This window comes from Cygnus atratus, chromosome 13, assembly GCF_013377495.2.
Source record: "Cygnus atratus isolate AKBS03 ecotype Queensland, Australia chromosome 13, CAtr_DNAZoo_HiC_assembly, whole genome shotgun sequence".
Classification (NCBI taxonomy): domain Eukaryota; kingdom Metazoa; phylum Chordata; class Aves; order Anseriformes; family Anatidae; genus Cygnus; species Cygnus atratus.
In genome coordinates, this window is record NC_066374.1 from 8,157,996 (window position 1) to 8,223,604 (window position 65,609).

The window sequence follows — 65,609 nt, forward strand, 5'->3', positions numbered from 1 at the left end:
AAAGAGCAGCTGGTATTTCACATCTGTGTCATTAAGCCAAATTCTGTTACAAAACTCCAACTAGTAAGTTCTGGCCCAGCATACAGCCAGGCTTCAGCCTCTCCAGCTGAAAGATGCCCTGTATTCAGCGTACGGCCAGTCTGACACCATAGGTGCCAAAAAATACACAAAGTATGTGTTCTAAGCATGGGCAGGAAGTCAAGCATTTAAATAACTTTGCTATCAGTTTGAGGATAACATTTTTAACAGATGCAGCTGGATAGAAAATATACAGCATCTCTCACTCCTCTCTAGCCTTTTCTTCCTTGCAGTGGTTGAAATTTTACCACTTTGTCGCTAACATCATTTGCATAGCCACTGTTGACATAAGGTCTAAGGAAAAAAAAACACACCATAACTCTTGGGTTTTTGGTGCCTGTTGTTGATGGGTTTAACTTTCTGCTGATTAGCAAACCTCAAGTCTTCTTTTTATTAACAACATAATTGCAGAATTATTTCTGGTTACTACTGATCGCTCTTGCTAAATGCATTGCTTTATGCATCTTCTCCTTTCTTAGTGCTGTAATAACCATGCTTTGGGTTGGAAAGAGCCATTGAAAACCATTTAGTCCAAACACCCCGCTCCAAAGAGGGCGAAGCGTTAAGCTAGTTTGCTCAACTTGCCTGTCCAGGCAAGTTTTGAGATACTCCAACAGCAGAGAACCCTCAGCCTCTCTGGACTACCTCTTCTAGTGCTGAGTACCCTGTTGTGAAGGTGTGTTTTGTTTTTTTTTCTTTTTTCCCCACCAAGTCTAATCAAAACCTTCTTTGTTGCAACTTGTGACCCTTGATTCTTGTTTGTTCTCATCTTAACAATCAGAACCATTTTCCACCTTATTTGATTCCTCCATGTGTTAGAGGTCGATGAAGAGTTCATGACTTATGGACTGTTCTGCTTTCAGCTGAGACAGAGCCTCTAATGGATAAACTCCATCCACCCTCCTGAAAATATACTTGAGTTGTGTCCAGTGCAAAAATACTTTTATAAAACACAGATGAAAAGTCCATATACTTACATTTTTATAAGATAAAAAAGTTCTGATCAACTGTTGAAATGCAACGCACGTTAAAACTGCAGCATGTTTCCATCACACAGTTGCAGGAAGTTTTGCTGCAGCCTGGCAAAGTATTAGAACGTGCACAGTCTTAAGCACTTGAGTAGTCCCACTGATCTTCAAAGGGATTATTCACATACTTAAGTTAAGCACGTTATTAAATATTTTGATGGATCACAGTCTAGGTCACTGTTTCAGTATAAACTTGGGCCAGGTCTATATACCAACATCAGAAGATATTTTTTTTGAAGACTGTATAACACCTAGAGTTGAAAGTTAGTGACTACACATACAACTACAAGGCACATTCTTCATAAAAGGGATTTGTTCTAGTACTAGTTCTTTTGCATTATGGATATGTAACAGGTATATGTAGTTTTATCACACAGTAATTGTAGTAATTTGATTACAATATGTACGTAGACAGATATACAAAGTAACATAGAGCTTGCTCATTGAAACTATTTGCAAGTATAACTCAGGGAAGACTTAGCTTATTATCTGTGCATATTCAGTAGCTACTGTAGAGAGACCAAAAGTACTGAAAGCAAATCTATCCTAGGTTTGTAATGAAATTTTAAACTTATAAGCAGCTAAGCACTGTCAAATAGAAAGACCATAATAAAATTATTATTAGTGTACTGCAAGGTGATTAAATTTACATAATGATATTAATGACTATGGCTTTGATTAAATGCTTGGGGGGGGGGAAGAATCCAATAAAATACAAAATCCCTAACTCTCATTTCTAACTTCATCTTACTTCATGCTTAGATTCAGTTGCAGTAGTAATAACAGCTGCTTTTTCATCACTTAAAATATGGGATAGCTGTAAATCAAAGATCTTTGAATTCTCACCATGTACCCTCATAGTAATTCTGGAAACAAAATTTAAGAAAAAAATGTCTGGAAACAAAATTTAAGAAAAAAAAACGTACATAGAAACATTAGCCTTATAAGTGTGTTTTTGTCTATTATTTTCTATGTGGTTCACTCAAATAACATCATCTACAACAACACTATCAATGGACAAAAGTCACGGAACTGGAAGATTTCTTCTATGGTCCAGACAGTCCTCATTGAAAGGTTTAGGCTTTCTTATAATGTATATTTCACAAAGAATTTCAGATTACAAACTAAAGTAGGATTCTAAAGTCTTCAATTTACTTGAGCAAAAAGAAGGGAGTGGAACACAATATAAGAAAAATACACCAATAATACGTGGAATGCATAATTCAAGACAACAACAGGCTCATACTTTTAGTACTAAACATTTTTTTGTTCAAGCAAGGACGCAGTTTACTTGCAATAAGGTTGTCCTATTTCATGAAACAGTTTGCATGCAAGTACTCACCTTGGAAATAAAAGGCAATGCTTTTTGAGTTAAAAAGTATGCACAGCTATTTAAAATATTGCAACCAAAACCATTATAATTACAATAACAAATCCGATTATCTTGTTTTGACTAAACATAGCAAAAACTTCTTAATTACATCACTCAAGTAGGAGAAAAATGCTTGAAAGAATTTAAGTGCTTTTAAAAAGAACTAATAAAACCATTCTTACCACTTTGAAGTGAAACTGGAAGAGAAGGGAGTGCAGCATAAGCATATTATCCACTAAGTCTAGGTTGCTTTACTCACTGGGAGAGTACTAGTTTCCCTGACATAATTGAAGAAGAGTGCTTTATTATATGCATTTTTATGAATACGTAGTGCAAGCACCATCAAGTGCCTTGCACAGATCCCCACCAAAATATGAGCTGTTAATGCTCTGCAGGTTTTTCAAGGTAACATCACATCCATTCATCGTCCCTAAGACATCCTACTGGTCAGTTTCCGACATTCATAATTTACTGCCAGTCATTTACAGAGATCAAAGGTAGCTGCATTGTGCCAAAAGCACTGTATATGCACACTAACTAAAGTCTCTTACCAGAAATTGTACCTGGTATATAAATGATCTAGTAATAGTGCCTTATTAGTCACTTATAAGCAGTTCTCTACTTGTAATTCAGTAATTACTTTGGCTTATTAAGACAATACAAAATAGATTCTGTTTCTCTTTCAATTGAAAGATCTAAAATTCCTTCTAATTTTCATTTTAAAAATTTACCAAGTCATAATTTGAAAATTGCAGTGAAAGAGATGCCTTGAAATAATTTTATTAGAGTAAATTTTACAAGATAACCTGTCTTTATGTGGGAAATAGCTAACCTAAAGAGGGTGTGTGTGGGGGGTTGCTCGTTCCCAAAGGATGTAAAACAATATGTTCTTCATTCTTTGATGCTGTCACACGCACACACAAAAAAAAAAAAAAAAAAAGTGAAGAAAATGCCAGCAAGATCCTGCAATTAAACAAATACGAGCAGGTAAATCTCAGCAGTGACTTGCAGAAAACCACTGGTATTGCCTTGTTGCTGTAGTTACAGCTTCTAGCAAGGCCACAATTCATCAGCTGTAGGTCTTTCCAACAGAAATCTCAGCCGAGTCTAAAAAAATACTGTACCTTATTTTTATACAGTGCAATGAGAGCAATACCAGTCACATTTTCCTCTTTTCCTTAGAGATGCAGACAATGCTGAAAACATTGTTAGACCAGTCAGACCACACGTAGGTTCCCCAGCTGCCACCAATAAAAGCTGTGGCTAAATCCACTGATAGCAACTTGCTGATATGAGCAGCTCCAGATCTTCCACTGGGGGCCATATGTGCAGGATGCGTTAATACTCCAAAAACCCGTAGTCTGTTGAAGCAGCAAGTTTTGATTACTATTACAGCTGGATTTTTATGTGCTAATTAGTTTCACAAATTCAACGTTTGCACATTTCAACAGATTCCTACATAGGGCAAACAACCAAAATCACACTGACAGAGCAAGCACTTTTGGTTTTCTTGGCTTTCTACTGCTGGACTACTCACAGTGACTTTTATTAGTTTCAGAGCAACCTGTCGTCTTGGGACAGGCCATTTTTAAAATAATCTGACTAATAATTTTTAAAAACGTGCTATATTTTAATAACTTGATAAAGGATATCATGTTACAAGTGCTACACATAACTACAGTAGGCCGAATGGCCTCTGGCACCTCAGGGCTGCGGGCTGAGGTGGGCAGGGCAGGCCTGCCATGCCTAAGCAGGCCGCCCGCACTGAGGTACGTTGCGCTCGCCCTCCAGGTCCTGTGATGGGGCTTTCAGCTGGCACCCAGCCGTCTTCATTGCTCAGAACACAAGGGCATGTCTCACACAGGCCGGCATAGACAGGCTTTAGCTCCTCTGGACCACTTTGTCAGGTGGCTAGACATGAGGCAGAAGCACTATAGTTCCTATGGGAAGCCCTATAGCTTTGCTTGCTTGGAAACACCTTTCAGTAGCAACCTGCACTAAAAATGTTATATGACTAAGGCACTGGATTAGGAATAAGTAATACATGACCTTATTTTCCAAAGCCCTGTGCATTCATACTCATTTTGGGATAAAAGGCGGGTACAGATTATCAACATTTCTGATTAGAAGACATTTCTTGTCTTCCGATGCCTCTGCTTTCTGTCTGTACTTTAGGATAAGCCATCTCAGACAAATAGGAGTGTTGAAAATGCGTTCATTAATGCTTATGAGACAGTTTCATAATTAGGTGTTGGAAGATATCTAAGGACTGTGAAAGATATTGTTATCATTTTTTGGTTAGATCTAATTTCTATTATCTTCTCTCTGGTGGTTAGACACCAGGTTCCACCCCCAGAACAGTTCTGCTGAGCACTGCTATCTACTATTTCTGCTCAGTGTTTTAAATTAATCCACTTCAGTTCTGGTCTAGACTGCCACCATCAGCATTGCTACATATCCCATTAGGCAGCTACAGCAATGATTTATTATTTAATGACAGCAATGTGGCAGAAGTGCTTGCGTTATGTTTCTTAATATCTATTAAGAGTTCAATAAAACAATCTGCTGAAGGTCTTCTTGTTTCTCTGATGTACAAAGATATTTTCTACAGATAATACAGCAGATCGCACAGTAGTAAGTATGAATCTCAGTTGGAAACTTCTATGCTTTGTTTCAAATCTGTCAACATTTCTCATGTGTCTCCTAAGAAACTATTTACTGTTCTTTCCTGCACACAGACTAAATAGTTAGTACATTTTAAAAGACATAGAATGGAAAATAAAATGCAGATATTAGTAAAGTCAGATAAACATGTTAAGTTTTAATGCACCTCACTACATCTCCTTTCACTTTGCATAAAGAAGCATGCTAAGCTTAAGGACATAACTCCAGCGCAGATGCACAAACATTTGCCTATCAGTTTGCATTCTGTACACAGCTCAGATACCTGTAAATGGGCCTGGAAGGCCTCTACCCTCAGTACATAGGTTCATAGTTTGCAGGAGCATAGAACAGACAAATCAGGTACCAAAGCCATCTTACTGTAACCAGAAGCCACAGAACTAGCCACAAGGTAACACACATTTCTGTCATCTAGGCAGTAACTATAAGGAATTAAATTATCATCCAGCAGTAGGGAAACTCAGGATCACAAAAATTAGGACTTCACAGTAGTAAAACCTACACTACTGAATTCCTTGCCAGGATTAAAGCTGACTGTCAGCTTTGCTACATTCAAAACAAAATGCAAAACCTGCTTCTCCAGCATAACTTCTTCACAATAAATTATTCTTATAGAAAATCTTTATTCTGTTCCAAGTATTGTCCTGCCTTCTTAAAAGCCAGGGAAAAAAAAATGTAGAGATGCACATATAAATTTAAACTTGCATGCGTATATACACCTTCAAAACAGTCAGATCCTATCATAAAGAGTACAAGAAAGACAGTAGGAAAAAAAAGAAAAAAAAGCTTCAAATTCTACCTTTTCTGGGCCCAGCTATAATTTCCTTGCATCCCAGTCAGCCATATGAAAAGAACCCAGAAAAATCCACGGAATTTGAATTTTGCTTTGAATATTCATCAGATGCTTGTCACCATAGCAAGTCTGTGTTCTCACTTTAAAGGAATAATACCTTGAAAAGTACACCTTCAGAAGAAGGGAAGTTTCCAGATACAAGTGACTTTCAATATGGTGTTGCTACTTGCAGAGTCACTAGCTTTCTGTGCTTCAATTTCCCCATCTGCAAAATGAAACTGGTAAAAGATATTCTGCTCAGATAGCATTAGTGTTTGTGAATAATACTTAATTTAGAACTCAAAAATTAAGAATTCTAAACACAGCTTGACCTCTTTGACAAGGACTGCAATCATAAATAAGACAGAATTACTACATTTTACTTTTTAGCAATGAACAGTCAACTCAAACATATAATAGTTACCATTCAAGCTTTGTTTAGAAAATAAGGGTAACAATGCCTCTTCAGGTAGGGCAGCATCATTAAAGAATACCAGCAGCTTACTGGGGACACACCCAGTACACACAATACAAATGCAATTACATCAATTTAATTCACTACAGAAATCCTCAAGATTTGTGGTGAACTAACCATAATAATACTCTCCAGCTATTTTAACATAATTCTTAAAGCACTTCAGTAACGTGTTCCTCTTTGATGATCTACTCTGACTGCCCTACCCATTAGCACATACTTCTTCCAAGATGGGTACGCACTGGTCTGTATTTATATTTTATAAATTGAAGTGCACTGTGACAGCTGAAACTTGGTGGGAAATGAGAGTTTCTCCCTCTCACAGGCCAGATGCTGTTGATCCCCAGAATCTTGCTTGTGTTCCAGCTGTAAGCGAGATCAGACCCCAGTGGGAGCTGGCAGCAACTGCTTCCCACAGATGCCTCTTCTCAAGACGCTGCAGCCTCCAGCTATCAGATCTTGGCCCTTTGCCGGCCCTGCTCTGTGCCACTCACAAGGCGCCTGCTTACACATCATCGTTCGAACCTGTGTGGTGGGTTGTTAATCCCTGCTTTAGTGCTTCTCAGTGTCAATCGTATTTTAAACTTCATTTCCTCGTGACAAAGCAAATATGATTAAGAGTCTAAAGATAAGCACAAATCTCTGGTGCTCTCTTTTACTCTAGGATTTAGCGACCCAGATTGATCAAGCCATCACAGCTCTCACCCCCCGCCCCCCTTTTTCAATATAATACCTTTAAATTTGGTGAAGAACCATCCAGAATAAAACACTTCATTGTCTTCCTATTCCTCACCTGTCCCAGTATACACAATGTGTGTTTTCTTGAGGTACCTGTAGCTCTACCGGCAGCACACGACTGATTTCTGGGACATTCTGACAAATGGGAATTTTCACTTAAGAGACCATTGATAAAATACAAGCTCCCAACAGCTAAGCCACCTCTCGTTATTTGATTCCCACTTCTGGCAGTAACAGCCAGTTTGTCACGGAACAAACTATCGATGCCTTGACTTCTGCAACACCTGAAGTTCTGCCTAATCCAGAAATAGGCAGTACCTCGAACTGCAATATTCTTACCAACTGAAATCCTCATTTACAGCTTTAGTATTATTATTTTGCACTTCAACTTTGATTACATAAGGAGTAGCTCGGTGTACTACCCAGTCCATGAATTGATTAGCTTAATTAATACATTGATTCGGAGTATTCCTATCTATTTCACATGCACACACATAGCACTGCATGCAGAACACTTGCACATTTTATCTTCAACCTTGATGCTGACTATTTCAAAATTGCCTTAAGGGTGTAGATGTTACATTTCATTTTAAATAATAACTGAGTGTCCAAAGCTGGCAGCCAAATTCACAAATTCCAGCTTTAAGACCCGATTTGCTATAAGTAGAAAGTAAAAGGGTCTGCACAAAGTCTTTCTTTAACCATTTTATAGTCTGATTGTCTCCACTGACTTAAAAAGAAAAAGAAGTGGGGTGGGAGAGGCTGTATCATGTACAGCTGACAGAAGTACTAAAATCTACTTTCAGCAACGTGAAAGGGTGCCAGAGCATTGAAAGCATCTATCCTCACGGTATGATTACAAGGCATTCAGATAGTTCAGCAGCCACTGACACCAACTTGGAATACCTGAAGGTATTCTGAACCTGCAGAAAGCGATCTGTGACTCCACGAACGGAGGCCTAAATAATTTGGGTAATAAGAATTGCAAATATCTCTGGATTCAGTTTTAAAAACTATATTTTTAGAAGTTAGGTACTCAGCTCTAGCTTAATGACAGTATTCGTGAAGGAAATCCCTAGTGGGGCAGATACCAGAGAAAGTTTGGAAAAAGCTCTCAAGTACTTAAAATCTACCGCACTGTCTCTAAGAAATCTACTTAAAGAATCAGACATATCTAAAGAAATGGACCCAATTTTGTAGCCACAAAACCTGGTTGTCTATTGGCAATTCTAAGATATATCTCATTCATCATCCTAATTTTCCTAGTACATACAAGTAGAAGTCATCCAGACAAAACTAGAATGAATCCAGCAATTTATGTTTGTTTATTTATTTATTTATTTTATTTTTAAATTGTTTTTATTTATTTCCTAGACCTTCAGGAATGTGGTTAGTCCACAAACTGATGTGCAGAAGTGGTGAAAATGAGAATTATTACTGATCCAAAAGGACAGTATAACTTTGGTCCAGAATAAGACTTATCTCACACCAAGTATAAAAATCAGTCTTTTTTCCTAACTAGGAAAGATGGAAATTATTACAAAATGGAAATGAAATTTAATGTACTTCTTCCTTACACTTTGGAGTATTCACAGTGTCAAGCCAAGGGCTGTTATCATACTGCTTCTTATGTAGAGTATAATAAATGAGAAAGCTTGAGAATGATGACTTGGTAGGGCGAAAATATTTGAAAAGGGCTTAATCTTTTTTTATTTTACTTTTATTCTCCCCCTCCCCCCTCCCGTTTTTTGCCTTAATTTGCACTTACTTTCAGAGAGCATAGTATATCACAATCTTTAAAAAAAGCATTTACTATATTGTTGCACTGTATAGTGGATTCATGATGTGAAATACAAGTAAACACTTCACACTAAAGCTGACTCCAATGGCTTAGACGTACTGAGCACAGCATTTTAGTTTTACAGACTGATACAAATATAGATATACACTAGATGTGTTTTTAAAAGGTTCTGTTTGCAGCTTTCTTTTAATGGCTATCGGGTTTCTCATCCTTTACAATTTTCATTACCAACACTTCAGCTAACCAAGGCCTGTTATGTTGTGCCAAGTAGAGTTATCCAGATGAGTATGGAAGCAAAACAGCAGCCTTACAATGAGACTATAACAGAAGTTGCAATCATAAGGAATTAATAACTCTTTAAATTGCTGAGAATTATGGCTTCTAACTTAGCCTTGTTAAGACAGATATTTACAAAATACATAGGCAATTGTTACAATTTCCTAAGATACCTTTTTGAAAATATCAGGACTTATTCTTTATAAGTTGATGAAAATATTTCAAGATTCCTTCAAAACTGTCATAGCCATAAAGCAAAGTGGCACACAGACCGATCGCTGGACAGAATCTTCCATCTTCGGGTTACAGAACAAGTTTTGTTCAGGTTGCTAGCACCAAGTTTGACTCCATTAAAATTTGCAAAATGCACTTTACATACACATAACTCTTCTCGCTTGCTCTATTTCCTGTTGATGAATAATACATAGCAAAGGTAAGGTAAAGGCCTGCACTAGGAATGAAATAGCCGGGATTTCCTAGAACTGTATAAACAATTATCAAGATGGACGTCTCTATGACAATATTTTAAAAAGGTCACTTCAGCAAGGTTTCAATGGAAACAAACTGAAGAACAAATACTATTCTGAAGTCATGTTGACAACTTTGACGAATAGTGTTGTGCAGAACAGGTACAATCTAAAGCCAAATACGTCAATGGCATTAAAGAGGTGAAGAAATAGTGCATTTCAAGAGGCAAAGAGCAAAATAAATTTAGAAAGAATTTGTATTTAGAAATGTCACGTTGAGAGCTTGAAACAAATAAATGATAACTTAAAGCTGATAGTGTCCTTTTAAGAAGTACCATATCTTGTGGTAAGGTTAGATGATTCTTAGAATGCAATCCATAATTTTCAGTAAGAGCCTTATGCAAAAAAAGGCAATAAACCCTTGTTGAAGTCTCCTAAGATATATCCTTAAGATATATAGCAACTCTGACTTTGTCTAGATGATAACTCATCATATTGACTCTATTTCTAAATGTATTATCAAAAAAAAATTGTCTAAAAGGGTACAGAATTTTTATCATTACACTAAGTCTTGATTGTGGCAGTCTAGTCTCTTAGCAGAGTATCTTTGGGAAAAAAAGTCAAAAGACATCATTCTCACATTATAACAACAGAAACATCAACATTTTCAGAGAAGAACACAGTAGGCAATTAGATGTAGTGCAATGCTGTTTGAACAGGAACGTTGACGGACTCACTTTGCTCACTAACCAGGTCATATAAGGTATTATCAACCCCTTGAAAGCAAATTAGCTATATAAATGAAACAGAATCAAGCTCTGTAACCCTATTAATGTTTTTCTGAATTTATAACCGCACAAAGAAATCTACACAATTCTTGGCTCTTATTTTGAATGTTCTGAAAAAATGATGATGATTTCTGGCTAGTATTACTGGATAGCAGAAACTCTTAAAAACAAGTTGTGACATTGTGGTATCGAGTCAAGGGTCCAGACAATGCTTTATAATGAATCAATAGCAATCACAATAGAAAGCAGAAATTAAATAATTGTAATATTTGCCTCTTGACAATGTCAAAAAGATAGCTATGGAAAATGAAAATTTTGCATCCAAAAAGAATCAATATAAGGTTAAAAAAACTGAAGCATAACTCAGCATCTCTACTTAGTTAATACTTTTGAAGAGACTTCCTGTGTAACCTTGGTTAGATGATTTTATCTTTTGCCATTTCTTTTCTCTATGTCAGTTTTGCACAGAAACTGCCTTCTTGGAATGTGTCAGAAGTTTTCTTAAACTGGTTAGGAACATTAAGCCACATCTCCAACTGAAATTAATAGGAGTTTTCTTAGAATATGTTTACAAAAACAAGAGTACATAAGCCCAAATTTTTCTGTGTTTCAGACAAATGGACAGCCAAACTGGTGTGACTACCTGGCTCGCATCCAACCAGTTCAGAGATCAGACCAAAGCGATGCATTTCTAGCCACTCACATAGTTCTGAAAATCTCTGTATGCACTGCTGTTACAGAGGGCTCTGCTATTAGTTCTGATTTCCAGGTACCTCTGTAAGAAAAAATACTCACATGTATAAATATAAATAAATATCCTTTGTTCTATCTCACTTATGTCACAGTTTTATAAGTATTTTCCAAAATGATAGGTTTTATAATTAAATTTTATTCTCACTGAAACTAGGGTCTGTATACTATGATGAAAACATATGATAAAGTCATCTTGATGGATCACATGACAGTAATCTGAATCTCAAGTGTATGAACAGAAGCAACACAGGAAGTCTAGGATGAGGATAATGGAGTTGAACAGGTACAAAAAAAGTGTTTTACTGAAGTTAAAAATAAGGAAAAAATAAGCAAACCTAATATTTCTAAAACCTAAGCAAACTAAACTAAGAAAACAAATATTTCTAAAGTAAGCAAACCTAATAAATCTAATATTTTTTTCTTGAAGCTTATTCGTCAAATGTTGGCCTTTCAAACACTACACAGGAATGACGGAATGACTAGGATTTTTTTATTATTTTTTTTTTAAGGTTGGGAAAGGACCTTCCACAAGCTACCACCACTGACACTTGGAAGTTTCTAAAACCTGCAAGGAATTTATGACCTTGTCCCATGACCTAAGACTTCTGCAATTACTTGATCTTGTAGTCATTGCATCCGTAGTAGTTATCACTAGCTTCCTTGGTCACTTGGCAATTCAGCATGCGTGTGTCCATCCCTGTGGGCATGAGGGGTGCTTTTGTCAAAGGAGAATTAGCACACCGGTGTTACTTTCAAATAGGCTTTCAGGCAAATGACTACCAAGTTCCCAGTAGGTTATCACAACTGAAATGGCTACTTGCTATCCCTGTACTTAAACACACTCAAAATCCAAATATTTGTGACTTGGCGCTCAGGAGGAACACCTTCTACAGAATCACTGAGAAGTGAGACGCACTGGAAGTATCAGGTTCTTCCCAAGCCTTTGGGCAGATGGGATCTGAAAGTAAGCAAACAACTGATTCTCAAAGCTCTTGTGATTAGGAGAGGTTCTGGGCAAAGCTTAAAACGTGAAAGTAAAGGCAAAATATAAAAAAATACAATAAAATGGAAATGACGAAACAAGATAAATATATATAAAGTAGCTGCTACCATTTAAAATGGGAGAGACTCTCCAATAAACCAAAACACAACAGTGGAAAAAGGAAAAAGAAGTGACAGAAAAAAAGCACTTATGGGTGCTTAAATATATCATTACCTCTCTCCTACACAAACAACCATTTCACTTGAGCCTGCCCTGCAAGTCTTGGTAATACTTACTCCCAAAATATGGATAAGTAGAGCAGCAAAGCCAGTGAGAAGCAGAATAGGTCACATGCTATAAGGGGACTGTAACAATGCTTCAATTATCAATAATTTATGTGAGCATTCAGTTTTTAACATTTCATGAGGATTCATTGTCATATCATCCAACATGGATGGGAGATGCAAGGCAGGAAGATAAAAGCAAAAAGAAGTCGTGGGGGGGGGGGAAAGAGACAGAAAACAACAATCCTTTTTATGGCCCCATGCTTATTTAGATGCTGAAGAGTAAAACTGAAATTGGTTGGCTTTGTTGATCACTTAGCTGAACTTGTAACTAAGAGAGAGACCACTTTAGGAAGACAGTCCTGTGAAATTTCTGGAAACTACTGCTTGAGTTATACACATTCCAGATTATACAAACCACTATTTTCATATATCACATAGCCACTTTAAAATGATACCATTCCAGCTTACATTTTTTTTTAAATGTGTGTACATTTTTATTTTATCTTTTTTTTATATATATATACACATAAATAAGCAGATACACTGACATGTACATCCTTGTTAAAAAGGACAGCACAAGCACGTATACATACTGTGCCTAAGTACAAGCCTGGCTGTTTTGTTCTGAATGAAATTGGACTCTGCATGTAACTGTGCACACTGCCAAGTACAGCAGGGTATCACAGGCAGCTCTGTGTTCCCTTGCCTCAGGAGGATCGATTCTTTCTTATGTTTCTCCAGGCAATTTCCTTGCACACAGCCTGTTCTTTCAAGAGTGTTTGAGAACTTGAGCAGGGGCACTTCTGATACTGCAGAAGAGAGTGGTACCTAAGATTCATTAAGGATGGCTGCACAGCTTGTGAAGGCCACAAACACGTTATCTCATTTTTATCTCATTTATTGTGAGGTAGAAGAACCAAGCAGTATCTACTAGTTCAGAATTCATACAAACTAGCATGCCAAATAAATATGCCATCATGGATTAATCATTTTTTCCCCTTACAATAATCACTCTCTCACAGATACTGTACCCTGTGCCTACCACAGAATGGCAGGCTACTGAATGCTGGTGGGCTGCTACAACATAAACTTTGAAATTCTACGTTGGCATTTTAAAATCATTGTTTATTCAATGATCTGAAAGCTCTTTACCAAGTACGACTACTTTAATGACCTCTTCTTACCTCCACAGTACAGAAAGGTAAATGTTATGTTCGGTGTCAATTTCCTTCATTGAATTCTTTAGTAACACCATACACAGATCAGTACTCACAGAACAGTAAAAAAGCTACTGCTGTTGATATTCCAGGATGATACCTGGAAATTCATTTTTTTCATTTTGTTCATTTCATTTTTTTCTTTTTGTTCATTTCTATCTGCATACTTCTATAATGTATCTATTTTGGACATCCTGTTTGAGAAACCTGAGATAACTATGTTCATTAAGAAAATGAAAACTTTCAACTTTTTACAGAATAATAATAAAGCTTAAATTATATGGATTAATGTTTCTGGTTTCTTCCCAGTGTACTCTATTAATAGGTCATTTGTATTGTGTCATACGATATATTTATTTCTACTAATTTTTTCCTTTCTGGCATTAAACAGCGTTAAATAAAAAAAAAATAATTGAAAGAAAAGGATCAGGACATAGAAGATCATGTTCATGATGTATATTCTTGTCACTGACATGAATTAGTGCTGCTGCTCATAAGCTGATTTAAGAAATTTTGATTTTCAGAAAAAAAAAAAAAGCACAGAAAGGACTCACTTTAATAACAAGCTGGAGAGTACTTAGTAACTTTCCTTGCAAGTAAGTTTGTTAAAACATACAGCTACACTAATATGTCGTACAACTAAAAAAGAATAGCAATGAATCAATAATTTCTTGTTCTTATAACTTGGATAAAAATTGTGTGTTGCAGAATTACAGTTTGGAGTGGGTAGGTATGCACATTAAACACACCAATACTTAGCAGCTATTTGTTTATTCTTTTGTTCCTGAAACTTCATAGGAAATTACTACCTGTCTTCGGTAACTGGTAATTACAAGAAAAAAAAAAACTGAAGAAAAAAAAGTAAATTTTACATTACTGAAATGGAAGTAGGCATTTAACAAAACAAATAGAACAGATACAGCTTACAAGTTACTAAGGAAGTTCGGTTTATTTAAGCAGAAAAATATCGTGTCATAGAGATGACGATGAATGTTTCAGACAGCTTGTAATTTATGTTACAACCATTTTAAACAGCAAGAGTATGTAATAGGTGATGGTCAGGTAAATACTGGGACTGTGAAGCCACTACAAAGTCTTTCACAGCAACACGAAGCCATAGCTCCTGAGGTTAAAAACCATTGCAGCTTTAGATTTTAAGTACTGGGTGAAGAAACACTTTACTTGTGGAAATCTAAAGCCGCAAAACCTTGGTACGCTGCATTTGCCCCGTGCCATTTTCACAGGCACTAACAGCATGTTAGGCTCTACTGTCTTCAACTCTGCCAAAATCGATATATCAGACTTCAAGTAGGTTTAAATATTTATATCTAGATCTGCTATTTTCAGCCTCTGTACAGATTTAACTACATTTAGTTTTTACTCTGGTAGTTTCTGTGCATACTCGAAACTCAAGTATGCCAGCTGTTTAGATGCTGCAGCGGATTATTATTATTTATTTAGTTCTATAGATCCGTTCCTCATGCATGCAAATGCCTAACAAGAAAGTAGAGCAAAGCCACCTTCCAGAGGGGGTAACACCTCCTTTTGATGAGGCTCGTAGTGAGAGACTTGCCAGCTCCACGTTCCAGATAGCGCTCTGTGACTGACTCATTCCACAAACTTCTGTTGGCGTTCTCAGCAGCGAGCTCATACATTAAAAATGTTCAGATTTTCACAGGCAAAACTTACGTAGCCACATTTTTAAATTTTGGCCTTCCTTCTATCTGATGTTCGCAAAAGGAATCAAAATATTTAAGGGAACTACACTGTAAAGTGTCAGTTGTTATATAAATATAAAAATACAGAATTTAGGAAAAAAACAAGCCAGCAAGACTGAAATTTTGATTTTACACACTAATTTCCTACTAGAAAGATCTCCTTCCAATGTGATTTGACCACATAAATGCCACCTTTCATATTAAACCCCTATTTACTGACATATAGAGGTTATTGATACAACACTGATAAGGGAAATGCACAGTTTAATCAAAGTTTAAATTTAAGTATAGACACGAACTTCTTCCTACAAAATATCAAACTTTTGATAAATGCTTAAGCTGAAAAAAATGAACTCAAAAGAAACAGAATTTTAAGAAATAACAGGATAATATAACAAAATGGAAAAAAAAAGGAATAAAAGAAAGCAAGCAGAGATACTGAACTTACAATTGCTGTGGCACTTGAGTTGACTTTTTACAGAACCCCTGTGAACCCATGCCCTATCACGGGCACTACAGGCACCAGGAACCTGGGCACCCTCAAGTTAGGATCAAAGCTTGAATTCTCTATCCGAAAAGGACACCTTGACCAGCCTGGTCCAGAGTCTTATTTTTTGTCACACAGCCCTAACTTCCTCCTTCTTTACAAGTGAGTGTATTCCTTGCATCCTGTTACTTCTGTCATTAATATCCAACCATCACCTAGGCAAAAACATTGGCAGCACATTGGGAATGACATTATACAATCATATATTAAATACAGAATATTTGTACCAGACCAGTCAATCTAAAAGACTATCCCCTGCTTTTAGGGCTTTCTCCAAATCTGTGAACTGGAACCGCAACAAGAATTCAGAAAGAAATGTTGGCCCCTAGCAATGCATTTCTGATCAACACAGCGCTGATCGTAGCATGACACAATTTAGCTGCAGAAGGATATTGTCTTTCCAGATATGAATTTCAACTCACAAGATCAACGGTTTATTAAAAGCGAAGGAAGTAGCTTGGCAAGATTTTGCTTTACTAAGCAATCATACAAATCAGATCTGTTTGAGAAAACAGATTAGATGAGCAGTAAAGTAATGTATTGATAGAAAAGGAATGAGAATTTGCTGTTAAACAAGAATTCTCTCTCTGACAAAAACAGCCTAGGCACAACAGACATCCAACATGCCATCACTGTCGTGCGGTTGGACTGTCACTTTTTCTGAAGTGTAACAAGGCAATGAGGGCCTGTTAAAAATGCCAAAAGCATCTGTGTGTGAATAGACTTTAAGCTACATTTTGCTTATTGGACATAGTCAGTTTGGTGCTGTCAGATACAGTGGATACAGGTTGCATCTATATCGGTGTTTTAGTTCAGGTTAGGATCTTTTGAAGCAAATAATTGTAGGATGTGGAACAGCCCCCATGGGATCAGATCAGAGGCAGTGTGACCCCCTGAAATACTTACCCTGTGCACACCAGCGTCACAGCGCCAGCTCTACACCTTGGTAGTTTGTGATGTAGGCAGGCACGACAAATCAGTCTAACAGATGAAGATAAACAGGAAGAAGATATATGGAAAAAGAGCATTTTAGAGTTTTGCTAACATCGATTCTGCAACTGGTAGCAAATAGAGGACAGCTGCAACCGTGTAGATATTAAAATCAAGAACAATTCTTTCGTGAAGAATTACAGACTTAGAACCATTCCTATTCATAATCATTTCTTTCTTTGCCACTTACTGTCAATTCTAAGTCATATTTTAACATGGCAGAAATAAACTGCCTGCATGATGATTGTTCTTTTATGTCCAGTTAGACTGTGGAAGTCTGCAAGACAAGCATTCTAGGACACAGATCTGATCTCTGTTAACCACATTAACTCCAAAAATATGGGTTCTGTTTATTTTAAAATCATTAAAAAACCAACAACAACAAAAAAAAGAGAATCATGCTCCAAACAGAAGACCACAAAAGTCTTCATAATATCAACTTTTGAGACACTATTACATCCAGAGACAATAATAATTCCATCACCCTTTGCATTATGCAAAAATTCTCAAACAACCTGGACAGCAGGTAGATATCACATTGCCTTTCAATTTCAGCTCTATCATCAACATATCACTAGCTGCAAAACCACAAATATCTTTTATCCCAAATATCTGCTGTTATTTTAGTGTCATATCTCAGAAGACAGAATGCTTCTTCCACCAGAGGTAAACCCTCACATGTGCTGTTTGGGAACCATGAAAGCAGAGCAGCTGCTGCAGACAAACACCATCTCCAGTGCCAGCACATCAGAAATATCATGCCAATTTTTGGTCCAGTAGTGGCTGAAACACTGGCTCCAGAACAGCTCACTGCAACATACACGTTCCTGCCTTATGAAGTCTAAACATGGACATCAGTTACTTACTAAAGTATCTCATACTCATATCCAGTTATGAATGTCTGTAACAAAGCTGTGGGCTAGGATTAGCCTTTTTTTTTCCCCCTCTCATCATTAAATTTCTATTGCCATCTAATCCAAAGAAGAACGGGTATGCTTTCTTCAGATTGAGTATGAACACAAGCCATGTAGCTAATGACACAGCGCATTCCTCCTAGAAAAGTTGGTTGTGCGCCTTTTCAGAGCATCAGATTAAATTCTTTATGCTTAATCTCAGTGCATTTGAGAAGCAGACCTTTCACATACCCCACAGGTATTTATACTTAACAGCTAGAGAAACAATGTGAGAGATGCAAACTTGCAACACTGGCAGCATAGCAGGACCAGGACTGGAGCCCTGGTAGGATCTCAATGAAGCATGTAGTAACATGAAGATCTTACACAGACAACAGTAGTTCTTTGTTACCCAAGCGAGCACAAGAATGCCACAGTCTATGGACACAAAGTGTCAGTGTCCTCCCTCCCTTTAATGCAAAGGAATAAAATTATCTAAACAAGATACTTCCAAGTTAATTTTGCAAGTAATGAGTAGTTCATACTACTAAAATCATTTGTTGACCATGTTCTAATCACTAGCATTTGTGATCTAGCAGGACAAGAATGCTGTCTGTGGAGAAATGCTACAAGCGTTTAAAGGAAGGGCAACCAAGTAGTGTTTGAAAATGTGTTTGCATCACTCAGCAGACACATCTTCAGTCACAAGTGGCTTGTTCTGAAGTCTACGTGAGCTGTTCTGTGGGTCGTGGTGCCACCTAGGGGAAAGCTGGAGAAGACCAAGAAGCATGGGCAGAGTAGACAGCAGCATTAAGTTAACAAAGCTCTTAAAATTTGGTCCTGCTCAACTAACTATATGAAGTATGCATGTTAAACAAAACCTATACGTCACCAAGAAAAAAGAAAGTACTCCTGCATTTCTATTACCAGATCAAAAATTCTTCAATCACATAAAACAAAGTGCTTGTGGGGAAAAATATTTTGACCAATTAACTCTGAGCCAAAAGGCTTTATGCAGACAAAACACTTGACACCCAGCAGCCTACATTAATAGCGCATCATCAGCATATGCTGCACATTACGTGCTAATGCTAATTTGTGAAAATTGTCACCCCATGCCATATGTGATCAGGATCAAACATGTTCTGCTAGAAGATCCTGTGATGTATATCTCCAGTATTAATACTAGAACCAGTGCCCAAAAGACCTTTATGTCACTATAGCTCTGAACACCACACAATCTTGATATAACAGACCTTAAGCAGATTCTTAATTCTGCAGTTGAAAGAGCAAAATGGTAGGTGGAGCGTGCAGAATGTTGGAAATGAATCTAAAACTACTGCTCCAAGTACTGTGGCTTTGCTGTCAGGAAGAAGGTAAGAGATTCATGCCCCAGTCTCCCCTCCATGCACGTTTTTTCACCCAACTTTTAGGGACATTTGTAAGCAGGATCAGTGAAACAAACGATCAATGTTAAAAATATCCTTTGTGGGTAAAAAAAAACCAACATATATATATATATATATATTTAAAACATGTGGAATCAAGTCCTTTTGCCATAGTTTCATATATACTTTGAGCTAGCAGGAAATGACAGTGAGAATGAAAGCCAGAGTAAAATTAAGGGAAGAGGGGTAAATGTAGAAGGCTGGTAGAACTCCTTCAGATGGAATTGCTACCAAAAGAATACCAAATCACACTTCGCATTGATGTCCTAAAAGGCAGAAAATAGTAATAGATGTTCATATGTCAGCGTGTCCTACCTTCTTGTGAATGACTATTATTAAATAGTGACCACGCAGTACAAATAATTGTACTGCACTGTATTGTATTTCATGGTTTATCAACACCTGAAATTTCAGTTCTGTACTCCAATAGCCTGGAACACACTGCACTGCATCTTTACAGTTCATTTCAGAAGTGGGTAACTGATCGCCAAGTATCTTGACCTGATTTTGACCTAAGATATCCCAGCACATATTGCTGTGTACTGAATCATGTAAAATCAGCTACTAAGCAAATTTGACAGGAAGCGCAGCAATGCTTGCCTATCTAGATGAGATCAGACCTGAGTCCTTATAAATGATGTACTAGACATTGTTTTAGCTCCACAGAAAGCAGTAACACTCTGCAAAGAGAATTTTGCAGTTTTTATTCTACCATAAAATTAAAATAAGGGATACCCTAAGGAAAGCAAATTTAGAGACACATGAATGAAGTATACTTTACAGAAATGTAGAACCAAACTCGTAGAATTTCCTGTTGTTGAGTTTATCATATCAAATACTATGCCAAAATTAGATAATTCAGGATTGGTGTTAGCACATGAAAAAGCCACATTAGACAAAATTATGTGAATAAACTAGATAAACTCAGAAACCAAGTATGTCATGGAAAAATACCAAAATTAAATACAAGAAAAAGCACGAAAGCTCATTACATACTTGCAACTCTAAACAGATTCAACAAGTTCCTCAACTAACCATGCACATCTAGTGAGATGGAAATAGCTCAAAGCTAAAAGACATTTAAAATAATAACCCTGTAAAAACTACAATGACCTTAAATTCATGTCATCTATTACTTTCTTTTGTCATTATAGCATTAGATAAAAGACGAGAATGACTCCATCTGGAGCATTTTGAACATGGTGTTAGAAATATCCAGAAAAAAAAAAAAAAGGATTACAAGAACAGTAGAAACTTCATAAAATGGTAATAAGAAAAATGAGGTCTCAACAGTTAAACTCTATCAGCCATAAAACAGTTCAGAATACAAAGCAATCACCGAAGGTCTATTTGAACTGTTCACCAAAACCAGCCATCATAAAAACTACCTGATGGGCTTATAATCAGAAGAGAACCATCTAACCATGCTTTCCAGTGCACTTAAAGAATAATACAGCAACAGGAAAAACTTTACTGGAAATGTCTGTTATTCATATAGTGACAGACATGGACAAAAACATCCTTTTAATCTTACTTTTTGCTGTATGAAGTTCCTCTGCCTTTCTTAAGTAAAGGAACAGCCCATCTTGCTTTCAGTGGAATTCTAGCAGATTTCTCTTCTCTTCCTTTGAGGTCCTGCAATTCATAAAATTATTTTGAGATTTCTCACTGTTTAAGATATACTTTAATAAAGCTCTGAAAGTCACTGAAATAAGAATTCAACATCAGGATGTGAGCTTGGTGATAATTCTCTTTCCCCTTTGTAAATCTTACCAATTTTCCCCCTTCCATCTCTCCCAGATTTCCTGCTTTGTTCTCCTGCTTTTTACTTCTACTCCAAATTCACTCCCTTTTGCGAATATTCTCTCCTCTCTTCTTTCTTTTTCAAAGATGCTACGTGCATGGAAGAACTCCCCAAATACTTCTCATATTTATAACCCTGAAATGCTGGATACAGCTCCAGCTACATACAGATACAAGTTCATTTTGTATATTCTGTATGTGCAGAAATTCAGACTGGCTCTCAACTGATTAATTTGCTGCACTTTTCACAGCCCGTCTGCATTCAGCATTAGCAGGTGTCTTATGAAGGTCACTTTATTTGTCTCTGACAGAAATTAACTGTTAAAACAGATGCGTATGCAGGTGTAAAATATAGGTTCATTAACTCAGTCAAACTGAACACTTATGGTGGGGGCATACACCTGTTTCAAGCCCCTTCTCTTCCACGTTAAGCCTTTCCTGTACAATCACCGATTTTTCTTGCGTTCACCAGGCCTTCACGTATTACAGCTCCCTAGTCCAAGGGATGGCCTACCTGGGATCCCAGAGAAACTAGCAAAGATAAAACTTTTATTATTAAACAATAACTGCAGTTCAAACTGGAAACACTAAAACACTGATGCAAAACATCCATTTTTAACCGGCAACAGCGTGCAAAAAAGATTGGGCAGAACAAGCGGGGCTGAATGAAAACATTCGGGGGAAATTTGTCAAAATCGAGCTAAGGTAAGCAGGGAGGAGAGAGACCAACAAGTTTTGTTAATTCCTGAGGTGCCGGGGTCGCCAGCTCCCTTCTCCCCTGAGCAGCCACCTCAACAGGGAGCCAGGCTCCTCGGACTCCTTCTCCCCTCAGCGGGCTCGAACCGTTACCCCCACTTCCCCGAGGGGAGCCGGCTGGGAGAAAGCCGCTCTTTGTGTGGAATTCAGGAAAATAATTTGAAAAAAAGAAAGGAACGCACGCTTAAGCATGTGGCGGCCAGGTCAACCCCAGCCAGCCGCCGGGCGGGGCTCAGCGCAGATCCCCCCGCAGCACCGCCCACAGGCGGCAGGGCCGAGCCGAGCCGAGCCGAGCCGCCCGCCTCCTGCCGCGGCCCCGCCAGGCAGCTTCCCGCCGGCCCCGGGGACAGGTAGGAGGAGGAGGGCGAGGAGGCCTCGGCGCCTCCATGGCCGTGAGGCGGCAGCGCGGAGGGCCGCGGCCCTGCGGGAGGCCCCCGGCCGAGCCCGGCTCCGCCGCGGCGGGTGGAAGCCGCCAGGCCCCGGCAGCGGGGCGGGCAGGGCCGCGGCTCCGCTCCCCGCCGGCCGCCGCCGCCTCCCCTCGTTGCCCCGGGCAGGGCTCCCGGCGCCGCGGGTCCCCCCTGGCGGCTGGCCCTGGAGCTCGGTTGGGGGCGGCCGTGGGTTTCCGAAGGCTGACAGCGGGGCGCTTGTGTTTGCTCGGAACCAACAGGTGCTGATGTCCGGGGAAGGATGAAGCTCGGTTGCCTTTCGTTCCGGCAGCCCTACGCAGGGTTGGTTTTAAACCAAGTCAAAACGATCGAGACTCGCTGGCGGCCCGTGCTCGCCCGCTACCAGAACCGCACCATCGCCGTCCACATAGCCCTCAAGGACTGGGAGGATGAAACGTGGCGAGCTATTCTTCTGAGTAGGCTTGGTATGACGGCAGGGCAAGTGCAAGACTTGTTGGATGAAGGGGAGAAGTTTGGCAGGGGAGTTATTGCAGGTAAGCAACCCTGGATTATATTTTCCAAGCAAACATTTCATCTGTTAGCGTATTTGCTTCAGTCACACGCCTGCTGTTCATGGCTATGCTCATTATAACATTGCTTTAACACTTGCTTTGAGGTAGCGCTGACTGAGTTGTGGCCAGGGTCTACCTCAAGTGCCCATTGCTGTAAGCTCAGCTCCTTGAGGGACATTGCAAATTAAATGTGTCCTTTTCCAGTGTGCTGGAAACGGGTGTCCTGAAGTATCTCTGACCTTTGGGATAAGGAGTTTCAGTCAGGCCTCTTTTAGGGCCTTGAGTTCTTAAAATTATCTTTGACCTCTAGAACCTCCTCCTTGGAGTCTGCTACAAAATAGGAAAACTGAAAGAGAAAAAAATATCTGCCTGCTTAATTGCTTGCTGTTACCTCAGGCTGTGGAAATTGCATCAAGAGAAAAACAGGAATATGTTTCACACAGCCCAGAATACTGTAGGAGAAGACCCTTATTCTTTCTAGAATAGATTCAGACCTCTACAAAAAACTAGGAAATAAAATAAATTTGTGCCAATTCATACAGTAAGATAGTATGAAAAAGGTTGGATAGTATCTTGTTTAATGATAATAAATGTCAGTTCCACATTTTTTTCATTTTTGAGCTTATGAACTCTTACTGAAACAACTTTACTGTACTCATAGTCAAATGGAGTTATGACATTGTACTGCCTTGCATGTCAGATTATTACATAAATTCTATTTCAGTTCTACAAATGCTCCAACAGTCTTGTTATTTGGGCAGTAAAGAATTTTATTTCTGTAACAAAGTTAGGATAGAGTGATGCTTTTTGTATTTCAGCACAATATAATAATGTTGTTGCACTGAATACTTGCGAAGTTTGTATCAGGTGCTCATTTTGCACTTTTCTTTGTAGGTGTCAATTCTTTTCTCATGCCATCTATCTTGCATTCTTATTTGAATATTTTTAGCTATTCCTGCAAAGTAAATTATGGCTATTACATGTTCCGGAAAATTGTTCCAGTTCTACAGTTCTGAAAATCGTTAGGTATTAAGTAACATGTGGATTTGTAGCCTTCATATAAATTGCATACTAAACCGTGGAGTGGGTATAAGAGCTTCTTTGATCTTTATTTTAAAATTTTTAATCATTAAACAGCACAGAAATTCCCTTTTGTGACTTTCATTGAGGTAAGTAAATTTTATGAGAGTAAAACAGGTTCCAGAGAGTGAGAATTTCCACATGGTTTAATGATTTTAAGATGTTGATAGAGTCCTGATATGAGCAGACAATTTTACTTTAATGAAGCTACTTCAAGCCAAATGTAGCTCAGGAGTTTTTGGTAGCATCTCTGTCTCATTAGATGCAGGCTTCTTTTAACAGAATCATCTATTGCTGTGTTATTACCGCATGCTTCAACTGTTCTTGAAGCAGCCTATCTTCAGTCATACAGGCTGTCTTCTGCAGTGATCAACACTTGCTTAAAGTGTGCATGCTTCGTACTATGTCCTTCTGGTAATGTACACTAGCTGCTTTGTATGTCCTCTGGGAGGTTTACTCGTGGAAAACTTTTTTCTAGGAATTCAATCACCAACTAATTGTTCTCCTTTTATAATACAGGATTAGTTGACATTGGAGAGACATCACTATATCCAGAAAATTTACCTCCTGAAAAGGTGTTGGAGCTGGAAAACAAAGCTGTCCTTAGTAATCTAGAGCAGAAGTATTTGACTGTTGTTTCAAATCCAAGATGGCTCCTGGAACCAATTCCTGCCAGAGGGTTTAGAGGTGTGTGGCAGGTGAACATCCCTGATGAACTGATCCCCTCAGAATGATAGGAGTTGCCCCACACTGTATTTTTTTCCTGCCTAAATGCAAACTGGTTATTCACAAGTCACCATCCTGAATACCAGTGAACTACTTAGTATTCCTTCCAGTATGAATTGTTTGAAGTAGCAAGAATTGCTATTTTGAAGCAAGATAATCAAGATCTCATTTTTATGATCATTATTGGAAATTACTGATGTTTTAGTAGATTAAATATACATACAACTGTAAATAAATGAGAATTTTCTAACATTGGTTGAGGTATTGTGTGTCGATTTAAATTGTGATCAAATACAAGCATAATGTTATATGAGGCATTATGAAGAAATACTTGAAAGACTCTTCAGAAAAATGGTGCTTGAGAGCAGACTTCTATCATTGTTACTGGACAGGATGTGTGTATATGATATACACCATCTGCTGTAAATTTTAAACTTAAAAAAGACTAGATTTTCTCATTCATGGGTTAAGTACATGTACATATGATGGAGGGAGCAGACTGCAGTATAGGGCCCCGTGACCTGACAGCCTTTGTAGAAAAAATCAGATCTCTCAAATAAGAAAATGCTTTATCAACATGGACCAGTTCATTTTCATTTGTCATTTGGTTCATTAGTCATTTTCTAAAGTTATCATACAAAAAAAGTGGTAATGAAGACCAAGTTACTATGTTTATACCAGCTATAAAACCTGCAACTAATGCTTCAGGTGTAAATTACACACACAACACAAGAAGAAAGAGTTTATTAAACTGCCAAACTAATGGGAGAACGGTGTACATGTTGCTCAAAAGGAGCTAGAAAAATGAACCTGGAAAAGCAACAAAAGCAACACTTGACTCCCAAGCCAGTGCAAAAGTTGAAATACTTACATAACAATTCGCATAGCTAACTCAAAAGCATCATTTAAAAGCTGCGATACATTCCATTCCACCCCCCCAAAAGCTTTCCAGTCTTGCCTTAGAAGCGCAAAACTCCTGTGCTTTTGCAGTTAAGGTAATGATTGTGGCTGAAAAAGAAAAGAAGGAAAGAGGTACTATACCAAGACATCTCCAAAGTACTTAGCACAGACATGAAAATCAAGTGTATATTTAGGAGACCTGAAAGACACTTAGAATAGCATAGGCAATTCATACAGGCTTTTTAAAAAAATACTTTTAGATAATACTTATACTGTACAGGACGAGACTTTTAAACAATATATTACACTGCTAAAATGTTCATATAAATACTATACAGGCAAGTGTGCAACCAAGCCATTAGGAAGGTTCACAAAATCTCTGTGGAAAAACCTCAATTTATCTTCTAGATCTGATTTCTGTGATCCAAGCCACTGATCAAGCAATAGCTATTTTTAAGTAATTGGGACAAGGCATGAGATGAGCTGCATTTGTCTTTTGATTCCCAGTTCCAGTTTAACAGGCTGTTGCCATCTTAATCTGGCATATCGATATTTAATTTAGGAGGTGGAATCACGTATTTCCCCGGACTCTGTGTTATAACCACTCCAGTCTTTTTTCGAAACATTGGTGCAATTTTTGGTGGCTCAGGAACTGGGGTTTCTTCTGCTTCTTCATTATCTTCATGATGAAGATCATAGGAAATATTTCCATATTCTCGCAAGAACGGGAAAATTTCAAGCAGGAACTGGCAGAAGTCCTTGCGAATTCCAAACCACCCTAAAAAAAAATCATTTCACATGATTACAAAAAGAATGGTTTCACATGATTACAAAATAGGTAAGAATTTAATTAAAGAAACCAAGAACTGCTTTATCTGCCTACTTCAGTTCTCTTGATTGTTTCCATATGAACAACTTAAAATTTACATTAGTGCTGCTTCTCAGTGTCACTTATACCTATCATAATAGCATTAAAGGTCAGATACCTACACACGTGTGTCTGCATGTGCATATGTATGTATTAGAGCTAAGCTACCAGAACAAGAATCCACAGCATCTCATGTGTTAAGCAGTGACAGATCAAATCGGTATGTAGGCAGAAAGAACACAAAAGGCCTTGCATCTCTCCAGCGATCAATGTCACACGGGAAGGCTTTCACGCCAATTTTTATTTGATACACATAGGTTACAGTACCAGAGAGGCTGTGATGGCATAGGCTGACAGTGATTAGTAAGTGTATGTGTTCAGTATTCCCCAAATATTTTTGTTGTTAGCTAAATATGATGTAATGACATGAGCATCTCATCTTTGGTATTATCTACGCTAGATTAAAAACAACAGTACCTCTTCTGTTCGTCATCTATTCTTTCTGCAGATTTTGAAAGAGAGCATTTAACTAAGCGGCACTTGTAACTCAGCAGATGGCACTCTTCTGTTAACCAACACCAAAAGGTCAGCATTGAAAGGAACAGCCTGCCCACCAAGGCAAATCTTTCAGTGAAAGAAGTAAAGGTACTGAGTATTTGCCAGGGAAGATCCTATACAACCCATCTTTTTGCAGAGATCATACTTGATGGCCCATTGATGAATTTCACTTAGCACTCTTTAATGGTGGATCTTCATGCAAGTCTTCTGAGGATCACTTCAGATTTTTATTTATTTATTTATTTTCACATTTACAATGCTTACTAACCCTACAGAATACAAAATGGATGTCTGGCTTTCCAAATGACTAATTTGGCTACAAATCATCAACAGCATACTTAAAAAAAAAAATCACCCAGAACAGTTTTCCATACAAAAAAAAAAGTAAGCTAAGTGTGAAGATACACACTCATGACTGAAGAGAGAAATTCAACATATTTCACAACTGGACCAAAATGAACTTCATGAAATAAGTATCACAGCTGGTTTCTTTCAACTCTGACAAATCCTAGTAAGTTTTATTGTCTTGTCATGAAAGAACACTAACTGCAATTTGGGTAGCAAGAGCTACTCACCTGCACTGAGTCAGTACTGTTATATGGCTGAAAGGGTAAATGCTCTTTTCAGCAATGGTAATTATTGAGGAAATAAAAAAGTGGTAAATTTACACTTGGCCACCCATGCAACTGAAGTCATATCTAAGCAGCACAGAGAACTATTTAGCCAGAGAGGACAGAGAAAGCTACTTCAGGCTACTAGTGCCAATTACAATGATAGGCGGTACACTATTTTCAGAACCCAGAATAGAAGGATCTAGTCATATCCCATGAGAGTGAAACCCCCAGGAACAAGGACAAAAAGCTAACTTACAATTAAAACCCCACTGGGATCTCAACTTGCATCCAAACAGAAACATCCATGCTGTTATATTAATAGCAAAAAGACCAAGATACACTATAAACACTGCAAACTTCGGAGAACCATCTCAAGGGAGCAGTAACAGATGCATCTAAACTATTTTATGAGACAATACACACAGAACAACGCTTCTTAAAAATAGAAGTCTTAGTAAAATGCATTTAAATCTTGAGTTTCACTCTTAGTTTCCATCAATGATAATTAAGTACTTACAGTGATTTCCTCCTTTTTGCCCAAATGTTGTTGCCATTAAAGTTATCAGTGAAAGCCAAAGAGGAACAAATATGGGTATAAAAGAGAAAGAATTGTGCCCGTCTAGTCTGTGTACTAGTAAAATCTAAAGGAGAAAAAAAAATATACAACATCAATTTCTAATATCCATTGTAATACACATTTCCAAGCTTCTTTTAAACACACTGATCTTTAACTTCACAAATTTGTTAGGAAAAACAGCTCCATGGAAATGGGTTTTTATGGTTCCAATGTGGGGCATTTTACACACAAAAATTCAAAAGCACACAATTCTTGGTTTTCCCTTCATATTTGCATTTAATATTTTATTCCGAACAAAATGCGGTATCTTCATTTTAACGAGTTCAAAGAGAGCAACATTCACCCCTCTCTGAACAAAGAACAAGATATATAAAACTTTAGGCTTTATCCTACCTCAAACGTGAGCAGGGGGACTACAATTGTCATCCAGCTGACAGCCATTGTTATGTGCGTCCTCCGTTGTTCAGCAATCACATCCATGGAGCGCAAGAACAGAACAGACCACACAATGTAATAGAGCACCACGAGACACAGAAAGGACATCAAGATCCACAGTGGAACGCAAACAACCTGAAAGAAAAATTAAAGAAGTTAGCTGCTTTTGCACCCCACCCAGTGATGCATTTTTCATTGTCTTTTTTTTTTTTTTTAAATAAAGCAAGTCCACATATTAAGCATAAAAATGAATCAAGTGTAATGGTCTAACTAATTTAATCTCTAGCAGAAAAGCTTTGCAAATCACATGCATTGTTATAAGCCATATCAGCTCTTTGGGGTTCCTCAGTAAGCTCTGTAAACCCCATCAAGCTGAAAATTTAAAATTAAGTCAATATAGTTAAACTTAAAAAGTAAGTTCAAACAGTACTTGAAATTGACTTTAGCAAGCATTTTCTACATTGGACACCTTACTCCAAGTGTTTCTGAATGAGATCGTTTTCCACATTTTTTTGAAAAATAGTAAGGGCAGTCATAATCTTGACAGATTATCAGATTTATGGCAGTTTACACAAAGCCAGACACAGGAACAGAGCTTTTGTATTCTAAAGCTACTCGGAACAGTAGATCTCAGCATATTTTGACAGTGACCACAGGAGGTCGATTTCGATGCATGGTAGTAACAAAACAAGTTATTTACCACACAATATTTACCAACAGTTTCCCTAACTCACCAATCATTTTTCTGGCTGGTTTAGTATTGCAACTGGAAACTTTTCTTTAGGATTCTGCCCTCCCCCTGCCAACAACTGACCAGAAATTAATTAATTACAGTTGATAGCATGTCTCTCTTCCCCTGAAGGAAGGAATGCTGTGCTCTTACTCAGGGAACAGCCTTTCCCACGACTACTGAATGAAGCATCAGACCATCAGTGAAGGACTGTTAAATGAGCAAAAGGGAGATCATGGACTCTGACCATACATTAACTGTTCCCTGTAGTAAATATTTGAATGAAATTGAGTATTTAAACAAGTTTAAGAAGAAAACACATTTTACGTACAAGCCATGGCCATCTGATGATCTCATCTAGTCTGAGTGCAATAAATATGAATTGTAGAATATTGACTGAACATAAGATTTCCAGCTAGAAAAAGAGAAGAAATGTTAGTTAACACTTCGCATTCTAAAGTTATCTCTGAGATAACTAAGTAATATGTTAAAGGACTTTTCTGACCCTATACTTATCACTGCAATATGGAACATCATTTGCATTTATATTAAATATTACTAAGCATCCCTAAACTTGAGGAGCTGTGATCCCAATATGGTAAATGCCAATGCAGGTATCCCCTGAGGGAAGGCCTTCCTGGTATGTAAAACAAAAATAAAAGCTCTACCTACAGCACCTATGAGAGTGAGCAGAGAAATAAGAAAAAACAAACTAATCAGGTTGGAGAAAAAAAAAAACAAAATAACAGAATCAGAAAACAACTTCAGCTGTTTTCTTCAGGTAAGAAATACTGCTAGAATTAAAGTACTAAAAAGTCCTTACATTCAAAATTATCAAGTTTGTCTTTAAAGATATATTTTAATTGTTGCAGTAATGTATTAAATATATGTGATTTTCATCTTAAACCATGAGCAGCGCAGTTTTAAGTCAGTTTTAGGAAGAATATATATAATACTGAAAGACAACATCCAAATTCAATCATTTACTGTATAATTAAGTGGCATTTAAAATCCCACTCAAGATACCTAAGTTTTGAGGCATACAAAAAAGCAATAGTTTTCATCAAAAATATTAAACGAAAGCTTTTCATGTGTCCCAGTTACTACTATTAGAACTAACCCTATATTATACTAAAAAAAAAAAAAAAATCAAGTTTGTGACAAGTTGGAGAAAGCAAAACAATGAAACACCAGACTCAGCAAGATCTGTTTCTAATGTTTATGGCCCATCCCTATGTGGGTAGGAATTTCAAAAAATAAAACAGAATTATTACCTGAAAGAACTAACTAATGCTCTTGAGTTTAAGTTAGAAACATTTTCCTATTTTAACTAAACACTCAGGTACTTTGAAAGTAAGGCATCTTTGAAATGTAATATTTCTCAGAGGCAGACGGTATGTACTGCTTTTCACTAACATACAGGTTGCCTACAGTGATCTCGTGGCTAAATCCTTTGAAATTCTTAACACAGGGAGAGAAAAGGTGCCAGGTACTTGCATACTGCAGAAGTCTTCACTGTTGAAGTACAAGTTACTTTAACAACACTGGAAAACTAGATTTTAAATAGTTTTGTAACACTGGCTTAGTCAAAAGAGTAAATGACCAGAAAACACCTCAGAAAACCCACGCTCTAGCGTAAGACCAACCAAGCAGAAAAATGCAATGGCAAATAGAAAGAATAAAAATAATAACATCAGAGGATCAATTGTTAAAGATCTTTTTCTAAGAATCATGTTAACGTTTGAGCTATGTATGGCGAGCACATGTATGGTTGGGAGTGCCTAGGCTCAAAATTTAATGAATTCAGTATGTCTTAAATAAACGTTGCTTTATTGACTATAAAAATAGTAACATACAAAAGAAAGCTTTTTCTGGCCCCACCATGATATTGATATATGCTATCAAGACCGCCACAACTGTGGGAAGTTCTTCTAAAACCAGAAGGCTCTCACTAGAGAGGAAAGGAGCTAGAGGTAGAACACAGAAAATTACTGGTTTACGCCTCCATCTGCACTCCCAAATGACAAATTAAGCACACTGATTGGGAAGGATAAGAAATTTTCAGCCCTGATTATCTAGGGCTTTGGAAGTTTGATTCTGCATAGGGACAGTGCTTGCTATCAGTGGAAGGTTTTGTTTGCTTGTTTGTTTTTTAGGAAGTTCAGTTTTGATGTGTCTAGTATTAGTTCATATTGCACAGTTTGTGGTAGGTTCTTTTAACATGCAATAAAAAAACAGGTTTAAAACGCACTGCAATTTCATAGTTGAAAAAAATTAGAAGAGATTAGAAAAAATATTATTCCCAATCCTAATTTTTCACTGTAGTAGGTCAGTGCAAACAATTAATTGAACTGATGCAGTCATCCACATCATGCTTTACAGAGGGGCACTCTAACAAGAGACTCCTAGTCTTGCATTGTCCCAATTTTTACACATAACAAAGCGTTACCTCCAGGGACCTGTCATGTCGGAATCCCCATACACAAGCTGCCACTGACACGGGAGATACGAAGAATAATGGCATGAAGACCAGAAGCCAAAAATGGGTTCCTCTTTCGATCCTGTCACACACCAGAACTTCAAACATCAGCAGTAGCAGGTGGATGCCTACTGCTATTAACATCGCTTTGAACTCCACGCATGTTTCTCCTTCTGCTCTAAAAAGAGGTAAAAGAAACATTCAGTTTACATGCCAACAAGAGAGCACACCATCCTGCAAACATCCCAAGACATTTCATTTATGACAATTAATTTTTGGATATTAATCCCTGATTTTTAAACAAATGTATATGTTCCTCCCAACTAACCACTATTAGAATACGTTGCTGATGAAGCAACAGGACTTGCTCCCCATTTTTCCTTACCAAAAAAAAGGTCAGCACTGATGCATTTAAAGGTCTGGAAGTTATTTTATCCTACACTCACAATTGAAATATCACTGTTAAGCAACTTTGACAAAAAATGAAGAGGAATCTACAAAATCTGTTCCCAAAAACATCTTACTTTACAGATGTTCCATGTATACAAGTGTGTTAAACTATGTGACTATGTCTTGTAAAACTGAAGTTCACTTCTGAGGAGAATTCTCCATCTTTGCTGTATATTCAAGAATCACTGAATATCCCTGCATCTGTTCGCTGAGATTATACACATGACAAGGACAGAAAAAATCCAACATTCTTCAAGCTGATCTGTACCTTTCAGGAAGTTGGTTTAGAAAGTAACCAATTAAATATAGCACATTCCTGGTACCTGTGAAGATACGTATGTCCGTACAAATTATATTAAAGCAAAGAATTCCCGGTGTTCTAACAGGAAGATGCAGAGTCACCCCATGAGAAGTTTTAACTTCCCCAAGACAATATTCTTGAAGACTGTGATAAACTGCTGCAAGTAGGACGAAGACATCCATATCTGCATAACACTGTTTGCATACATTATTTGAAATGATTATCATAACCCGTATGTTAAAAGCAAACCTTCTGGATGGTAGATCTTATGTTTTTTGAAAACCTATTTAGGAATTTGATTCATATGGAAAACACACACTGTTCCCTTTGTTCTGCAAAATAAATATCCTCAACTTACCGATACTGCGGGTTCCGGGCCCACACTCCTGTTCCCACTGAGGCGCCCACAATCACCATTAGCTTCCAGAGCCAGATCGGAGCAAACACAGCCCAGTAACTCCATTGAATTTTGTCATCCAAACGTAGCGACAGCAACACAGAGAAAAGCAGCAGACAGGCATAAATCAGAAATTTGCTAGGAAACAAACAAACAGAAATTAAGGCATGCAACTTGACACAAAGATTTCAGAGAACAAGAAAATCAGTCATAGCTAAAATTTAATCAGAACACTTCCAATCCAAAAATGTGTGTCAAAATTCTCTGCAAAGAATCAAATCGGATCTGAAGAGTCAAATATTTCATCACAAATATCGCATATCATCTCTTTCACTCATAAAACCATTGCTTCAAGGGAACACATCAAAAGCATTCTTGCATGACAAACTTAATGAATGGGCTCCTATAAATAGCTTCCTCCCACAAGGATCCACTCAGAAGCTGGGTTATTAGAGGCTCAGAATCATGCCAGTTGTACACTTTCTGGAAAGCGCGTTCCTTCGTACAAATCAAATGAAATAAGTTAAAAACAGCATGGATAAAGTTACATAAATTACGTAGCTTAATTTTGAATGTCAAAGACTGATTAAAGATGAAAAGTTGTTCCATGTTGTGATATAAACACAGATTGTTTTTATACTCCCTTAAAACAAAATGGGATTAAAATTTTTAACAAAGTTACTGACAAAAAGTCAGATTTCTAACTGAGGATCCTGCTCTAAGTTTAAAACAGTTATGCTGATACATTTTATAAACAAGTCAGCCTAGGAATGAATCAATGTTTGCAGAATACTTGAAAACCGTGGCACAGTGATTGTTTGCACCCCCAGCAGTCAGACAAAATAATTACACAGTACACGATTTCCTCACACTACAGGAAGGGAAAAAGTCATCCACGCTTAGAGTGCCATTCACCAGAGGATCACAGATTGCTTTAGAAAACACATAATTATACTTCAACAACACTTCAGCAAGGTAATTATATATATTTTAAGGCCTGGATAACCTAAAGAACAGTAAGTGCTCACTGCGGAGTAAAGCAGCAAGTCAGGAATACTATCTTTACTCCAACAGCATAACTCACCCTGCCTACTTCCACTCTCATCAAATAGTGATAAAACGCCTATTAAATCAGCACCGCCTCTTTTAGATATCAAGCTGCTTTGTTTCTGTTCAGCACAACAATTTCAGGTGTCCTTTAATTACAAAAAGCTGCTTTACTGGGTCAGCACCTCCTGGCATGCCTGATGGAGCGACTTCGTGACAGGCTGATACAAACCAACAGTCACTCTTCACAGCAGTAAAGAGACCCTTCACCTTCCTAGGCTACTCACACGCTTCCAGTGTTCAGTATTTGTGTAATTTGTGCTTTCCCTGGTTCCTCAATAAAAGCAGAAGTGAACCATCATGTGGCTAAATACCAGGGCTCCCTGAACGTTCCAGTAAACATCAAAACATTCAAGATTAAGTTACCTGCACTAGTGCAGCATTCAGTTTGTTCATTCATAAATCAGAGTGGTTTGCGTTGGAAGGGACCTTAAAGCCCATCTGCTTCCAACCTCCTGCCGTGGGCAGGGACACCTCCCACCAGACCAAGCTGCCCCCAGCCCCATCCAGCCTGGCCTCGAACACCTCCAGGGATGGGGCATCCACAGCTCCTCTGGGCAGCCCGTTCACTGCCTCACAGTAAAGAATTTCTTCCTGCTATCTAATCTAAACCTACTCTCTTTCAGTGTAAGCCATTAGTCCTTGTCCTATCACTACACTCCCTGATAAAGGGCTGAATAAAATGAATAAATTCATCATTTAGACTGCATCCAAACAAGCTGCAAGCAGAGCTTAGCAATAACAAAACCTAATAAGCTTCTGAAACTTCTTCCCCCTACTTTTCCATTACTTTCAAACACATGTACTTTGAGCGTTTGTTTGAACCCCTCTGCAACAACGCATTTCCTGAAGCATTTGTTATGCTTCCCCTCGTCTAGACAACTGATTGAACGCAGCTTTTTGTAACTGCAATCATGCACGGCCTCTTTCATGAACAAGATTTTCCAGGGCTCTCTGCGCTGCATGCCAACCTGCAGACGTTATTCTGAGGACTTTATTCCGCGGTCTTAAAATATCTTATAACAGCAAAGCCAATCTGAACTGGGCCTCTTGGCTTTCTTAAGAGTTGCGTGCATCCATAGCTACTTGGCAGGACTGTGGAAGCTCAATTTGGGGTGGCTATCGCTTTCGTTTCCAGGGACAGAAGCGCAGGATTTGGGGTGACTATCGCCTTAGTTTCCAGGGACAGAAGCTGAGGACTTTGGGTGACTATTGCCCTAGTTTGCAGAGCCAGAAGCGCAGGATTTGGGGTGACTATCGCCTTGGTTTCCAGATCCCGAAGCGCAGCACACACACACACCGCCGGTAGCCCTGGTGCCCGGCTCCCTGCAGCTCCTCCACACACACACAAAGCCCTCCCCACCCCCCAGGTGCCCACGTCGGGGCAGCTCTGCCCTCAGCCCCCGCCCCACACCCCGCAGCCCCTGGAAGGAGGCCGGGCGCCGCCCGACCCCAGCGGGGCTCCCACAGCGACGGGCAGGGCCCGGGGCCGCCCGCAAAGCCGCAGCCGCCCGGGGACCGCCGGGGCCGCCCTCACCTGGGGTTGAAGTCCTGGAAGAGGCCCCGCAGGTTCATGGCGGCCCCGCCGGCCCCGCTCCGGCCGCTCTCTACCAGGCGCGCATGGCGCAGCCGCCGCCGCCCGCCCTGCCCGGGCCTGGCCTCGCCGCCGCTCCGCCGGCCCCCGGCCGCCCGCCCCGCGCATGCGCAACGCCCGCCGGGCCCTCACCGCGCCGTTGCCTCCGCCGGGAAGAGGGCGGGCCTCTAGCGGGCTTCACCGGCGGCGCTGCGCATGCGCGGTGACAGAGCGCGACGCCGTGCCAGGAGGTGGCTGCGGGCGGGGCTCCAAGGGCTCGGCGCCGCCTCGGCCGTCGCTGATCCGTAAGCGGGGATAAACGGGAAAGGCGGCGCTCGAGAGCTTGCGAGCTGCTTCAGGGGGTGTGCTGGAGTTGGTCGCATCAGGCTCTTAAGTGTCCCGGCATCAGGGGCACGGGAACTGAATGGAAGTTGTGGAAGATGGGAGCTGCAGGAGTGACCGAGTGCTCTGAAAAAATGGCGCAAGGAACCGAGTGAATCTGTTTGAAAGACACTGAGATCACTTCATTACGCTGTATAAGTATCTTCATGGAGAGAAAATACTAGGTACCAAAACACTTCAGCCAAGCCAGGAAAGGCAAAACAAGAATCAATGCTGAGGGCTTAGGCTAAAGTTTTGGTTAACACCTTTTTCTTTTCTTTTTTTTTTTTTCCTTAAGTGAAACTAATTAGCTGTTTGAACAAACAACTGAGAAACAGATTTTCCATTTTTAAATGAGGTTCATGCACCTGTCCAGAATATACATGCTAATCAAACTCAAGTCAATGGGCTTGACAGTAACAAAGCTTATGAAATTATAAAGCAGGTCAGGACAGTTTATTTGACGAGCCTATGCCATGACAGATCATGTGGTGATTCTTCTGAACTTAAAATTCCTGTAGCTCCTCGCTAATCAAGATTGCATTGCAAGGAAAACGCTAACAAAACAAAAAGCAATCGTATCTTGACCTCTTGAGCTCCAACTAGAAATATAAAAAAAAAAAAGAAAAGAAAAGTAAATTGTCTAAGTCTTCATCCAATGCTAAATGGGCTGCTAATTTATACCAGCTAAGCAGCTAGGCTTATGTGCAGCTTGATGATTTATTAAAAGCTGTAGCTAGTTGTAGCCTTTGACAGCATTCATCAGCTAATACGGATCAACTCAAAAATGCGATTAATCTAGAAATATTCACAGCAAATTGCAGGTGTGGTTTTAACTCTGTTGGCAACAGCAGAAATACCTGACAGACTTCCACACCAGGAGCTTTCTGCATATTTTGAACTCCAATAAGGCAAGGGTATGTCACAGCATACGAGAAAGCAAGGACAGGTTGGCACAAGTAATGGTAGTGGGGAGGGTGTGAGAGAAGCCTGGCAAGCAATCAGGGTGAGTGAGAAGCGTGAAAACATAATGGAAGGAAAGTGAAGGCAAGGCCAGGCCGAAGGTTAAGCAGTCTCCAGAAGCTGATGAGATAAAAAGGACCCATATGATAGGACCTGTGGCAGGACAGCACGCAAACGTGTAAGAAACCAAAGAGTTACCAGGCTTAAAGAATTGAAAATTAGAACTTTGTTTTTCATTCTGCTTTTGAAAAAGTTGAGCTTTACTAGTTTGGAACAGAGAAGGGTTATGCATAATGTATTTATTCAAGATAAAATACATCTTCTGCAACCCATAAAGCAGCTCCTAGACAAGGCAGTACCGGTGGGCATTATCCTCAGCCAGATGCAATTATAAAACAAAGTCAAAATAATATTAACAAGGAATTATCTTAACTTGAAAACTGTTAATGATTTAGAAGCTTAATAAAGCAGCATGCCTATTCGAAGAATATTCATGTAGGAGTAAATCAAGAAAGATTTCTTCAGCAGTTACAATGTTTGGCTGACTGCCCAGGCAGCACAATTGTTCCTACAGGGGACAAAGAGCTAGAAAATAAATTGCAAGCTACAGAGAGACAAAGCTTAAAAGAAAAAAAAAATGGATAGAAACAAAACAGCTCTTTGCTGTCAGACCCAACCTGCAGGTGCCACAGCTGAGAAAATCTCCGCTTTATCTGCCTCTTTACTGAAGAAATATATATCAAATTTAACCCTCTACAGGATAGTGGACTTTTCCCCAAAGGAAAGGTTAAGATCTGGCTGCTTAGCAGCTGCTGTCAGATCTGACAAACGCTCTGGGTGACATTGCTTGCAGGGAGAACAGAGGTGTTTCACAGGCAGAACAACAAAGCTGGGCTATGAAGCACAGAGAAGATGCTGTAAGGAAGGACTGTGACTGTGCAGGGATTCAGTGTGGGCCCTGGAGGTTTCCCTGGGGTGCGAGTGTCCACACATCACAGACACATCCGTAGGTGCATCAGTGCCTCCCTGCTGCGCCCCAGCTTCCCACCCTCCCCAGGGGACATGCAGCCCATCACGTCCCTGCTGGCCAAAGACATTTTCCTTGCACCCGTCCTTTTTACCACCCTGCTCATCCTTTATGTGATCTGATACATTGCAGGGATGGGGACAGTGGCTGTGTCTGAGTGCAGGCGAGCTGCCCTGGGAGGCTGGAGCCAGCACCAAGCCTTGGGCTCACAGGTGCCATGGAGCCCAGATGAGCACCTTTGTGTGCATGTCTGTGTATGTAGCTAGTAACTGAGTGGCATTTCTACTCAGAGCCCTTTTTTTGTTTGTTTGTTTTAGTTTGTCCTCTCCCTGACTAGTAAGTTTCTTTAAGTAGCTTTTAGCTTTTCACATGATCTTTTATTTTGTACATTCTATTTGTACCTGGGAAGTTTTGTAAAGAACATTAACTGCCATTTGCAGGGTTGCTGTGAAATTCCAGATCAGAGAGACACATTGCAGAGCAGTTTGAGACCTGGATGGTGAGGGATATGTTTTGCTGGGCCCAACCAAAACTAACAAAAACCAGAACGACATGGTGTGCAGACAGTGGGCTCTGATATCAGTCACCTCCATTGAACGGTTCACCTTCAGGTAAATCCAATAGCATAGAAGTAAAAATTATTTGCCTGATCTGAGCAATTAGTCTACATGTTCCTTCACAATGCCATCCAAACGTGTATAATGCTGTGAGAAAACAGCTAATAGTTCACAGCACCTAATAGAGCTGTTAATGAGAAAACGACAGCAATACATTCTCCCCAGTAAAATAAACAGTCCGTCTTTCAGTCTGAACTTGATTGCTTTGAGATTTACAATGATTTGTTTGCCTTTCTTCCTGGCTCATAGGAGATAGGAGAGACATTATTAATTGCAATATCTTAATCCCATCCCCACCCCACCTTAAATCATCTGTTGAAGCTGTGACTTTCAAATAACCCAAAACTTATTATATCATTAGCCAGAATTAAATTCCTGTTACATTTGTGGTTAAGTTCAGGTGAGATACTCTTGTAGCTTAAAATAATGATTAATCTAACTGTAACTTGTGCCTGAATACCACAGTTTTCATGTTTTCTGTGTTCTGGTAGATTGCTGTGCAAAGCTAGAAACATTATCCATTAATAGCTGTTTTGACATAGCCACTAGTCGAGACCAGCAACCTTTCCACCTCCGCAAGCGTAAAGTATATTAAAACTTTATTACTCACAAGAAGTGCATATGAAATACCATCTGTGTTATTCCTGTGCATACACATCCTCTTGTATGTCTGTGTTCTGCCAGTGTTCAATGCCTGGCACAATCAAGCCCCAAATTAGAGTACTTGAGTTAAAAGGCTCAATTAAACCAGTCTGCCAGAAGATTACAGCGGAGGATTTATCCCATGTGGATACGTCAGTTGAGAACAGCTCCTTTAAGTTTGTTTGGAAATGGAGAAAAGGAATACCTATACCTTTAGGTGGGTGAGAAGACATCAGAATGTGCTCCTAGACAGCGAGACAGCAATATTCTGCCTTCGTTGTGGTTAGTGAAGAGCACAATAACGTAATGACATAAGGATCACATTCTGTAATAATCTGATGTAAACTGCTGGCAGAAATGATATTTGTTATTGTTGTTCAAAGACCTTTTAAGTTTACCATGAAAGCGAAGGAATTAAAGGCTAGATATTTCATATATAAAAAAAAAAAAAGAAAAAAATGAAAATACCTTTATTTACACAAAAGAAAAATGTATCTACTTGATAATCATCATTTGTCTTCTGAGAAAAGCTAGGTGAAAAGAATATGTATATACATGTACTTGGAGTTGTTTACCTGAGTGACAGAACTTGCTTTGCTTGCCTAAGGGAACCTCCACAACAGGCACCCAAGGAATAACACTTGCCAGGCTGAATATGCTGGGTAGATAACATGCACTCAGATGGAATAATTTTAAATTTCTGTGGTGCTACTTGTACAGTCTTGCTGATAACATTACCTGCTTAAATTACTTAGGCTAAAAATTATTGCAGAGTACAGATTTCTAGCTTCTGGGAAGGAAGGCCCTGACTATTCCATTCTTGTGTCCATGAATGGAGCTTAAAAGAGAAGACTCAGAAGTTCATTTTGTGGCCTCTATCATACAACAGGTATTATGAGTGAACAAATTTTGAGCAGAAAGGTATGTGTACCTTTATATGTACCTGGAGCTGAGTAGTCCTTGTAGTCCTGGACTAGTCCTTGTTTTTTCATAGCTTTTGGCTAAAAAAGCAAGTGCCTGATGATCTTCTCATGCCAGCCCATTCAACTGCATGTATTAAAGAGGGCTGTGTGTGAATGAGTATTTCAGTATTTCTATTACATTCCTGTATACCTGAAATGAATTTCTGTAAAGGTGATTAAAAGCTGTTCAGGAGGCTGGAAGTTGTGCAAAAAGTAAACATTTGAAGAGTATACTACTGACAATTAATAATACTTCTGACTTGTCATTGCTCCTGAGCAAAAGCTTCACAAAAATTGTCCTCCACCAACCATTGACCTACCTGGAACCTATTGGTGCAATGAGTCACATTTGGCTTTCTCCCCTTTGATGTACTTCACCTTTTCTGCTCTGATAAACAGTTTGTTCCTGAAGGTCGGCAAGCCCTTGAGCACTTCTGTGGGATGAAGAAGAATCACTTCATGTTGTGTCCCTCTGCTTAAAGTAACTGTGCAGGAAACACACAAACTTTTGGGTGATATTGAACTGTTAAGTTATTAAATTCTTCAGTGTGTCAGCATTTCTAAAGAACTCTATAAGCTCTTATTTATGCTCACAATAAGGCTCTAATATTGATCGATACAATGGGCTGTGTTTTACAGATTAAAATGAAGCAGAAAGACTAAAGGCTCTGACAGGCCCCTCTATCAGCAGGCTTAAGTTAAAATATAAGGCCAAAATCTGTCACAACCAAGTATGATTGCAATGAAAAATGACACATACGTGCTATTTGTAAATACATATTTTTGTCAATATAGATTCACTGGGCGTTGTAATAAAATAGTAATAATGCCAGTGCTGTGTCATCCATGCAACAAAACTATTGAGCTAATGAAACTTTTAGCTATTCAAGTCAGCTGGTGTTTTTTTTTGTTTGTTTGTTTGTTTTTAAAATAAGACAGTATTCACCAATATAAAGGTGTTTTTATACCCAATCTTCCTTTTTGGTAGAGCGCGTGTAGTGGTGGTTTTGCTGTTTTTAATGGAAAGCAGTCAAACAGTTTCCAGCACCATCATTAGTCAAAAATAAAATAGCTGCCACAGATCCACACATTACCTGTCTGCATACAAACACCAGCCCTGCTGCTTTCTGCTTCTAGAAACCCTAGGGCGGACTGGTTACCTAGCCATAAAAGTCAGTAAAACGTGGAAAATTTTAGAGCAAACCTCCGTATGTTACTTCAGTCCTCCACAGATGACATTACCTCACGAAAGCTAAAGTTAGTTTTTTGTCTTGAGGTAAAATAACCTGGCAATGGGGATTTTTAGGGGCTTTCTTAGGACTTTTGGTAGTCTTGGGTTTCTTGATCACCAGTGCTCGACGCTGTAGTTTGGAGGATGTTGAGGAGAGCTGGGCAGCAAAGCAAAGCCTAAGTGTTGTCTGAACTTGAAGAATAACAAGATTTCTCTTGAATTTACGTTTTATGTTCATTTTACTTTTTATGTTCATTTAATAGTGGGAGGAAAATATGGGGAGGGGATAAAACAAGCAGCATGTTGTCTACTTTTTGTTAATACTTCCTGTATGCTGCTGGCTGGGGCTTGTACACCAAGAATTGAATCCCCTGCGATGATTTATGTTGGAGTCCAAACAGACATTTCATTTTCATTCCACATGCCTAGTACATCAAATTAGTTCAAAAAAGACATCATGCAGTGTCCGTTTCATAGTCAGTGCCATTACTGCTTCCATAAGCTACCTACTCGTAGTCTTGTTCTGTATGAAAACCATAAACGAGGAGGTTCCCTGTCCTTGGCTGAATGAAGTTAAGTGAAGGAAAAAAAAAAAACCCTGAATCAGCTTTCTAATTTGTCAAGCTTGCTTTTCTGTTGACAGTCAGCCTTGACACCTTTCTAACACATATGATAATTCATGTGTCCTGTTTGCTTTACAGATGTCTTGAAGTGTCACTGTTAGATTATTGGAATATAGTAACGTTTAAAGGAAGGGTAGCAGTTCAGTAATAATTCCCTTAGGTGGATGACAGCATAGCCATGAACTGTTTCCAGGATCACTATTCCCGCTCTATGACAGAATAGTAAATTGTTTACAAAAAAAGTAATCGCTGGGCTTGAAAATCCCAATTTGAAATTCTGTTGATGCTACTGTAGGCCTTACTGTTAACATTTATTCAAAGAATAGAGATTGACTGGTAATTGGCAAAGAACATATCACTCAACCTATTACAGAATCCTTAGACCAGCCTGTAATTTTGCACAGTTAAAAACAGTAGTGATCTATTATCTACACAGATGTGATTGTCATTGGCACAACATGCAGCTGCCTAGTTTTGAAATTAGGGCCTTCAGTTTCAATCGAGATTTAAGTATTTTTTGTCAGAATATTGTTTTGTTTTATTTGCCAAATTAGTATAAGGACAAAGGTTTTAAATCATTTTATTTGCATATATTGGGTATTGTACCCCTAAATCAGTATCCTCCAGTCTGAAACTATTACCTATAGTGTTGTATTAGCTAGATGGTTGCTGTTTATATTAATGTCAACTGAGATTGTAATTCGAAGCAAATCATACAACAAAAAACTATGAATTTTGTAAGCTATTCTGCCAGTAGGATGCTAGAAAATGTATCGTTGTGCAGCTATTTGGCCAAAGCAAGATTTGACGCAATGTTTTAACATCACCTGCAAAAGATGCATCTACTGTAATTATAGATTCTCTACATTTTAATTTTAATCCATTTTGCTAGTTTCATTCATTACTTGTCTTCCTGTTGAGAGGAAGTTCATTTAAAGTATTTATGCTCCATGCCCCTTTGCTTATACAATCTTTCTCCTGCTTTGCCACAGCTGACAAGTTATTCACTTTTGGTGATGCTCTCTGCCACTCCTTTCCCTTCCACTGTGTTTAGGAGTTGTTGAAGTAAAGCTGGAAAAGCGGATATTGGATTAGTTCTCTAAAAGAAAACCCATCAATTTCCTAGTAGTGGTGATTTAATCAGAGTCAATGCTTGCCTTCCAGGCCTTCTGAATTCTGTTAGGCTTTGATGGTGGATCAGAACAAAAATTTATATAATGCTATATTCTTAACAACCATGCAATAGCATCCAGCACAAAATATGACTTATTTCAACCCTATCCTGATACCAGGCTACTTGGACCAACCAGCTGAGCCCTTAACTATTCCAGAAATGTCTCAATGGACATTCTGAGAGAAGTGACCTTTTCAGGAAAAGACCAGCTGGGAGATACCGAGCTCCAAGGGACAAAGGCAGAAAGGTTTCAGAAAGCTGCAGCCAAACAGAAAACTGAATAAACTAGATTTTTTTGCTATTATATGCATGGGGAAACAATAGTGATGCCATTGACTTGAAGAGTAAAAACAACCTGCAAGTCCCCTAGGCCCTCCACTCACACCAAATCAGTGCTGTGGGAACTATAGCTAATACGTGCTAACGGCATTGTAGGTGCTGAGAATTATGGATATTGTCAGTGACATCTTGATTGTCATTGAAGCAGCATGGTTTGCTCTAATAGAATTTCTAATTTTTGACATAACCACCATACCCAAATGATTAGTAGGGTTGCTACAGCATTGGAGATTTCAGTACACAGTGACCAATAAGCTACCCCTAAAGTGGCTTTGTGCTTAAGCTTTATGGGGATTGAAGTGGCAGCCCAATATGGCTCTTACAAAAACCAGTGCTGGTGGCATCCTTATTGACTCAAATAGAGTCAAGGTGAGGTCTGTTTTGTATTAACTGGAGAACACAAATCAATCTGACCTGGCTTTAGATTTCTTTAGTTAGAGCATTATATATTCATCCAGGAATTCAGATAAGATTTCTTCTTTAAAAGTAAATAAATCCAGAACTGGTGAGAATTAATTTTTGCTGATTTTAACAGCTTCTTGAACAGTGTCACTATGTGACTTATTCATTGATATTCCTGTCATATCCCTTGGAGAGTTTTATTTTTTTAGATCAGCGTTGAACTTTGTCTATTCAAGTTAGCACACTGCTGATTTTCATATTTTCTTTCAGCTCACACTTTGTTCTTGTTTAATTGCCAAAAGTAATAGTCATCCAAATTCTGAACGCAGCTAACCAAAGTGCAGACTTGTGGCCCTGCAGTACTTTATTCTATGACTAGAATTAATAAAAGCTTTTTTTTTTTAAATGGCAAAGCAGCACATTTCTTTTTTTTTTTGTTTACAATTACAAAAGTGTATTTGTAACAGAAGTGTTCTTATATAAAGAGCAAAGAACATTTAAGTTGCAGTATTTTTGAATAACAAATTGTATAAATTTACCATTGGGAAAAATACATTCAGTGGTTTATATAATAGAAATACAGCTTTCTCTGATATACCTTGAAATGCTGCATTTCATTTTAATGCATTAAGATAAGGCTAATGATATGGATAGAATATTTGATATAAATTCCCCCTGGTTTTGCTCTAATGTTTACTGTGTGACTAATAGCACCGCCTCAGTCCCACACAAAGTAATTTAACTTTGTAATTTGTGTTCTTATCACAAACATATAGAGGTGTTTAACATTAAGTTTGCTATCTAATAAGTTTAGAAATTGCAGTACAATTTTGGTTTTCTCTAAATTGTCTATGATTTTGTCAACTTAAACATTTTTAAGAGGCACGTAATCAGTAGCTAAATCTTTCATTTATAGAGCAAAATATTTTGATTCACTACAATTTGGAACATTATTTCAAGTCTTTATGTTCTGTCAAAAGGAAATGTTCTTTTGATATGTTTATATTTAGTAAATTCCTTCTTTCCTATAACAAGAACTTTAAAGAACTTGCTTATGCTTTTATAAATGACCTGATGTATTTGTTTGTCAGATGACAGAAATCTGACAGAGGAACTTCAGTTAGAGAGCGACACTGCAGGTTGCATCTCTGCTTGATCAGTCCTGCATGTTATGAAAGGAAAGCAATGTGAGTTTTTCACATGAATTAACAGGTTTAGGTAAAGGCTGCCTAAAGAAGCTCCTGTCTTTAGTAAACGTTTGTATTTTAAATAAGGAGATCCCTCTAGGGATGGAGCCTTTCACCATAAAGGACACAAGGTCTGTAAGGTGAAAGAACTGATTGTCCCTATCATATCATGCCTAGGAAAATTGGTGGGAGTTCTGCATGCAAGACTAACCTTCCAACTATTTCCATGCCTCCTTTTTAAGGAAAAGGCACCTAGTAATTTTACCCAAAGCATTTTTCAGGTTAAGAACTTTAGTGCTGAGACAGGTCAGGTGTTCCAAGAATCTCAAGCATTTGCACATCCAGATAACGCTGACTTCAAGTGAGATTTCTGTCCATGACTCCTTGTGGTTCTTTCAGAAGCCAGATAGCACAAATAATTTTAGCATTGTGTATAAGAGGTGAGTTCGGTTCAGCATGCCTTGCAGCACTGTAGTAATTCGCAGCAATAGAGTGTGTGGGTTTAAAATACTAGCACCATGGTGTAGTAACACCGTGCAATATCTACTTTACCCGGTGATGCAGGACAATTATAAATCAGGCTTCATCTTATCAGTAATTGGATATAATATAAACTCCTTCTGCAGTGTATTCAAAGGAAAGAATCAGGTTAAAAGTCTGAATCCACATGGCTTTTACAGAGATAAAAATACTAACCAGCAACTTGCTGCATTGTATTCTTTGACAAGGACCTACTTATCTCTTTTGTCAGGTTAGACAAAAATAATCCTTGGGTTTTGTCTAACTAACAGAATGACACGCACACTTCATTCTTTTAGTAATCCAGCACAATCTATTTGATCCTGCAGCCCTACTAAGGATAGTGCCAGTTAGTGAGCACCCTATTGATTGTTTCTTGACCTGTTAGGTACTGAATTGGGCGAGTTACTGTTGGGGAAGCAAGGTTCTCAAGCATTTTTATTCTGGTGGACCAGAAAACCTGCTGCAGGGCTCGCTGTGTACTGGGGTCATAACTCGCATGTTGGTGGGATGCTTCTGGAAGGGGAGATCCTTTTTTAGGGCATGAAACAGTATTACTTAGGGGGAGCTACAGATCACTGTGTACGGTCTCCTGAATTAGAATTTGGAAACTACTGAGGTAGTAACAGAACCAGTCTGCTACTGTGTGCGCAGTAAACCACTGCAAGAAATGTCTACAGTAGCAGTGAGAAATGAGGTTTTTGTAGCTCTCAATCTTCTACTTCGCAGATCTGTTTCCTAAGGTGAACTGTGAAGAATGGAGATAAAGAATGTGTTTTCATCAAATGTTAACTATTACAATTTCTATGTCTTTGTTGGTCTTACTACTGTTGTGTTTTATCAAGCATAAATAACAAGTGTCATTAAAGAACTAGACTTGCAAGTCCTTGCTCATTTCCAAAAGACTTTATCATAATCTTAAGCATTTTTTAGTTCCGCCTTCCTCTGCCTAACTACACATCCCTTCTCATCCTCCCCTGTGCCTCCCCCCTCCTGATACAGCTTTGCATCCCACGGTTTGTGCATACATGGGAGGCAGGATCCTTATCTGAAAGGATGAAAAGGAATCACCTTTTGTGCTTTATAAGTAGAATTACACTATAAAAAACACCACCTCAGTCTGAGAGAAGTAGTTGTGTACTTTTGTATCCTTGTCATAAATTGCTAATTGCAAGGTTTCAATGTTTGAAACAGAGTTGCTTGACAGAGAAGGTGACCTCCCTGCTAGCAATACCAGAATACTGATGAGCTTATTCACTTCCCTTTGAGGCAGCTGTAGCAAGGGGCAGTTAGATTTCACTATTAGCAATAAACAGAGGCCAGGTTTTTCTAACTATTTTGTAGTTACACTGAGAATACCATCCAAAACACCTTCTAAAATTTGCGACAACTATTAATCCAGAAGAGCAAATGAAATAATAGAGTTTGTAAATGTTTAAGTAATAGATCAGTCCTCACCAGAGACATGCGTTAAAGGCTTCAGTAGCTTTACATGACATCTTGTTTACGCAGGCTTTCCTGTTCGCAGGCCTTATCTCTTTGTTGTACTTGTATTATTTGAGAAATTGCATGTCGATGCTTATGTGCATAAAAGTTGTTTCTCAAGAGCAATGCCACAGTGTGCTTGCCTTCCCCACACTTGGGGCAGTGTGATCTCTGAGGATTCCCCAAATTAAACAGTAGGCCCATTTCCTGAAATGGCTGAAGGGAGGGGTCAGGAATAACTCTGCTTCCTCAATCCACCATCCCTTTCCTGGCCAGCACATCAGAGCTGGGAGCATCTAATTTGCCACAATTATGGGCCAAGCAGGAAATGGGAGAAACCATGACTGAGGCGTGGCTTTGATGTATGGTTTTTGGTAGTGGTAACAGCATCTGCCTCACCCATTGCCCAGTACGCTGAAGTCAGTCTAAAGAGTGTGTTAGAGACAACTCTGATAATACTTGTGCTTGGGAAAGCTTGCTGGTGACATCAGGTGAGATCACTTACCTAGGACTAGGGGGAGAGAGTGGCAGGTGAGCAGATCTGCCTGACTCACTTCAGCCATGGAGAAGTGACCGTATATAAAGAGTGACAGACCACTGTAGCTGATGTTCCTTGCGAAGATGGTCAGGGTTATGGTGAGCCCACACACAGCATATTACAAGCTTCAGGTATGCTTATTTAGAGCAGAAAAATAGGCTGTTCACTAGCCTATTCTCTTAAGACGTTGGCAGAGCAAGCCAACTAGGAAACTACAAGGCATTAAGTACCATTTGCAAACATCTGAAAAATATCGAACTCACTAATTGTATGTTTTTCCTAATTGCTTTACACTTCCTTGTTCTTAGTTTTTCAGAAAGCCTACTCTCTTTCAAGTTATTCCTGAGTATTTTAACAACATAGGTTATGTTACAGAAATTTTTAATGGAATTCAGTTTTGTAGTTCTGTCAAGTACAGAACCAGCTCAGAGCCACAGGAGAACCCTATTTTACACATTGGTACCCGCTCCAGTGAGAGAAGCCACACATTTAGGGAATATTCACGAGTTCTGTACTGGTTTTAATGGAAAGTTCCTGTAATTCTGCTTCAAAGTCTCCAGGTACACATTTCCAATATTTCTCCTTCAGAACTGCCATTGTACATGCAGCTTAATACCTGTGTAGTAAAGTTGGCTTATCTGGGGTGTATTCCATGGACATGTATGGAGAACTTGCACCTCAGTGCTAGAAATGCTGTGCCTTGCATGTATTGGAGGTCTGTACAAAGCACCCATAACACAGCGTGCAGGAGGTCCAACATACCCAGCAAGACAACCTGGATCCTCCAGGAGTATTCTCTGGTTGATGTGCACATGTGCAGTATGTCCAACATCTTGAGAATCCCTCAGGTTTGGTGTGTACTTTCTGCTGTTTGTGGATTGGACCTGCTGTGAATTAATTACACCCGCTACATCTACTGCTTGGCTCTGAGTAGGCTGCAGGCTCTGCAGAAATCCCTGACAAACCTTGCAAGTCTTCATATTTCCTGCGGAAAACATTTCTAGGTAGAAAAAAAAAATCTGGGAAAGCCTGACCAGTAGGACTGCTTTTATAGCTATTTCTCTCAGTGCAGAGAACTTGAAAGTTCCAGGAATGTGGCCATTTGCACAGTCCAGAAAGACTCATCCACTCACCCAATGAGGCAGGCTCTGCTATCTTTGAACTTTACACTTCACTATTGATTTAGTTTGAATCTGGGCATTTGTCTCAGAATTCATGCTGCCAACATTTTCATTTTGATAATTAAGAGCCACCAATACAGTTCCAGAGCACAGAAAGAATAAAGTTATAGATTCCATTATAGATTAAATGACTTTTTTTGTATTGCTTTTCTGAAAAATAAAACCAAGGGAAAGGCCTTGCTTATATAGTCCAACCCTAAAGACATGGATATTTGCCAGTATGTTTCACAGGTGACCTGCCATTTGTAGTCAGAGAAGCACCTGACACTTGTGGAAAAAAAGAAAACACACCTGCCACCATGGGTCACATCACCACAGTAGTATTCAGATGCAAATGAATGAAAGCTTGACACCTGTTTTCAATATTGGTATATTTTTCATCTCTTCACCTGCTTGTTAGGTGTTTAAGAATACATTATTGTGGTCTTTTAACTCTTCAAATTGTATTTCTGAGCTGTCCTATTATACCATCTTGGTTTTGGGTAATTTCATGGTTGCAGACTGGAAAGTATCTTGTATCAGTAACTGTGATTTTATGTTGTACAGGAATACCAGTAACAAGTGTATTCCTTCTTCCACAAGGAAAAATGGAAGCCACACAGAGTTTAAGAGCTTTCTATGAAGTTAGCTCTTCCTGAAGCTTTTAATATTGTGGAGAAAGAGCAATACACAGCCTCCTGTCTGCTAAAGCCAGTACTGGTCTTTGAAACATTGTTCAAAAAATGATCATAACCTTATTGTCCTCTTCTTCTATCCCCCTAGACCACTAGAACTGTCAAGCTGGAGAAAAGAGGTCAGTTGTCGTAAAGGCAGCACTCTTCCTGCCAGGAAGTCATAGAGGAAGAAGCCCAAGCAGAGGTAACAGCTGAGCCAGCCCAGCTGCCTCACACCCAACAAGCAGCAAGCCACAACCAAAGTCCTTGGTGTCAGAGGCTTGCCCAACACCTGCTACACAGAGCATGCATTCTCACTAACAGCCTACCTAAACCTGACCCTTGATATATCTCAAAGCAATTCCAGAAACACAATGCATGTTGAGAAAAGTTAACCAGTTGTGGAAGCAATTAAAAGATAGGAGCAGGGCTAAGCACGACTCAGAGAGCTTCCCCAAGTATTGAGCCTAATGCACCTGACTTCCCCATTCCTCAGGGTTGTTATCTGCATGAGGTGGAAGCAATTATCAGCGTTAAGCACTCCCTTTCCTAGGGTACTATTACAATGTGTCCAAAGACTCCTCAAAGGACTAGATAGTGCTAAAACCCACAAAAATTTCCTTTGCTTCATAACCTAGTCTCTTGAAAGCCTGCACCAGCCACATACCTCACCCAGCGAGTCTTCTCTACACCCCTAGAAGCTCCCCACTCCCCTTGAAAACGCTGCGGACCCCCGCCCCGTTCCGCCCTACACCTGCAGCCCCTCAGCACGGATCTGCGCGGGGCGACGGCGCCACCGTGCGGGCTGGGCTCGGCTCCACCGCGTCTGAGAGCCCGGAGCCGGCAGGGTGGAGCCCAGGCCGGTTCCACCGCAGGCTCCGGCGCCTTGCAGGGAGCCCGCCCCGGGAGCGGGGCCATGCCCGGCCTCTGTCCCTCCCCGTGCCCGCCCCGGGGCGGAGGCCGCAGGCCCGTCCCCGCGACATGGCGGCAGCCGCCCTGCTCCGCCTGTGCCTCCGCCTGCTGGCCGCTGGCTGCGTGCTCGCTGTGGAGGCGGCGAGGCGCCGAGGTGCGGCGGGCCCCGGGCAGGGCTCGGCCGTCCCGGGGGGCAGGGAGGGCGGCCGGGGCTGGGAGTCCCTGGCCCGGGCCGGCGGCGCGGTTCCGCAGCGGGAGGCCCCGGCTGAAGGGCGGCACCCGGGGGCACGACGCTGCTGGAGGGCTGCGGGCTGCAGGGGGGCACCAAAGCGTTCCCCTCGCTGGCTTTGGGGTTTGACCCGCTCGGGGCTTTGGTAGAGCTGCTTGAGAGGCTGCTGATGCTGCTCATCTTAAGTGCTCCCAGCAGTTTGTGTGGTGTTTGAACCGCAATATAGTTCTCTACCTTAAGAGGGTATTTAAAAACATGCATATGCCATATCAGATAGTTTTTTCATTTAATTTTTCTGTTTGTATAGCATGACAGTATCTGAGGTTTACTTTCACAATCTTCCTTTTCCCCCCAGCTTGTAAAGTTTAAAAGTGGGTAGAACGATAAAAGACTTTTCATTTCACTGCTTTTTCTGTACAAAACTGAAGGTAGCTAAAGAAAATGCTGTGTGAGGAAGTGATCAAATTAAAAGGGAAGTGAAAAATACCATAGTTCTGCCTAGGCCAAATGAGATGGGAACCTTTTAATTCCTACATGTTGAAGGAAAGAATCCCAGTATTTACATTTCCTTATAAAGGCATTAGATGAATTAATTAAAAGATTCTATGATTTTTCTTAAGTCTACTTCAGGGTTAAAATTTGACACAGAAAATCTCCAGGAGGCATTAAATCTGCATGCATTAGCCTTTACGTACTGGAGCTCAAGTTAATATAGCCTAATTCTGTTTTCTCTTAGATGACATGAATGTCCTGTTTATAGTTGTGGATGACCTACGTCCTGTTTTGGGTTGTTATGGAGATAAACTTGTAAAATCACCTAACATTGATCAACTTGCTTCTCAAAGTGTTGTGTTCAACAATGCGTATGCACAGGTGAGATAATCAAAAAATGTTTTATCTCAGTGAAATACATACTAGTGTTATTACAGTATGCGTTAGGCATTGTGTGTTAGGCAGGTCTTTGGAGAAGAAAAAGTGTTTATTAAGAAATTAAGTAGTTCTAGTGAAAAGCAAATGGTTAGGCTGAACTGTAATGTATGAGCTTATCTTGACTAAGGTGAGAAACACAAAAGCAGGTCACTTCGATACTGGTATTTGTGTAGCCCCTTGGAGGAGCATTGTATCACTCAAACACTTTCACTATTAACAGTAAAATGCTGCTTAAAAGATGCTGTTTTACTAAATTAAAATTATTTTCTTTCACTGTTCACGATAATTATTTTACAGTTGGGAATTTATATTCTTAATGAGGATGCTGTTCATCCCAGCTTGAAGTAATATAATACATTTCATTGTGGAGTTCTGAGCTTTTGGATATTTTGCCCAGCCATGTCTTAAATTTGTAGGTTGCAGGCGATATATGTGTTTTGCTTTATGTTCTGGTTCTCTTTTTGGATGTCTCTCTCCTCAGCAAGCTGTGTGCGCTCCAAGTAGAGTGTCATTTCTTACTGGACGCAGGCCTGATACTACCCGGCTGTATGATTTCTATTCCTACTGGAGAGTACATGCAGGAAACTATTCCACGATGCCCCAGTATTTCAAGGAGAATGGCTACATGACCATGTCTGTAGGGAAAGTTTTTCATCCTGGTACGGTTTGAATTTTCCTCTGCTTAAAATACTTTTTATATGTTCCCATAAACAGACTTTACATATAAGTATGAGCTATGTGATTCCTGTCTATATGGATGACTTAAGTTGTTATCATGGGCCAGATTGAATTATAGGTTGTCTTTGAATCTTAATCTTACATTCGTCTGTAATGCCTCAAGATTTATTAGATGAGCATTATCTAATAAATATTTTCATGTACTGTTTAGGGATTCTGGGAACAAATGTTTGCAATTCTCAAAACATGTCTGGAAATTAGGTATCTGCTAAAGATGAAACGACTGAATGTTGTCTTGGTTCTGCATGTACATGTTTCATGTTTCACAATAGGCTGTCTGGATTGGGAGGCTTAGAATACATGTCTGATACTCCCAGTTAAATAGGCAGTTGGTTCTCTAATTAAAAAGCAATAATACAACTGAGTTTAAAAAAATATATATAATACTTAACGTGATGCTCTTTCTAGTAATTCTTTACTAGAGAACTACACTTATATGGATATACAGCCATTCAGTTGATATGATTAGGGATATACATATTATTAATCCTGTTTCTTTTTTTCTTTTTTTTTTTTTTTCCCTAAAGTAAGATTCTCTGAGAAGCTTGAGTCTCTTTCCCCAATAACAATGTATTTCCGGGAAAATCGCCTTAGACTTTTTGACTTTTATTTCTTGGATATTTTCATTGCTTTCTGAATCGTCAAAGACCATTTCAAATATTTCTACATTTAGAATGCAGAATTCAAAAAACAAACCAAAACTGAAAACAAATTTGTTTGAGCTTTTCCCGATTTAGTGAACTACTAGAGCATTTTTTATGTCTTCACTCTTTACCCTTTTCAGGGGTTTCATCCAATTACAGCGATGACTATCCATATAGCTGGTCCATTCCTCCCTTTCATCCTTCTACTGAAAAATATGAAAATGATAAGGTAAGGGTAATTTTTGGGATGCTAACAAAGAATGATTTTCGGGTACAACCAAGTTCTCCATCTGGAGCACAAGCCTATACTCTGGTTTTGGGATTGTAACACTGCAGGGAAACAACTAGTCCAGTTTGATACTGTTTCCCAGACTTCCAAGAGAAGATCTGTGCTTCAGTTAGGTGTGTGATGTTAACTCATGTGCCCATTCTTAATATAAAGTATTTAGAAATCAGAATTTGGAAATATGGTACTGCAATATAAAGGTGCTTGCAAGTGATTTTAACTTGTGTCTAGGTCATGAAATCTTTTATCTGAAAAGTGCCGTTGTCAGCTTTCATACTAATCTTGCTCTGTTCAGTGAAAAAACGTTGTCATAGGCTTTGTGAATTTAAATCGATTCAATAAAGAGCTGAGATGGAGGGTGGAATTCATAATTAAAATAATCTTTAAATGATTTGAAACTGTCTGATTCAATTTTCTGGAATGTTTGTTACTCTTAAGCGTTGCCTAAAAGAATCTGTTTTGCACTTATGCAAGTGCTGCACTAACATCACATGTTGGAGGCTATACATTGCAAGGCTAGGAGGTCCAGCCATGAGGCTACAGACAGCCCTGATGATATTTGTTCTTGCATTTATTGCCGAAAAATACTGATTTTTAACAATGCTATTTGCATCCATGACATACTTTGCTTTATGTTCATTAACAGCTCTCCCAAGCACCCTGCTGAGGCCACCTTTTCTTGGCAACCATGTAGTCTAATTTATCTTTCCTTGCCGACTGTACATCAGCCATTGCTGGCACTTTCTCAGAAATTAATGAGATGGTAGTAGGTTCCAGGCAGCTTTCTATGAGCTCTTGGGATCAGAAGGAGCAAAGCTGCATGTGTATAGCGTAACCAAGTTCTACCTTCTTGCTAATAGGTCAGAGATGCTATTCATTATAGAAATTGTGTGTTTTCCTGTGTGATTACTTCTCATCTTCCGGCCAGCTTTAGAGAGGATTCTGCTTTTCCTTAGATATGGAAGTTGCTATGTATTAAGTGCATTCTTCAACCTCTGAAACCTTCTGTCTCAGTCATCAATGTACTTGGTGCTTCCAGTGTTCATAGAAATTTTGAAATTCCATTTTGTATCCAACCTGCTGGTAGGAGGATTGAGAAATGAATTGGTTTCATAGCTACGGAACAGAGGATTATTTCTTTGCTTCTACAGAAGTTACTTAACTAATTCTTTTTTTAAAGACTTGCAGGGGAAAAGATGGAAGACTTTATGCAAACTTGGTGTGCCCAGTAGATGTAACAGAAATGCCTGGTGGAACTCTACCAGATATTCAAACCACTGAAGAGGCAATACGCTTACTGAATGTTATGAAAACCAAGAAACAAAAATTCTTCCTGGCTGTTGGTTACCACAAACCACATATCCCATTGAGGTACCCGCAGGTGAGGAACCTGAAGACTGTGGGGAAAGGAATTTAGACAAGTGTTTTTTCTTTTCAAAGCTGTTTCACAAATGCTTTATTGTTACTGTTTCTGGGAAGCAAGGTGGAAAACAGCGTTGGCTCAGTGTAATTTTAGCGGTTGTCTATGTCGAATTTCAAAATATTTAATGAGAGAGTTGTGACCAGTCAGCCAAAAGGCAGGCTTCTACCGCCATAATAGCGTGACAGCTATTGCAAGGAGATACTGTTCAGCTTGATGGAGTGTGACATAATGAGGTCTTACAAGATCTTGTTCTCTCCATTTGAGTCGGTATCAAAACTTCTATTTATTTCAGAGGAAGCAATGTTGGGCTTCTTATTTCAGGGTGGCTTTGAGACAGGAGGCTTTTTTTTTTTTTCTTTAGGTACAATACCACTTACTAACTCAGAATTTTTCAGGAGTTGGTTGGGGCTAATTAACATAGCATTGCTACCTTTTATACTTTGGAGCAGGTGAAGCCTTATAAACTGTAAGAATATTAAAGAAGGGTCATGCAAGGAGAAACGGTTGCTGTTTTACAATGCAATTTTACAGGAGGCCTTAGAGCTGAGGATAATCTTTTATGTGTGTTTGCATTGCAAAGGAATTTCTGAAGTTGTACCCTCTGGAAAACATCACATTAGCCCCAGATCCCTGGGTGCCTAAGAAACTACCTTCTGTGGCATACAACCCCTGGATGGATATCAGACACAGGGATGATGTGAAAGCATTAAATGTTAGTTTCCCTTATGGACCACTTCCAGATGACTTCCAGGTAAGCTGTCAATAACTTATTCAAATGCAAGGGAGCAGTAGGCTGCTCTTAGATGTTCTGAAGTATTCAGCAACTGTCAGCTTCCAAAAACTGAATGCTCTCTTTTGCATGCTGTCACATTTAGGTTTTTAAGAAAAATCTTCTCTTTAACTGGGGTCAGGAGGGAAGAGGTCAACTACCAATCAGTGATATTAGTGCGTGCTCCTGGTTATTTCCGTTTTCTGCTCTCACTGCGGATGGATTAGTGTTTGTGTATGCGAGAATGTATGTTTGTTCTCATCAGCTGGATCTGCTTCTGTTTCAAGCCTCCATTTAGTACATATTTTGTAAGATTCTCCTTGCCTTCAAAGTGCATAAGTGAACATAAGCACTCACTGGACCTTGAGGAAAGCAGAACTGATTGGTTTGCAACATCTTGCCTGAAAAAGCTTTTAGGAAATAGTTAACACTTTCTAACTGCCCCTGTGCCTGTTTACCTTCTCATCCGTGACATTAATCAGGCTAGGACACTTGAAAAACAGGCTTTACAAGTAAAATCCTTTAATTCAAAAATCCTTATAAAGCCGCCCACTAGTTCTTCTGTTTGTGTGGGGTGGAATGAACGAGCTCTTTTTTTCTTCTCTCCTCTTTTCTTAACTTGCAGCGTCAGATTCGTCAGAGCTATTACGCAGCAGTTTCTTACCTGGATATGCAAGTTGGCCTGCTCCTGAATGCTTTGGATGATGTAGGACTCTCAAGTAGCACAATGGTAGTTTTTACTGCTGATCATGGTAAGCATTTAAATCTTCCTTTAGCTCACTGCTATTAACTTTTTAATTGTGCAGCTTGGAGCTAGCATATGAATCAAGTGCATGTTTATATAATGTACAGTGGAGCTGCCATACCTTGTATATCTGGCTGGTCTGTCCCTAACTAATGGACTGACACAGGCCTCTGTGACTGTGGTTTTGTTCCACTGCAGGCACCTCTGTCTTTAATCAAATTGAGTTTCCGATGAGTAATAGTGATCAGTGAGTTATGAGGCTGTCTGCCAGGACAGTGGGCTGAGCTTTCTGTATTCCCACTTCCTACCCCAAGGAGTGGTTCCTGCAGGGAAGAGTGCTGCTAAAGGATTGCCACCCGTTCTCCCCCTTCGCAATTTGTAAAGGGCCATCTGGTACAGTGGGTGACAGGCTTTCTCATTAGCTGCTGAAGTGTGTTTTCTTGCACTTGTCACTGCTGCTTGTAGAACATCTAAGCTGATAGCAATTTGATTTCCCCTCTAATAAATGGGTTCCTGCACATTACAGATCCTGGTGGTTTTAAAACAAAACAACAACAACAAAAAAACACAATACAAAAAAACACACACATGGAAAAAAAACAGTTGTGTAGGACAGTAGGACAAATACCTCAAGCATTTAACTGCTTGTTTCAATATCTAATATTCATTAAGATAACTCTCTGATGGTCTCCTTAATTGTGAGGTGGTTTAGCTGGCTTAAAACAGGATATGGCTTAACCAAAACAATTTAAAGTACGCATGTAATTTGGGTTGACTTTTGTGAGTAAGTGTGCACTTGCATGTTGTAGAGTAAAAGAATTAATACTTCAGGTACTAGAGAAACTCTAGATGTTCCTCCTGAATTGCCACTCTGACTTGGACTTTCCTTTGTAGACTGAATTTCTTTTTTTTCTTGCTATGGTTACTGTAAACAGTTAGTGTTTTCAGTACTATAGCTAGCCAAGTGATTCAAAAAATTGACACACCCCCAGCTCCTCTTTTATGCTGTTTTAATGCAAATTTTGTAATTCTTAGTTAGGGTAGGGGAGATAAAGATGAGTTTATTTCCTTAATATGAGAGCATTAAATTGCAATATTGATATGGCTGTTGAAATAGTTCTCACATTAGAGAGAAATCTTGTTATGTTTAAATACAGATTTGTTACTTGCATGATAGTATAACCTTGATAAGACTAGAAGCCTCAACAGCTAGAGTCACTTTATGGTGAAAAAGAAATGACTACTAAATTACAAGCCGGCATCTGCTCTGAGTTATACTCTTTGTCATCTAGGATGGTCCCTTGGAGAACATGGTGAATGGGCAAAATACAGCAATTTTGATGTTGCCACCCGTGTACCACTGATGTTTTACATACCAGGAATGACAGCTTCCGCTGCTAGTCAACGAGGGAGGATCTTCCCCTACCTTGACCCCTTTAGCCGTAATTTAGGCTTGGTGCCTCAAGGTAAGTTTCCAGTTCTTTTATTTTCTTGCGGTGGATATATTTAAAGGAGAAGTGGTGTGGCAATGATACTTCACATACAGGCAGCTTGTTGGTGTCATCGAGTGTGCTTCTGTACTGGTGGGGAACAAGATGGTGAAGGGTATGTTCTGTGTTTGGACTCAAAGTTTTACTTTGGTTAGCTATGCCTTAGTGCTTAGTGGTAACACTAGATGTCTTGTGTCAGTCCGCAGGCAACTTATTGTTGTGTAGTGTAGATGCCTAAAAGGATACTTGACCTACCTTTAATAGTGGCAGCTGCCATCTTTCCAGCAGTGATAAGTAAACATTCTCTATGTAGCATCTGTGCTTAAAATGGTGGCATTGGAAACTGTTTTGATGGAGGGAGTTAGGTTAAATGATTGATGCTGGAATGTGCTTTGTCTTTCTGAAGAGTTCTTTCTCAATGATGAATATCATTGTCTTGGAGAGTTTGCACATTTGAGAAATATAAGCACAAAAGTCTCTTCTCGTTAAAATATGTCATAGCCTAGTATCCTCAGAGCAAACTGATGCACCTTAATTGCCTTATGTTACCCCACAAATCCAGTACAAAGCACTTAAACACCAATTTAATTGTCAGAATAAGTTGCTAAAATGTTCCACCGGCGTCTGTCAAATCATCATGTTTCATTATTTGTATTCTGATGCTTCTTCTAGGACAAAGCAAAAAAGTAGTTGAGCTTGTGTCTCTCTTTTCGACGCTTGCTGAACTAGCTGGCCTGCAAGTTCCTCCTGCGTGCCCAGAGACTTCATTTCATGTTGCACTGTGCACAGAGGGAGCAAGCATTGTCCAGTATTTTAACTCCTCTGAAGAGAAGGTGGAGATGGAGGATGGTTGTGATGACACTAACAGGTGTCATACTGAAGAACCTGTTGCATTCAGCCAGTATCCCCGGCCTTCAGACACTCCTCAGTGGAACTCTGACAAACCAAAGCTGAAGGACATCAGAATCATGGGCTATTCCATGCGTACAATTGACTACAGGTATACTGTATGGGTCCGATTTAACCCTAACAATTTCAGTGCTGACTTTGAGGATGTCCATGCAGGTGAGTTGTATGTGGTAGAGACTGATCCAAACCAGGATTATAATATTTATAACAGTACCTTACATGGTCATCTTTTCAAAAAACTTCTTGGCTTCCTGAAGCACTAGGGTTCAGCAACTTTTTTTTTGTATAACACCTTTCTGTTGTACAGAAAACAAAGACTGAATTAAAATCCTATTTGTATAAAAACACCGGCTAATGCTTATGTCTTGTTTCAGCCCTTATTACACTGAAGTAGTCAGTGAAAATACTTTTGCATTCATGTTGCGTTCTTATTTGAAAACACATCTGCAAAGAACACACACGGTATGGAGTCCATTCTGTGAAACATCATGTTCTTCCGTACTCTAGTGACTGAAAAAGAAACATTACCTATGCTGAAACTGCTGTGAAAGGTGGGAAAAGAAAAAAAGTTGTACTTGAAAGGCTGTGCAGAGAATGCGTGTCAGTAAGAAGGTGCCATCTACTTTAGCTAAGAGACTTGGAGTAATCAAGGAGATGTTTGGTAGCAGTGAGGAACTGAGGTGCCTGATGTCATCAGCCTGGACTAGAACTAAAAGGGAAATTTCATGTTTCATTCAAAAATTTAAAGCTTTTATTTTGAAAAGAATTACTTGGAGATTCCCCCTTATAGGAGGGGATCTGAATTTTGAATTCATGTATATGAAGTGAGTGCTTTCGTCATTGAAACACTGAATAAGACTGAGGGGTTGAGGTAACACCAGTATGCTCCTCTGTGGTTTGTAGTGACGATCAGTCCAAAGAGGCCCCACAGGTGAAATTAAATGGAAACCTTTAGCTTTTGTAGCTTGCTGGTGTCTAGTAGTTGAACTGCTCAACATACTTAAGGGTTGTCATGTCCTGTTACTTCTCATCTCCAGTGACGGAAACTTGGTTATTTGCTTTCTTAAATGCTAGGTGGGGTTTGGCAGTCTTGATTTGCACTAAGATGGATAAAAGTCTTTCACTTAGAACTAAGTTTTTAGTGTGTTGTTTAGCAATGCAACATGTGGAGCAGTAGTTGCCCAAGATTATGCTGGTAAGTACGTTTCCATGTGACCACATGAATTAAGGTCAGCATGTTTGGGAGCTTGTAGCTCAGAAAAATTTTTTTGGTGAATATTATATCTGAGCCCTACCTGCACGTCATGCACACTGCCATGAGGTACACTCTGCTCTAGTGTGATGGCAGTAATTTGTTCTGTGTTCTATCAGCCTGCTGGATTTCTTTAATTCCATTTTGGTGACCGAGGCTTTCAGAATTCCAGGATCTGTACCTTAGCAGATAAGAGCTTGTTCTGACTGCTAGCTCCTGCTGCCTTCCTCAATGAACTGTTCCTCCAATTCCTCTGAAAAGAAAAAGCCAGCCATTACTTGTCTTCCTCAGATAAATTGACTTTAATATCCTGGAGAAGCCATAGACATAACTTTATTTCATTAAAATCCATGTGACAGTCTAACTCCTAATTAATGTAGAGATACCCTCCATGAATCTGATTCTGTTAGAAGACATCAGTTATTTAGTGCCTTAAACTCAATTAGAAGAATATATTTCTTATGAACTTGTCATTTGTTTTACTCGGCCCGAGATGCTCTGTGTTCTGCAGCATTATTAATCCTGATGAAAACATATCTTTCCCTCACTTATGCATGTACACTTAGATCCTCAGCTGTGTGAAATACTGCAGCTGTGTGTAGCAGGCTCAATGTAGCTATACCAATTTCACACTGGTTGAAGATGTGTTTTATTGACAATGGTGCCAGGCAAAGATTTGGAGTCTGCAGCTAGAGCTAATTATATCCTTGACGTTCTTTCCTTCAAAGGAAAATCAAATATTGGAAAAGTTATTTTTTTGGATGTATTGAAGCGTTAAGGATTAATCTAAGTAGCTGGTATGCTAGGTCAGTAACACAACATACATTTAAAATTGCTCTGGCAAATTGGTATTGTCTTAGACTTGGCTGCCTGAGCATTGTGTTTTGTTCTTCTGCTAGAACACCTGTGAAAATACTCGTTTGGGGACTTAAATTTATCTTCATGCTGTAATTTTAGGAACTTATTTGCATGAAAACATTCTTGTACATCCTGTTCCTTTGCCTCCCATCACTTCAGGCAATTTAATTTTTCAAGTGGAGATAAAAGTCCTGGTGGAAAGTGATGAGTGTTTATTTCCTCAAGTCTTTTTCGTTATATTGGAAGGGAAAAGCTATCCTTGACCTTCCTTAATCAAAACGTAGTGGTGTTTAAGGGAAACATGAAACAGAATTGTCTCTGACAGGCAGTGAATCAGGACTGGTATCCACATGCTCAGAGCAAGGACATTGCTGAGTAATTGCACAAGCCACTGAGCAGAGCTGCAGTCCACCTAGCGAGCAGTTGCCTTCTGTCTGCTGCTGAGTTGAGGCCTAATGGTTTTTTGGACATGGGTGAGGTATAGCACTGAAAAAGCTTTGCTACTGCAAGTGCGTGAGTTAGTTTTGTTGTGAAATTGGTTGAGACAAATGCAGAAGCAGCAGAGGCAAAGGGAGAATGAATGTTTCTTAAACCAAGATACTGCTTCTACTGGAAGCAATAAAAATGAAGTGCTCCTGTGAACAGTGCCCTCTCTAGAGGGAAGGAGGATGCAAGCCAAGCATCAGGAAACAAATTAGATGCCAGGGTTGACCCTATTTCTCTGGATGGCACCAGAACAGCTGGAAGAACAGCATGATGCTGCATCAGCAGGAATCGGTACCTGTGGTACATGTATGGAGAGATTCCCTCTGGGGACCCTAGAATAGCCATCGTAAGCGCTTGGCACAAAGCAGAAATAAACAGGCCTCTGTTAATAAGTTAATGTACAGGAGCAATTAAGCAATGGATTTAAAATCTTTGCCCTTAACCAGCCATACGTCAGTCAATCATAGCTCATGGTACTGTTCCTAGTGTATAGATGTACAGTGGTCTAAAAGAAAAAAACTGTCTACAAAGCAGAAGTAGTAGGAATCCTTCAGAAATGGAGATGGCCGTGTATTTGGGTGTTCTCTGTAACACTCTACTCGAATGTTTACGGCTTGCTGTTTGCAAAGGAAGGATTTAGGTCTAATTTCAGGCATGCTGTGCACGCTGGAGTGTATGGAAATGTTGTTGCTGCATACTGTGCTGTGCAACAGATTGGAATCCCCCCTTTGGCCTGTGCTCTGCACTTGCTGGGGGAAATAGGGTATGTTTTGAATTAATAGCTGTCTGCGAGTTGCAAATGTTCCTGTGTTGTGAGACAGGCAAACGCAGCTGAATGTCCTGGTTATTGGTCAGATGCTGCTAATTAATCACTGTTGCATGTTAATTATATACTAGTGACTTGCTGCTGGGTTCTGTTGGTCAAGTGGAGTCCCCTACTGGAATGAGTGTTCCACAGCATGAGGGATGGGATATAGGCATGCTGCCTCTAATGAGGATTTTTCTTAATTCCGTGTTATTGCTCCCCATCAGAAAACAAAACAAAAAACATTATCACCATTGGTGAAGTGGCTGTAATGTTGTGGTCAGACCCAGCTTCTGTAGAGCGCTGCAGTCAGCTTACAGTTCAGCCCTTTAGGTTAGAGGCAATTTCAGATCATATTTGGGAAGTGGTTGCAACTGAGATCCTTAGTTGAATAAGGATTTTTTTTTTCTTTTTTCTCTAATGGGTACTTAGCATTCAAATGTGAAACGCTACATAAAGAATGGAATTACCCTCTTGGTAACTAGGTTTTCCAGCACTTACAGTTTTCTAGGCTATAGACCTCCTTGCTCTTCACATCAGAAACTCCCAGCCAAGTTGAGATGACTGTCAAAACTTTTTATGCCTCTGTTTGACTGACTTCATAGCTAATGAAAATTATCTTCAGATCTGCATGGGTGGATCTTGACTCCAATGTTCTTCTCTGCCTACATGTGCAGATCTCCTTTTGAAGCCTGTGGGAGTTCTGCTTATGAAAGGAGAGAGACTACCAATGTCAGGATCTACCATATGAAGCAGCAAAGAGCCTTTTGCCCTCTCTCATTAACACCTGGTTCAATGCTGAGTCGTAGAACATTTTTTATCCAGCAGTGTGTGAAGGCCCCAAGATGAACTATAATGGAGCTTTGAGTAAGCAAGAGAAAATGACAAAGTCTGATATTTCTGTATGTGCACTTGGACATGGAGCGGGGATAATAGACTGAAGCAGCAGAGAGGAAAAGAACAGTAAGATGTAATGAACAGTGAAATCAGATACGAAGTCGTGATCTGAAAGATTAGGATCCAGCAAGAAAATAGAACAGAAATCTAAAGAGAGCAGGACTCAAAAAGGAAGTATTTTATCTCTCTGATTTTAGGCGTAGCAGAATTTAGTAGTTACTCAGGCCTTTCTGTTTCTGTCCTTATTTATTTTCATGTTTCAAGTATAACATCTGTAAGCTTTGTACATGTGTTGACTGCACAAATTCTTTGGATTCATTTCTGAAGCACTTTTGTAAACCTACCTCTGGACACCGTATTGTGATTTTTGTACTAAGTACAGTCTATTTGGCATTATCCATGTATTTAAAACCTTGCTCTTTTCTTTTAGTCCTGATGCAGTAGCAGAATCAAGAAGTCTTTCATTTCCGGTATGTTATGTGCTGTGTTGAAGATTCCTGGCTCACTCCTTACCATGTAAGAGCAATTACATATTCCTAACTGTTTGAACATACTCCGTGGCCAGCCTGCACTGAATGTTCAGCAGAATTCTGGGCTGGGTTCCTCCTATGCAGACCATTGAAGGTGCTTAGTGAAGTGGACACAAATGAAGTCAGAATTTAGTCATGTTTCAGGGTCGTGTTGGGCTGCAAGTGCAGTTGAAATTTTGGTGCAAGTTTTCTGAACAAAGTCTTGCTTATTAATCATTAGAAGAAATTATAAAGAGCTCTCTGAATATCATCTGGCTACAGGTGTGGTTTTTTTGTTAGGAAAATGTTTATTTAGTTAAATCAAAATTTTATGTAGAAATAATGTTTTGTTGACCGTTTTATTGAAAACTAGTTTTGATAAGGTAGGGGACCTTCACTTCAATTTCATCATTTCAGTTTTTATTATATTGTATAATTTTTGACATACTATAAAACTTTATTATAACAACTGAGAATGCAATTGCTTTGTCAAAATAATAAAATCAAAGCAAAAGATCTTGACCAAAAGTCTTCTCTTCTGTCAAAATGAAATGACTCCATTTCACTAATGTTAGTTCCAGTTTCTAAAACAGATTTTTTTAAAAATAGCTTGTCTTGCAGGGAAACGTCAAAATATTGTCAACAAGAAAGTGATGGGAAAATCCCAATTAGTGCAGCTTCTCATGGTATTAAAAAGTCTTATTTTTATCCAGCTCCACAAATAGTTATTCATGTTAGCAGTGTTGAAAGTTTTGGCCTTTACTCAAGTGCTCAAGAAACAGTGATATCTGTGCCCAGCTCTCAAACTAAACAAGCAGGGAGGGGTAGTCAGGGAGATTATTCCCATTTTACAGACAGAGAACTCCAGGCTAGAAAACTGAAATTCCTTTACTCAAGGTCAGATGAGCTGTGAACAGACACGGATCTAAAAGGACATTGATTCCTTATCTGGTGCTTTTAACCCCAGGCTGTTTGCGCCTCTCCAAAGCTTTCTGAACGTGGTCTACAGATAACATGAAGTAGGCTGAGTAGAGGAGACACTACTATAAAGAAAAGGTGCTGAACTGAAAAAGACTGGTAGTAATTCATCTCTGAAAAACAGAGCAGCAGATTTTTCTTCCATCTCCTATCTTCAGCTCCCTCCAAACTCCCAAATCCTGCTTTGTTGTACTGCCTCAGAGGCTTACCCTCATCCTGCTGTCTGAAGGAACTCCTCCCTTTCCTTGTTCCTGGAAAGCCAGGCTGCACAACCCCTGCAGAGTCACAGAAATATTTCCCCTGCCCGGAGAACTGCAGTGAATTTTTAAGCAGTGCTTGTTCTTGCAACAAATTGCCTCAGAAGGACAAGTATTAATCACGTGTCTGGAAAAAAAAGTTTGTTTTGATCTCCGTCTGCTGTTGCAGCTTTAAAGAACAGAGCCTTTTCTGAAATATTTTGCTGGTAATAGAATTAGGATATAATTCCTAGAAGACAAATCTTGGCAGGTATGAAGTGTATAATATCTATCCTTGATTGAACCTAGAGCCTATCCTAATACTTCCCACATTTTCCTGTTTTCAAAGCGAGTTTGATCTTGTGCTGAAGGAAATGGTTCTCTTTACTGAAGCCCTCTTGAATATTTCACAGCAAGAAGGATGTGATCCATTACTTAGGGAGCCCTCATTACATGCAGCTGTGGGATACTCATCATTTTCCTTTATCTACTCTGCTGGAAAATTCAGATACCTTGTTTTACTAAACACAATCAGGGTCAGAGATGTTAAAAACAAATAGATTGCCTTATTGAACTTGATAGTATAATCATTTTCTTGTTGCCAGCTTTAGCTTTTCTTTGCTGAAATAAGATTAGCACAGATTAAAGCTATTTATTTTGGAGGTATAGCACTGGACAGGGAAGCTGTGATAGGTTTGCTTTAAATGGATCTTCATATTTTAAGAATTTGCAAACCCTCATCTCCTTTAAGGGTGATTTGCTTCTGTAGATGTTACTCTTGTCTGCATTTTTTCTTTTCCAAGCTAGTCTAGGTGTTTTCACCGAGTGCTGTGTTGTATACTTACTCTGTGTTACTCCATTAAAGCAGTGACATTGTTTCTGATTTAAACCCATACAAATGAGAT

General features: G+C 39.3%; 3 protein-coding genes across 3 annotated transcripts; 2 read left to right on the plus strand and 1 right to left on the minus strand.

The window, feature by feature from the left end:
• Window positions 1-22,169: 22,169 nt before the first annotated feature.
• Window positions 22,170-24,950, plus strand: LOC118245547 (protein EOLA1-like). Its single transcript, XM_035541841.2, has 3 exons — window positions 22,170-22,281; window positions 22,599-22,871; window positions 24,489-24,950. The coding sequence occupies exons 2-3, from the start codon at window positions 22,619-22,621 to the stop codon at window positions 24,701-24,703; spliced, it is 468 nt and encodes a 155-aa protein (XP_035397734.1). The 5' UTR covers window positions 22,170-22,281; window positions 22,599-22,618; the 3' UTR covers window positions 24,704-24,950.
• A 473-nt stretch (window positions 24,951-25,423) lies between these two features.
• On the minus strand, window positions 25,424-35,804 carry TMEM185A (transmembrane protein 185A). Its single transcript, XM_035541840.2, has 7 exons — window positions 35,649-35,804; window positions 32,966-33,142; window positions 31,827-32,034; window positions 29,709-29,792; window positions 28,606-28,782; window positions 28,153-28,276; window positions 25,424-26,373 (listed from the first exon to the last, which is right to left on the minus strand). Exons 1-7 carry the CDS (start codon window positions 35,684-35,686, stop codon window positions 26,129-26,131), a joined length of 1,053 nt encoding a protein of 350 aa, XP_035397733.1. The 5' UTR covers window positions 35,687-35,804; the 3' UTR covers window positions 25,424-26,128.
• Window positions 35,805-50,553: 14,749 nt separating this feature from the next.
• Window positions 50,554-59,028, plus strand: IDS (iduronate 2-sulfatase). The gene is made up of 9 exons (XM_035541929.2): window positions 50,554-50,674; window positions 51,486-51,622; window positions 52,161-52,338; window positions 53,202-53,290; window positions 54,528-54,728; window positions 55,351-55,521; window positions 56,165-56,291; window positions 57,577-57,750; window positions 58,447-59,028. Exons 1-9 carry the CDS (start codon window positions 50,590-50,592, stop codon window positions 58,944-58,946), a joined length of 1,662 nt encoding a protein of 553 aa, XP_035397822.1. The 5' UTR covers window positions 50,554-50,589; the 3' UTR covers window positions 58,947-59,028.
• Window positions 59,029-65,609: the final 6,581 nt, after the last annotated feature.

Excerpts from the sequence above, each read along its gene's own strand:
- LOC118245547 (XM_035541841.2), top strand. The coding sequence starts at position 22,619 with ATGAAGCTCGGTTGCCTTTCGTTCCGGCAGCCCTACGCAGGGTTGGTT. Across the intron at positions 22,872-24,488 it reads TGGCAGGGGAGTTATTGCAG|GATTAGTTGACATTGGAGAG; the intron begins GTAAGCAACCCT and ends TTTATAATACAG.
- TMEM185A (XM_035541840.2), bottom strand. The coding sequence starts at position 35,686 with ATGAACCTGCGGGGCCTCTTCCAGGACTTCAACCCCAG. Across the intron at positions 29,793-31,826 it reads GACATGACAGGTCCCTGGAG|CTGGAAATCTTATGTTCAGT; the intron begins GTAACGCTTTGT and ends CTCTTTTTCTAG. Across the intron at positions 28,783-29,708 it reads TCATCAGATGGCCATGGCTT|GTTGTTTGCGTTCCACTGTG; the intron begins GTACGTAAAATG and ends TTTTTCTTTCAG.
- IDS (XM_035541929.2), top strand. The coding sequence starts at position 50,590 with ATGGCGGCAGCCGCCCTGCTCCGCCTGTGCCTCCGCCTGCTGGCCGCT. Across the intron at positions 56,292-57,576 it reads AGTTTTTACTGCTGATCATG|GATGGTCCCTTGGAGAACAT; the intron begins GTAAGCATTTAA and ends TTTGTCATCTAG. Across the intron at positions 57,751-58,446 it reads TTTAGGCTTGGTGCCTCAAG|GACAAAGCAAAAAAGTAGTT; the intron begins GTAAGTTTCCAG and ends TGCTTCTTCTAG.